Source organism: Rhizophagus irregularis, chromosome 24 (assembly GCF_026210795.1).
Source record: "Rhizophagus irregularis chromosome 24, complete sequence".
Lineage (NCBI taxonomy): Eukaryota > Fungi > Glomeromycota > Glomeromycetes > Glomerales > Glomeraceae > Rhizophagus > Rhizophagus irregularis.
In genome coordinates this window covers 917348-989436 of record NC_089452.1, presented here as the reverse complement: position 1 = coordinate 989436, position 72089 = coordinate 917348, and the positions used below count along the sequence as shown (strand labels likewise).

The following is a 72089-nucleotide window of genomic DNA, read 5'->3' as shown; positions in this document are numbered from 1 at the left end:
ATTTGCAGAGATTCATAAAAAAACAACACAAGTAATGCAAGAAGGAATTTATAACAATTATAGACCTGGTTTTAATCGATTCAATCAAACGCAGGATAATAGAAAGTATAAAAATGTTCACAGTCAAAACTATAATATTGACTTCTTATTAATTCACTTACGGGATACATTACATAGTTTGCGTGATGATGAGACTTGGTTTCAAGAAATTATACGAAGAATAATGGAATTACTCAAGGCTGCATTAAATATTACACCAGGAGTCTTATCAACAGTAGCACCCGGAGCTGTTCTTCCAAACGATAATTGTTCGATATTATCAATGCTCACTCAATTACGTAAAGTATTGAAATTTAAATATCCAGTAGCATCTTATTATATAGATTGGAGAATTATGTTGATAATTCAACATAACCTTTTTAATTGGTCTGATACTGAAATGGTAATTAGTAAAAAATTTCAAGAAATGATATTAATGGAATATATTTGGAGTTATTTGGAAAAAGAATGGATTGATGTTGCTGATAAATCTATTTTAGATTCTCAATCCAAGTTTGATGAAGTATCAAATAAACTTATTAAAGTTTTGAGAAATACAGGAAATCTCATCAATGATCTTGCTGAAAATGAACCTCTTGCTTTACCACATATTTTATGGTTCGGAGTATTAGATCTTGCACAAAATCTTATTCATAAATCCACTCGAAAATCCATACATGGCCTCTGTTATTATTTAGCAATTGAATCACTTAATAAAGCACCAAGCAATTTCATTCAATTTAAAGCAATTGAAATATTATTTCATTTACAAAATATTAATAATCAAATGATTTCCTTGATTGAAATTGACTTTGACCAATACATTCAAAAATTAAAAGAAAATGATTCAACAACAGATTCTTCAGAAAAATTTCAAAATTTGCTATCATTTGTTAAAAAAAAGTGCTCTGATGATTTTAATTTATTAGATAATAATGTTGAAAAAGGAGAAGGAAAAGGAAAAGGAAAAGATAAAGATAAAGAAATAAGTCCAACAATTCTAAATATAAAAACAAAAATATCAAAATCGGGTGACATTTTAGAAATTATTGCAAATGATATGACTTGTCCAATTGGTCTTGAGCCAATAGATCAATTATGTGTTTTAAAATGCCAACATATATTGTCATTTAATAATTTAAAAAAATTAAAACAAAAAAAATGTCCTGAATGTCAAGAAAAAATTGAAGATAATGAAATTAAATATTTACCGCTGAATACTATTTATAAAAATTTATTTCCACGATTTTTTGAAGCTGGACATATTTTACCTTCAATTGAATTAGAAGATAATTATAGTGATTCAAGTGATTCAGAAGTTGATTTAATGTTATCTAAGAAAAAGAAAATGCTAAAAGCAATTAAATTTAGTCCTAATAAATCATTAAAATCAATATTTCAAATTGGAAGAAAACAACATCCAACATATATAAGTGCTATTAAAGAATTAGAAGAAAAAAATTATAAAAATGCTGAACATTGGTGTAAAGAATTTCTTAAAACTTTTCCAGAAAGTTATTCAATAAGATGTATTCTATCTTATACCTATAGATGTCTTAATAATTATGATCAAGGACATTTATATTTAAATGAAGCAATTAAATTGAAAGAAAAAATGCCCAATGCCTGGTATATTCGTGGAGAAATTCATTTAAGACAGGAAAATTATAATAATGCAGTAAGAGATTTAATGACCTCAATAAATTATAATGCTAAGATAAATAATTTATTTATAATGCTTGGAATAAGCTATCAAAAAGAATTTGAGAATGCTTTAAAAAATTTTAAAATTGCATTACAAAATGATCCAAATAATTATTTTTGTCTTAAGTATTGTGCCTATATTTATGAAAAACAGGGAGAATATTTTAATGCTATAAAAATATTGAATAAATTACTGAGTATTAACGAGGGTGATTCATTAATTTTGTGTTATTATGGAGAAATTTTGAGTAATATAGGGAAGCATAATGATGCTATATTTTATTTTACAAAAGCGGCTAATATAGATCCAGAAAGTGTTCATAATCTAAATAGAAGAGCTATTGCATATTTTGTTCTTCAAAAATATGACGAAGCTTTATTAGATCTTAATAAAGTTATACAACTAGATTATTCTAACAGTTTGGCATATTGCTGTAAAGGATTAACATATTATGCAATGAAAGATGTTGATAAGTCAATAATGGCCTTTGAAAAATGTATTGAATTAAATCCTAAAGATAATTCTCAAAATTTATCTAATATTGATGATATATCAAATTACTTTAAACGAATTATTATAAATATTGAATTAAAAAAGTATGAAGATGCAGAATTTGACCTAAGTAGATTACTTGAGTTAAATGATATTTCGTTTGCTTATTTATTACAAAAATATTCGGGTTTTTGGTCCTACTTGTGCAACCACTTATTTTATCTCGATGATTGTGCTCGACTTGGAATTATTAATGAATTTGAAATTTATATGTATAAAAGTAAGTATATTTAAATTAATTATTCTTTAAATTAATTAAGTACTCTAACTTAATGAATCATATACAGAACAACATGTTTATTTTATGACAAATATTATGAATTTGAATAATAATAATAACTATCAATTTCAAGAAAGTAATTTAAATAGGTAAGTATTTATAACAATATTTAAAATTTAAGTGATCATATATAAAATTAATGATTTAAAAATCCATTTGTCAAGGTGCATATTATCTTTTAAAGACAATAATTTAAGTTTACCCGAATTTTCTATGGTTGACTTATTGGATAAACACTATGATATAATTTGGAAAATAAATATCAAACAAATATTTTCATCAGATTGTTTTATTAAATTTATAATTGAAAAAGGCTCTGTAAGTATAATTAATGTCAAATATTTGTTCAGTTTTATCAATAAATTAGCATATTGATTAATTTATGATTCCAAATAAGATTAAAAAGAAACAAGAATATGTATTAAAATATGAGGATATATTAAACCTCGAGGGATTAGGTTGGATTGAATATGTGCTATTTCAGTCTGTAAACTTAGTATATTATCGAACAAAACTGGTGCAACTTTCAATTGAGAAGGATTTTGTTGATATGGTATGCAATTACTATTCTCGTTTTTTCAATGTATTATATTACGATTGTAACATTGTCATTCCCTTATTCACTATAGGAAATAGAATATGTTCGATTTACTAATAAGCATCATGAAAGACGAATCCATTTTCCTGAAATGGGTTGTTTATTCACAAATAATGTTCCAGAAGTTTTTGAAGACAAGTATTTTTCAAGAAAAGATGTAGAAAATTTTCTTGAGTTAAAAGACATTATTAGTGACCTATAAATTTAAGTATCATAGTATCTAATGCCATTACGGTTCTAAGAAATAAATTTAATATTCAATAATATAAATAATAAGTAAAATATTTGCAATCATTATTTTGATAAATAAATACCGTAATATAACGAAATAAAAAATAATTGCGTTTTTTAAAGAGAATGTCAAAAAATCACCGGTGGTGAGAATCACCACCGGTGATTTTCACCGATCACACCCACGTTTTTGATTGGTTACGTAATTGCGTCATAATAAATGTTTATTGTTTATTATTTCTAGTACTTTAAACCCTTCGCTCAGCTGGTATGTTTTTCTTTTTTTTTCATTTTTTTGTTTTTTATATTTTATTTCTTGCTAACTTTATTTTATTCTCTTTACGTTCTTACTCCTTTGCTTTTTACAATTAAGGTGTGTTTAGTATTACATAGTCACGATTTTTTGAAGTTTTATTTTATTTTTTTTATTTTGTCTCTTACTCTTCGTTTCTTATATTTTGTTCCTTCCTTTATTTTTTTTTTAGGTCCTTAGTTCTTCCCGGTATGTTCATTTTTTTATTTTTTTTTGTCTATCATATTTCGTTTCTTACTAACTTATTTTATAGCTTCATTTTTTTATTCCCTACTGTTCTTTTATCTTTTGTTTCCATTGTTACTTTCATTCCTTATTTTTCATTTCTTTTTCACTCCACTTTGTTTTTTTCGGTCCTTTTCACTCGTCCTTTATTCTTTCACTCCTTTTCACTCCCCGTGGTTTACAATAATTTTTGAGGTCTTGTTTCGTTAGACCTTGATCGAGTTTCTACTGTTTCCAGACTTTTGTTCGTTCCTTCCAAAATAAGTTTTGATATCGCGAATGCAAATGATTAGAAATTGACAGAAAAGTTGGTGAATTTTTTTCTGTGTCTTTAAGTGGCTGGGCTGAAATAGGGATGGCAACGGTCACGGTCATTAACCGGTTATGACCGGTCATGACCGTGACCGATATCGGTCGGTCGGTCAAAGCTTCAAAGGTTCTTGACCGGTTATGACCGACCGATGACCGACCATGACCGACCGTTGCCATCCCTAGGCTGAAAATATGATGTAAAGGTCTTCATTTTCTTTTGTTCCTTTCACTCCCCTTCGTTTTTTTCATTCCTTTTCACTCCCCCTTCATTATTTTTCGTTCCCTTTTATTCCCTTTCGTTTTTTAACCCCCTTTTTCACCTCTCTTTTGCTTCTTTCTTTTTTTTACTCACCTTTGTTTCTTTCATTACTTTTTATTCCTCTTCATTTATTTTGTTCTTCCCTTCACTTCTTTTGTTGTTCCTCAAATTATAGTTATCTAATTAAATGTATTGTTTTTTCATTATATTTTGTTTCTTACTCTTCTTTTTATTATTGTTTGCATTTTAAATTATTAGCACATTCTCTTCGTTTTATTTTCATTATTTCTGTTATTTCCATGAATAAATATATAAAAATTGTTAATATTTATATTTTTAATCAATAAAACGAATCTTTAATTAATAAATTATTATTATTATCATTATAAAAAACGTGTAACTTTTAGTATTTAGTTTGTAAATGAAAATTTCATTACATTAAGTTACTTTAAATAATTTCGTTAAAAAATTACAATAGGTTTATAAGATAAATTAAAAAAAAAATTTCGGTGAAAATCACCACCGGTGAGAACCACCGGTGAGATTTAGCAATGCTCTTTTTAAAAATTAAAAATTTCTATGATTGCGAGGTTAAAGGTAATAATAAGTTCTCTATTTTTTATGATTGTGCATACCATTTTACATAAAAGTTTTTTGTCAAAGAATATCATTATACATTTATACTATTAAATAAATATCACCGTTCACGTTAATATTTAGTATTTATTATTCATTTAGTATTTACAGATGTATGTTGCAATTTGCAAAGTATCAATAAAATTAATCATTTGTGTTATATATTTTTAATCATTTTAATACTTCTCCATAAAAACTTAAACAAATCTTATTGTTGAATTTGTTAGTTATGGTTTATTTTATCAATATTATTACATAAAATGGTTCCTACATCTTATATGTACTACATAAATTTTCTTTATAAACGTAAACTTTTTTAAATAGGAAATGATATTACAGTATATATAATGTAAGTCATACGTTAAATATTAATTTTATTATTTATATTTAAATGTATATTAGTCAATATGACACAATATGAATTGGTAGTAATTCAATTCAAAATACTTTGTTATGTTTCTTTATTAAAGTCAATAGTAATTGAAATATGTTTCTATATTATTATCATACATATCAAACGACATACGCTACTATATAATAAAATTCACACATAACATATACGGAATTATCTTATCTAATATATTCCACTATTAGAAAAATATGAAAATACATTTCGTATAGCTCCAGTCTCATAAATCTCTAAATTTCTGTATATAAGGGAAATCGGCTCCAATTTGCCATCCTACAGGTAACCCAAACTTTCTCTATACTCGTTAATATCTCTTTATACTATCGTTCATATCCATCTATAATTAAGGTCTAAAATAAAATTCCTTTTACTGTAAGATTTATCAAGTCCTATGATCTCTCTCTTTATTTTATTATTATGCGAACAATGTTTACTTATCTTGGTTAATCCCTGAGTTTTTCATACGCGATAACCAAATATATATCTTAGTATAGATCTCCCGAACGAATTTAGCAAATTCTTTTTTTATATCTTTATCATGGAGATTACATTTCGTGACATTCTTGAAGATCGAAATGCGGGCTTCGTAATGTGGTAAGTCATCGATCATCAACTCCATATAATCGAATAAATTCGATAGTAATCAATTTCATAATCATTAACTTAAAACAAATACTAATCACTAATTTTTTGACGATTCAAAATTTATTTTGAATACTATTATAACTTATTTATTTATCTTCACAATACTAGCTTATATTGTAGTTAAAGAAATCGCTCATCGTATTATATCTTATAGATAAGTAATATAAAAACTTAATTATTTTTATATTTTATATTGAAATACATCATATGTAAGATATTCATGTTTGTCTTTTATTTAAATATTTAATTTTTTTACTAATTATCAACCGTATTTTCATTATCAATATCTATTATTTTTCAATGTAAATATTAGTATCTTTAATGCATAAATTGAATAGTAAATTATATTATAGTACCTCTTAATTGCATTGAGTTAGGAATTTCCAAGTCAGGTAATTTAGAATCATAATCTATTAACAAAAATTTAGTAATAATTATTTTTTTTTTAAAAAAAAAGTTTTTAAAATAGAAAATGCCTACCTTTATTTACAGGTTTCGGTAATGCTCTACTAGTGTATACAGCATCAGAATTCTTTTCATATGAAATTGAGATGTTTGGTATTTCTTTATCAGCTTCTTCAAACGCTTCTTTAATTTCTTTTCCTTTATAACCAAATACTTCTACCTCTTTTGTGTTACCATTAATAGAACTATACCAAAACTTAAATATACCACATAATTCATCAGCTGTTGGTCTTTTATTTGAGTCAGCATTCATACATTTATAAGCCAATTCCTTATAAAATTCAGGAGTTCCTTTTCCAAATTCTGGTCTGAGACCACCACATATGTCTAATGCTAAATGTACATCATGTTTTATATTATAAAAAGGTGGTTTTCCAGATGATACTTCAACCATAACTACACCCAAACTATAAATATCAGCGGATGATGTATATGGTTTTCCGTTTAAGACTTCTGGAGCAACAAATGGCATTACTCCATATACTTTATCATTTAGTTTTTGTTCATTTGCTGGTCCAGATAATCCAAAGTCTGAAATATAAGATACATCATGAGTAACTCGTAAGATATTCCCGCTATGAAAATCTTTATGATAATATCCTGATTTATGTAATTTTTGTAAGTCTATTAATGAATCATGTAATAATTTAATTTTATTTTTCCATAAAGTATTATTAAAATTCTTTGAAAGACTACTTCTCAAATTCCCTTCACAAGCAAATTCTAAAATCATCACAAATTCTTCAGTTTTTGGGTCTTTAGTTATTCCATACAAACTTAATCCATGTTCTCTAGATATATTCCAATGTATTCTAAGCTATATATAATATAGTATCAATAAAAAATATTGTATTAATTCTTAACATTAGATTAAAATGAAATAAAATTAAATTTGAAATAATATACTTAGTTTAAAACGTACTTCATTTAAATATTCGTCTGACATATTATTTGATCCCTTTAATATTTTCAAAGCAACTTTCATCCCAGGTTCGGGGTTTACTTTTCTCCATGTCCCATTATTTTTATGATACTCTGATCTACCGTCAATCCATATTGCAGTATACACTTCGGCAAATCCGCCTTCACCAATTTTTTTTAAATTTGTAAATCTATTAAATGGCACCCATACGAGGAATTTATAAACAATCCCTGAATAATTTCTTGCATCATATATTGTATCTTTTATAAATTTATCAATACCAAAGTTTCCACTGGTCCATCCTTCTATCATTCTGAATGGGTCACATTCTTTACACCATGATTTTTTAGTAATAGGTTTATTACAATACGAACATTTTTTGTTATTGGAAGAAATTTTTAATTTACTAAATTTGGATTCCATTTGTTTATCTTCGAGACTTAAATAAAATTTTTTTTTTTTTTTTTTTTTTTTTGAACGAAAAAATTTTTTTTAGAGCGAAATATTTTAGAACGAAATGTTTTTCTTTGAAAATAATTTATTTCATAATTTTTAGATTTTTTTTTTCGGGCCATATTTTAGCCGATGCATTGATCTGCATTTCTATTATTTCTATTGATATTATAGTGATATAAGTGATATAATAATTATATTTAAGCATTCGTATTTATATTTACAACCCATGTCGATGATCATCATGATCGTGGTAAAATAGGACGTGATATGTAAAAATATGAAAATAAATTTCAAATCTTAAGTCAGTTATTATATGTTTGTACTTTTATAATTTATTAAATATATACACTGTTAGGGGTCAGTTCTTATAAGCTTAAAAATAAGCTATACATTAAAAAATGTTTATATTTAATAAAGCAGAAGGTTAATTTTAAAGATCAACGTATATGTTAAAATCAATCCAATCAGATGTGAATAGAGTATCGCTTCACACTGGCGCATACAATCAGACACAAATAAAGGAAAGCAGATTAACCATATAAAACCAAACTTAAAATTAAGGTGTATATTAAAGGGTAAACATTTTATTAATTAAATTCTTCACACATGTTCTTATTGAATTATTATAATTACAGGTCTAATTACAGGTCTATATATACATAAAATTCCAAACTAAAAATGTTTAAAATGTTTAATATGTGCCATATATACCATATGTGCAATATATTTAATATATTTGATATATTAAACATTTCGAACATTGATCTTCCCGTTATGTGACGTTGATCATTCATCGGTAATATTAATCGTCCCGGTAATTACCATTGATCAACAGCTATATCACGTGATTTCGTCACATTGTTTTTTTTATCGTAACAACACCTCATTTTTTTTTTCACCACATACAGTTCTTTAATATATCAAACAATACATAATGATCTGTATGTAAGTTAGGATAATGAAATGTTTAAAAATAATTTTTTCTTGAAACAAAAACGAGATTTATTGTTTAGATTACCTAAACGTTATAATTTATAAATAATTTGAATTGTGCAACATGAAACGTGTGATGCGTCTGCGCCTGGTCTATTCCGTATTTATTATATAAAATATAATTTGTTAGCTATTGTGTATTTTTGTAGTTAATCCAATTCCGGTTATTTTTATTTATTTCGTCTTAATCACCCGCAGCAGATCGATTATCGAATCTATCCAGTTACCTTTTTTTTAAAATTAATGGTTCCTTATTAAACTGATATTATTTCTTATCTTTTTTTTTATTTCCATTTTTTTTCAATACCGAAAAATAATCTTTTTTTTAATTAGTTTTTTATAAATTACATAAAATGAAAATGGGCCACGAGGTTGCCATTTTCACCAATCATTGAAGGCCCTGTGACCGATATTTCCCTACATCCAATAAAAGTGTTATCATTCTAACGTTTTTGATCATACATCATAAATGAGCTTTATTTAACTTTCTATTTAACCCGTTTAATAAGCTTTATTTAAACTATAAATTTTTCGTTGACACCCTATTTTTTTACTACACTTTATTATATCATTCATCATGTATTATTATTATGCCTAATAAAATAATTGATCTATGAAAATCTGCATGATCTTATTGGACTGAACGAGTAAATTATGTGATGGTGGCTATATAATTAGGATATCAAAAATGAGGTGAATCAATTTTTATGTCATTTAAAAAAAAAGTGTTAATTTAAAAAAAAAAATTTTTTATTCATTTGCATAAATATTACTATTATTACAAATTAATTGTATCCATTACTGGAAATGTAGTATATTTATTCATTTTTATATATTATTGTGAAAATTATTTTATAAATAAAACGAGTTTGGTTTATTTCTTTTTTCAAAAACTAAAATTGAATGAGTTATCAGAACTATTCATAATACATTATTTGCAATTTAAATGTTAATAATAAATGTAACAAAGGGCAATGAACAAGAATTAGAAATCAAAGTTAGTATTCATAATTTCATACTGCTTGAAAATTACAAGTAGCTTTATGTAAATAAGCGTCACGCAAACCAGGCCCTGTAAAAAATGTTGGTCCGTGTTTTATATTTCCATATTTTTTCTGTGAATGTATCATTTTTACGAAAGTCACGGAGAAATAATGGAAATATTCGGATAAAAATTTTTATAGGGAGGATGTGTAAAGTAACATGATTTTACTTACTAAATTATAATGTTTTCGATCAAGGTCTTGATGAAATGTACAGATGTACTTAATAGCTCAAACATGTTACGATAAACTTAAAATATACGTAAAAGCGCAAGGACGATCAGTAGTATTAACGAATCTATTAGTAAATCCATTTTGCCGGTTCTAAAATACATGATATATAAAAATAGTCAAATTACTAATTTGTAGCAAACAACAGTTTATGAATATAAATTTATTTGAAATAATCCATAAATAGAAGCTAAATCTACAAAATTAAAAAGTCATATATGATGTTGAATTATATTCTATCAATAATAAGTAAAAATCCGAATAATAAAATAGAATAAAAGAAAATTAAAAAAGCCTAAATAATCCCTTACAAATACCCGCAAAATAATCTGGATACAAAGTAGAACAGTACATGATTTAATAATTAGACCATCCTTTCTTATTGCTCAATGTACAAAATTGATTACTAATTATAATTTATCAGTTATGTATTAAAATATATATGTGTTCAAAAAAACTCTGAGAAAATAGCTTCATCCACTTAACCAGTTGCAATTCTAATAATCTAAGCACATATATGGATTAGTCCTGAATACAATTTGAAAATTATGATAAATTCTTGAGATTCATTATTCTAAACTTGAATGCTAAATTAGGTACGCAACAGAAATTCCCGAACTTTACGCAAATCAAAACCTTGCTCCGCCTGACTCTACTATGATGCGATGCATCATTGGGGATGTTAGATTGCTCAAGCGGTTCAGTTCAGATTCCAAACCAACATCTAACTCATCTATAAAACTCGGATTTTTAAAACATGCTTGAAACTACTTTTATATGTATTATACCTTTCTGAATATATCATGACTAATAAAGTATACTCTTGATCAGTGGCTTGTTATGACGATATAAGTATTAGTAGTATTAGTATTTCTAGAGGTTGAAATTACTTGTGTAAAGTTTGTTTGATGAGTGATTTTGCATAATTAAATTGTTCGAGCTCGTGTATTTTCTTGATTTGTCATGTCTTAATCTTATTATGCTCAAACATGCTCGAAAACTGATTTTGGGTCTGATTGGGTTTAAATATTATTAGTAAAATCTCATGACCATAAAACTCAGTTCAACCAGTTTCAGTCTAAAACTCGATTAAAATTAGTGATTCCACAAGAGATGTAAATACGTCAAAACATTATCTAGCTAAAAAGGTTGTTCGTAACGATTAATGTTAATATTGATTTGTAAAAGTAATACGCTTATTGAACCTTGCTTACAAAATTTAAATATCATAGTTGTTTTAATTAAGCATGTAAAAAGTTAATTTAAAATGGAGGTTGAAATATTAAATGCACAACGTGAAAAAAACTGAAAAACTTAAATTTAAATCATGTGATTTACTTTTATAAGTATTGTTTTAAAATTTTTGAAACGTCGAGAAAAACTTTATGTAAAGGGAATGTTACTATATATATACACAAATAATAATTACATTTTAACATTTGTTAACCTACCTTATCGTATAATTTATTAAAGTTATTAGGCAACTCAATTTATAATAGGCATAAAAATTAAGTTATAAATAAAACTAAAAAGATTTGTATAAATAAATAGAATAAAGTTAGCAGACTTTGGTTTATCAAAAGATAACTGATGCATCATATAATCTAGCAGATGTCCTTGGTGTAGTTTCTTATGTTAACCAAAATATTTATAAAATAATATTAAAATAAGAGCCAACAATATAAATTAAACACAATCACCTATTGAAATGAATACAATTTTATATATTTGAAAATGGCTTTATATACTTAATATATTATTATTTTGGTAATTTGTAAATATAAATTGGAAAAGTCATAAAAAAAAAAGATTTATTTAAATTACAAACTAAGAAATTTTTAAAATATTTACTACCTAGCTCCAGTGTTTAAATAATTCTAAGAAGAGAATACATTGGATAAGATATAAAAAAAAGAATTATTTAAATTACAAACTGAGAAACTTGTAAATATATTACTACTCTAGCCTTAGTGTTTAAATAAATCTAAAAAGAATAAAATAAAAGAAAATTTCGGGAACACATCATGTCAAATATCACTTAAAAACTAAGAGTCTTTTAATATTAGTTATTTCATTTGTCTTAATATCTACTTAATTAAAATAATAAAATTAATTTCACATTAATTTGCAAAATAAATTTACTTTATATACTATGTATTACATACCTAATTATTCATATAATTAAATATTCATTCAAGTCTTCAGTAATACCAGTAGAAAAATAACTTTGTGAATCTTCACTTTCAAGCATTTCATTCAATTTTTTACTAGTAAAATTAAGCAGACGACTTGTATAACATGCTTGTGGATGACATTCAGTAGTAAGATTGTTATACCCAATTTGTGCATTTATAAATTCCATTTTGCTATTTTCCAATTCTTCATTAATGTCATTACTAAAAGGCTGAAAAATCCAATTTCCAATAATATATTTCACTTCTGATACAGATGGCCTTTTTAATGGATCCTCATTCCAACATTTTTTCATCAACTCCATATAACATTTTGGAATATTTTCAATAATTTTAGGACGTTCGCCTTTACAAATACTTAAACTAAGTTGAAGATCATGTGTTCTATCATTAAATGGTGAAACTCCAGATGTAAATTCCCACATAATCATAGAAAAACTATATATATCACTAGCCTGAGTATAAGGTTTGCCTCTCAAAATTTCAGGTGCCATAAATGGTATAACTCCGTAAATTTCACCTTTTTTTAAAGATGATTTTATAGGTTGACATAATCCTAAATCACTAACAAAAACTAAATTATTATCAACTTCATTTTCTTCCTCCTCTTCATCCTTTTTATTGCTGTGATTTAAAATATTGCCATCATGTAAATCACAGTGAATAAGATCTTGTTTATGTATTTCATAAAGCCCAGAAATAATTTTGTACAACATATTTAGTTTTTGTTTCCAATTATATTTGGTTATTTTAACTAAATTTCCTCTTAAATTACCTTTATTTGCATAATCCATTACTACCATATAATTCAAAGTATCTGAACTTTTTGTAAATCCATATAAATTAATAATATCATGTGAATCTGCACAACTTTGATGATATTTCCACTATAAAAGTAAAATTGAAATATGCAATTAGTATAAATAAATAAATAAAATTAAAAAAAAAAATAATTTTGATTATCATACTTCATTTAAAAATTCATCTAAATTTTCATTCAAATTATTGAGGCGTTTAAGAACTACTTCTTTATCTTGATTCATATTTAACCAAATAGCTTTATATATAGTACTAAACCCTCCTTTATCAAGATATACAACATTTGCAAATTTATCATAAGGAATCCATTTTAATCTTCTTTTAGAAATAAATTTATCTAAAATTGTATTTCCACTTTTTCCAAATCTATAATATAATAAATTAAAAATTATAATAAAATTATTTCAAATTTTAAAATTAAAAAAACAATTTAATACTTACTCTAATTTTAATTAGGAATACAATAAAATAAAAAATCTTAGTATTTATTAAATATATATAAAAACCTATAATTTATAACTTACCAACTAAAACATAAATATTTTTAAAAAAGAATTTAATTAATTAAAACTTTAAATTGATACTACATAAATGTAATAATAAAAAAATAACTTACAAGAATCTAAAATAATTAAAATTTTTAATAAAGAATTTAATTAATTAAAATATTACACAAATGTTATGATAAAGAATAACTTACAAGAATCTAAAGTAAATCAAATTTTTAAATAAAGAATTTAGTTATGATATAAATGATATATGCAATATTATAATAATAGGAATAACTATAACTTACAAACTAAAGAAATTACAAAATAATTAATTAAATAAAGAATTTGTTAGTTTAAATTACATGCAAATAAAAAGTTATGTAATAGAATTAAAAAATATCTTACATGCTATATTATGAAATAAGTTTTAATAAAGAATTTAGTTAGTTTAAATCATATGCAAATATTATACAATTATGTAATAATAGAATCAAAAAATAACTTACTCGCTATATTATGAAATAATTTATAAATAAAGAATTTAGTTAGTTTAAATTATATGCAAATATTATACAATTATGTAATAATAATAGAATAAATTATGAAATAATTTTAAATAAAGAATTTAGTTAGTTTAAATTATATGCAAATATTATACAATTATGTAATAATAGAATCAAAAAATAACTTACGATCTATATTATGAAATAATTTATAAATAAAGAATTTAGTTAGTTTAAATCATATGCAAATATTATACAATTATGTAATAATAGAATCAAAAATAACTTATAACTTACCAACTAAAAGAAATTACAAAATAATTATAAATAAAAAATTTAGTTAGTTTTAATTATATGCAAATATTATACAATTATGTAATAATAGAATCAAAAAATAACTTACTATCTATATTATGAAATAATTTTAAATAAAGAATTTAGTTAGTTTAAATTATATGCAAATATTATACAATTATGTAATAATAAAACCAAAAATAACTTACCCTCTATATTATGAAATAATTTTAAATAAAGAATTTAGTTAGTTTTAATTATATGCAAATATTATACAATTATGTAATAATAGAATCAAAAATAACTTATAACTTACCAACTAAAAGAAATTACAAAATAATTTTAAATAAAGAATTTAGTTAATTTAAATTATATGCAAATATTATACAATTATGTAATAATGAATCAAAAAATAACTTATAACTTACCACCTAAAGAAATTACAAAATAATTTTAAATAAAGAATTTAGTTAGTTTAAATTACATGCAAATATTATACAATAATTATGTAATAGAATCAAAAAATAACTTACTCTCTATATTATAAAATAATTTTAAATAAAGAATTTGTTAGTTTAAATTATATTCAAATATTATATAATTATGTAATGATACTCACGAACTAAAAGAAATTACAAAATAATTGTTAAATAAAGAATTTGTTAGTTTAAATTATATGCAAATATTATACAATTATGTAATAATAGAATCAAAAAATAACTTACTATCTATATTATGAAATAATTTTAAATAAAGAATTTAGTTAGTTTAAATTATATGCAAATATTATACAATTATGTAATAATAGAATCAAAAATAACTTACCCTCTATATTATGAAATAATTTTAAATAAAGAATTTAGTTAGTTTTAATTATATTCAAATATTATACAATTATGTAATAATAGAATCAAAAATAACTTATAACTTACCAACTAAAAGAAATTACAAAATAATTTTAAATAAAGCATTTAATTAATTTAAATTATATGCAAATATTATACAATTATGTAATAATAGAATCAAAAATAACTTATAACTTACCAACTAAAAGAAATTACAAAATAATTTTAAATAAAGAATTTAGTTAGTTTAAATTATATACAAATATTATACAATTATGTAATGATACTCACGAACTAAAAGAAATTACAAAATAATTTTTAAATAAAGAATTTGTTAGTTTAAATTATATGCAAATATTATACAATTATATAATGATACTCACAACCTAAAAGAAATTACAAAATAATTTTTAAATAAAGAATTCGTTAGTTTAAATTATATGCAAATATTATACAATTATGTAATAATAGAATAAAAAAATAACTTACTCCCTATATTATGAAATTATTTTAAATAAAGAATTTAGTTAGTTTAAATTATATGCAAATATTATACAATTATGTAATAATAGAATCAAAAAATCACTTACGTGCTATATTATGAAATAAATTTTAATAAAGAATTTAGTTAGTTTAAATTATATGTAAATATTATACAATTATGTAATAATAGAATCAAAAACAACTTATAACTTACAACCTAAAAGAAATTACAAAATAATTTCAATTTAGTTAGTTTAAATTATATGCAAATATTATACAATTATGTATAGTAGAATCAAAAAATAACTTACTCTCTATATTATGAAATAATTTAAATAAGGAATTTAGTTAGTTTAAATTATATGTAAATATTATACAATTATGTAATAATAGAATGAAAAAATAACTTACTCTCTATATTATGAAATAATTTTAAATAAAGAATTTAGTTAGTTTAAATTATATGCAAACATTATACAATTATGTAATAATAGAATATGTAATAATAGAATCAAAAAATAACTTATAACTTACCACCTAAAGAAATTACAAAATAATTTTAATAAAGAATTTAGTTAGTTTAAATTATATACAATTATGTAATAATAGAATATGTAATAATAGAATCAAAAAAATAACTTATAACTTACCAACTAAAAGAAATTACAAAATAATTTTAAATAAAGAATTTAGTTAGTTTAAATTATATGCAAATATTATACAATTATGTAATAATAGAATCAAAAAATAACTTTTAACTTACAATCTACAAAATAATTTTTTAAATAAAGAATTTAGTTAGTTTAAATTACATTCAAATATTATACAATTATGTAATAATAGGAAAAGTTATTTAAAATTTTATAAAAAATTATAGTTACCAAAACTTTGTTCATCATTACTATGATAATCATCTGAATATTATTTATTTCAGTTATCCATGAAAATATTAAATTAAAAGCTATCTAAATTTTCCAAAGTTATAATTACCCAAATCTTGTTCATCATAATAAATATCAGCATTTCCAAAACTTTTTGAGACAACTTTGTGAGTTGAAGGATCTTCATACAAATTAAAATATAAAGAAGTTATTCAGTTTATTTCAAAATTTTCCAATTATCTATGAAGATATTAAAAAGATTTAAAGTTATTCAAAATTTATAAAAAATTATAGTTACCCAAACTTTGTTCATCATTATGATCATCATCAGCACTATCTTTGTGAGCTTTGAATATTATTTATTTCAGTTATCCATGAAAACATTAAATATAAATTTTTTATTTCAGTTTGTTTTAATATATTATATTTACCTTTAGATTTCTTGATTTTACTTGATACTAGTTTTACTATATTGCCAATTTGTTTTACTATATTCTTTTTACCCCTATCATTAGTACTCTGAGCCATTATTTATAATTGTGTCAAAGCTCTCCCTAAAAGATATGTAAAAATTTTTTAATTGTTAAACGCTTTTATTATGTGGTATATATATAGTCGTTTAGGTAATACAGAATGCATGTAGATCACAACACTGGTTTCAACTTTCAAGTCTCATTGTGGCGCAGCAATTTTCATAATATAAAATTCATTATGAAATATAAATAAGTAAATTTGGCCAGCATTATGCCACGTGATTTATAATTCCGGCTGGAATTATATATTTTGTGTAATATATTTTCCATATAAGGAAATTATGGTTACACGAAATGAGTACTGCTCTGCAAGTTTACTTATATTGACAAAGGCAGTTTTGAATATCATTTTCGATTTAAACTTTTTTTCGTCATGAAATGACTGACAAAACGATAAAATTAGTTTTTATATTCCAGAATTAAAATTTCCTTATTAATTCTAAGCCAGCTTTTAGAGCAATTAAAGATACGTCTAGTTAAGCGCTTTAAAAGCTTTGTTTTAATTAATTTTTTTGAAAAGTGTTACGCGACAAGGAAACTTAGCCTCATGCTATTTATAAACATCATTTTATATATTGATAAATACCAGTAGTAAAATATAAATACTTTTTAGTTAACAAAAAGTAAATTATAGATACTTTAATGCAGTGTTCGGCAAATGACTTGAAATGAACAAATGACTCAAATGACAAGTCATTTGTCATTTGTCATTTGCAACTCAAATGACCTGTCATTTAAGTCATTTGAAAAATATTAAATATTCTGCGAATTTTTATTAATTATTTTGTTTATTTTAATCAAGAAAAAAAAATATTAAAACAAAATTGGTTTAATATATATAATCAAAAAAGTTCCAATAGTAGTAAAGATTTTTCAATCACGTGATTTGTTATTATTTTTACAGGTTATTATTTGTTAATAATATTATAGGCAGGATTATTTCACTTATAATTATTTCACTAATGATCATTTTATCCACACAGATAAAAGTTAATTAATTTTGCAATAAAATATTTAATTGTGACACATGTAGTGGATCCCATTTTTCACCATTTTTATGTATAATTGTTGTCTTTATTTAATAATAAGATGGCCATAACATTTATTTATGCATATAATTATATAATAAAATTATATATAATAAATAACATATCAGATATTATTATCACTTTAATAATTATGGTTGTGTTATTTATTATTTTCAGATTACAGTAAAAAATAAATAATTTGTGATTATTTCGATTACGTCCTTCCTTTTTTGTACATCACGTGATTATAAATTGTCCAATAATCTTTAAATATTTTAATGACAAATGACCAAATGACAAAGGACGCAAATGACAATCAAATGATACCCAATCATTTGGCATTTGTCATTTCGCGAATAATTTAAATGCCAAATGCCAAATGATGGGGTGTCATTTGACCAAATGACTCCTAATCCGAAAAATGGTCAAATGACCAGGTCATTTCCGAACACTGCTTTAATGATACGTTAGTTGAGTCATATACAGGACTCCGAGAAATGTATACTGTAAATAGGTAGCAACTCATTTACTATCCTCTCTTCATCAGGGCCAAAATTACGTAATGCCGTCTGGCATTATCAAAAAAGGATGAACTACACGTTATTTTGGTTCATTCTATCATAGCAAACTTCATATTGTTACCTTTTTGTGTATTGCTCGGGTCTTTTATGTATACATATAATCATTTATTTTTGCTCTCAATTCATTTTTTGTTTAAGTTGTTCCGACATTTTCATTAATATCAAACTTCCTTTATTTTTTGCGAGGTCTAATTTGTGTCATTGATGCATAAAATTTATTAGTAGGTAATATCGTGCGTGTTTATGAAAAGCTTCCAAGTTTAAATATATTGTTTATATCATACTGTAATCATCTAAAGGAAGTAATATGTATCTATATAAATTAAATATAACTGTGAGAGAAAGATTATCTTATCCGCCATTTTTATTCTGAATATATAGCAAGGGAAGGATAAATGTCAATCTATAATTATTTTAATTAAAGCACACTGACCAAGTTGAGGAATAGAAGAATAGAATTCTGATAAGGCCACACAAATTCGAATTTTCGGTTCACTTCACCCGGCCGGGTCACTTCTTCAAATTTCAATAAAAAAAAGTTTATATATAAAAAATTTATCACATGATCAGGACGTAATTTTATTGGCGAGTAAGTTTATCACGCGGCTGATAACTTCTAGAGCGAAAATAAATTCCTCCCTTTTAAAGTCAACCAATCAAATGTCACGATTTTATATATAAACTTTTTTTACTAATAAACAATAAACCCCGGGTCCCCAGGTCGATTTTAAATTTCAATATTACGTGAACCGAAAAATTGAATTTGTGTGACCTAATATGGACGATGATGATCTAATACTAGTCAACCTAGTCAATGATAGATAATCAGTACGTACGCAGGATAGTTAACCTCAAAATTATTATATAATAGAAATAAATTAAGAAGGCGTGTACGTGTATAAGCGTGTTAAGGCACAGTAGCTTCTAAAGAACAAAAAATTTTGGTAGCAACTAGAAAACAAATAAATTTATTTTAACTTATGATCCTTGCCTACCTTAATAGTTTGTATACTCATGTTACCACTTTTGGATGCATCGTGAACACTGAACATTTCAAGGATATTCCAAGCACCATGCCTCAAAGATATAGTAAGATGTGATTAAATTTCACTGTTAAATGCTGCACCACTTATCTAATCAAAAGAAATGTCAAAATTGAAAATGTCAAAATAATCAAAAAATTCAGATCTGTCATCTTGTGGTTCACACCTGTGAGCTATGGGGAAGCGCCAAAGCGATCACATCATTTTGGAATATATTAAAATTACCTATTGTAACCATTTACACCATTGTAAAGGCCACCTGGATTTTAATTATTTGACGCCACTCATTTTCTGCGATCACGAATTAGTGATCGACGACCAATATTAAACAGCACGTCATAATTTGGCCATAATTAATTCTGGCTAAAACATATAAAATATAATTCGACCAGAATTAAGAAAAACGAAGTAAACGTGATACTTACTGTACTTGGATTAGGGTCGCATTTCTGGATCTCAAATCAAAAAAAAAGTGTTACCTACGGGTATTACCGTTTATATCCGTTTATTTTTTTATCCGGGAAAAATAGGACCCAGATATACTATATATATATATGGGATGGAGTTCTAATGATACGTCGCCATCATAGTATAGTCTGGCAATGTAAAGTTTTGGTTTGCATACAGTTTACTGTAGGGATTTTTTGTTTATAGTCAGAATTATCATTTTTTTATAAATTAAGTTTGCTGTCATATAATATTCTGTATTTATTATAGTAACTGATACAAGAAAAAAAAATTTTTTTTTTTAAAAATATATGATTATTCCTTAAAGAGTAAACATATTTGTGGTTTTCAAAGATTTTCATACATTCATTCATACAGATCATGATGTCTCTTTGTAATAAATTATAGGAGTACAAATATATAATAAATATAAATTCTTCGGTTGGATTGGTTAGCGGTCATACCCGGACATATATGTATCAATAATTCAATATAATAAAAAACGGATACAATCGGATAATACCCATTTTTTTATTTCAATAACCCGAATACTCATAAATATCCGAGTATGCCCGATTATATCCGGGTAAATGGTAACAGGCCGCAGCACTAACTTTAAAAAAAAAATTCATAAATTCAATAACTTACGTATAAGCAGCTGTCGTAACTCTGTTTTGTAAGATATTTTAAAGAAATTAATATAATTTAGAATGTTGTAAAATTATTTTGTGAAAATTGCGGATTTTCCGTAAAAGTTAAATCGCAACGGAATAAATAAGACCCGAAATATACATAAACAGGTCAGTTTCGAGTTAGAGTACAAGCCAAAAAATTATGAAAATCTTTCCATACATATATTTCGGGATTGTATAACGGTAGGCATTGATAATACTCCGATATTCTGTTTGATAATACTTTTTTTTTAGTTTAAAGAGATGGTCCTTGTAGATGATTTTCATATTATTAAGCCAACATTAACCGCCTAAATCATTATGCCGAATCATCATTGGTGACGAGTGACGATCAATTTATTGTCATGTGCTAACGATGGTATAACAGATAACGATTAAACACAACACATAAAATAAATAAATAAATTCTAAATATTATGATAATTTAAAACTGATTTTTTTTACGACAATATCAGTTATTAATAATTATTAAGTTTTTTTTTTTAAAAAAAAGAATAAATAATAATTTTAAAAAATTAAATCCATTCAAAATCTCCACCACATACTTCATTACATTTTTTAATTATTCCATCCGCTTTATATTTTTCTATTAAATCACCTATATTACCTATATTATCTAATCGACTGAGTTGTAATACTAAAGAATGTCGATCTTTCCAATTATCAAAGAAAAATTTCAAAAATTCTAATTTAATTGGTTTATAACAAAAACTGAATTTAAATCTAAATAAACTTGTTGGTGATGTTTCAGTTAATATTTCAAATAAATTATCCCAACCAAACGTATCTACCATATTACTAATAATAAATAAACCACTTAAATTTCTACAATTAACTAATAAATTTTTTAATTCAAGAATATTTCTATTTCTTAACATTAATTTAAGATATCTAAGATTAGGACATTTCTGATAAATTGCTTGAATAATTCTCTTATTATCAATCTCTTCATGAGGTATATGATCGATTTTTATTTCAATGAGTTGACCACTTGTACTTGCAATTAAACTTGTTAAAGCACAAATTGGAACGCCCTTAGCATATAAAAATTGTAAACAAGGTAAAGATGAATAATTTAAACAATTCCAAGGAAGATTTTCGTATGAATTATCCAATTCTAATCTTTTTAAATTAGCAAAAGATGAAAGAACTTTTGTAACAAGTGGTTTAGTTGATATCTTAAAATTTTCTATAGTATTTGCGTGTCTTATTAATGAATTTTCAAGAATTTTACAAAATGATTCATTGACATACAAACACTTATTTATAAAACTTATTTTAAATAAATTTCCTGCAGATTCGATTAATTTAACGATTTCATAATTATTATCATTCCCTTCAATAATAAGTTCTAATTGTTTAATTGATTTGCAAGTTTCTATTAATCCAAATAAAATATTATTATTTATGTTAGTATGACAACTGAGGAATTCAATTTCTGAAAAACAACTTTCGGTTCCAGGAATGAGACGTATTTGACAATCAAGTTGTTGAGGTATATAAAGGGTTTTATAATTTGCGTTTCCGTTAATAAAAAGGTTGATTATTTCACTTGTAATAATTGATATTGAAGATTTTTCTTGTACAAGTTCAACGTCAATTATCCTTTGGATTTCATTTAAATTTAAATGTCTACAGAAACTAATATAGTTAAATAAAGAATTTTGATATGATTCTATCAAAAAATCAAAGTGTTGACCTAAATTATTTCTGGATTCTTTTGATAAATGAGAAATAATCACGTTTAATAAGGATCTTTCCTTTCCATTCTTTAAACGTTTCCAAGGATCTTTCCATAAAATTGGAACGGTTGATTCGCACCAAGTTTTATTGACTAAAAGACATGAATAAAGAGTATTATCATCGTCTTGTAACTCTTCGAATATTAAATAAAGAATGTCATTATTTAGGTTTGACATTTTTTATTAAAAAAAAAAAATTATTTTATCGTTATTTATTTATTTATTTATTTTATTTATTTTTTTTATTTTTATTTTTTTATTTTTTATTTTTTATTTTTTTTGATGCATGATATTAATTATATCGTGATTATGCAGGGCCTTTTTTGTTTACCTGTTACGTACCACATTATATTTATCTATGATACCAATGTTGTTTTGAATTTAAACGTCACTGATCATAATAATAAATAATTTTTTTTTTTTAGAGTCCAAATTCTTTATGGTAATTTGGCGTCGATCTCTTGGCGTAAAAAGCGTATGATAGAAACTTAAATGATGGAAATTTCCGAATGACATCTCCTCATAATTCCGGCTAAAAGATCTGCATGGCTTTTTTGGGTGAAACGGTATCCGGCATTAAAGAATTATGTAACGACTAATATATATTGTAATTGTGTAACGCGGAAGATCCACATAGATTGGGTCTAGAATGTCCTTGAATGAATTAAAAATATATACATACATATCTGTGAAACTATTAATTGTGTAACATGAATGGTCTAATCAACGGAAGAAAATTTAGTATTATGTATATAATGGATAATACTAAGGGACTATTACTCGGATCATTCGGACTTTTGGCTAAAAAATCTTTTTAACATGGATCGATCCGTTAAAAAAAAAAAAAAAAAAAAAATTTAATAATAAATTTTTTTTTATTGTACATGTACAGATTGTACAGTATATATAATTTGTATATATGTATATTGTTTTATAAGTATATATAATTTATATTTTAATAAATTTTTTTTTTTTGGTAAAAATTTTTACTGTTTACGTTCGCTGTATATAATTTGAATCAATTGATTTGGTTGGGCATTATAATTTGTCGATTGATTCTGCTTTCATTTTTATTTATGTCACAATGTCGCATCAAATATGCTTGTATAACGTAATATCATATCATATTACAAATAATTATTTATAATTTTGAGTACATCAAAAAGGTTTTCTTTAAAAAAAAAGAAAAAAAGAAAAAAAAATGTTTAGATTAAACAGAGACGTACTTTATTTAATATTTCAAGAAATTAAAGATGATAAAAAAACACTTTATTCATGCCTTTCAGTTAATAAAACATGGTGTGAAATGATCATACCAATTTTATGGAATAATCCTTGGAAATATATTAATAAAAATTGTGAACATCGAAAAAAAAAATTATTATTAAATATAATTATTTCACATTTATCAAATGAAATAAAAAATAATTTAAAAGATCAAGGTATTGATTTTTTAACAACAAATTCATATCAAAAACCTTTATTATTTAATTATATTAATTTATGTAAACATTTAAATTTAGAAGAAATTCATAAATTAATTAATTCTATTCATGAACAATCTAAAACTTTTATTATTAAAAATCAATTATTCGAACTTTTTATTAATGAAAATACGAAATTTACACATCTTTATTTACCTTATCAATTTGAACATCAAATACATCTTATACCTAAATCTGAAACTTGTTTTTCAGATATTGAATTCTTTTGTTGTAGTGCAAGTATAAACGATAATGTAATAATTGGTTTAAAAGAAATATGTAAATTAATTAAAGAATTGAAACTTTTTATTGAAGTACATAATAATAATTATGGTATTATTGAATTAATTAATAATCAAAATAATTTATCAAGTATTAGTTTTTTAATTAATTATACAGAATATTCTAGAACTTATGGATATACAAGAGCTCATGAATCATTTTGTAAAAAACTTGAAGATTCATTAATTAATCATGCTAATACTATACAATATTTTAAGACAACAAAAGAACCAATAACAAATATCATTTCAAAATTCGTAAATTTAAAAGAATTAGAATTGGATTGTAGTTATTATTATGAATGGAATTGTTTAGAAAATTTATCTTTACCATTTTTACGTATATTAAAAGCTAGTAGAGTTCCAATTAAAATTTTAACAAGTTTAATAGAAAATACAAGTGGAAAACTTAATGAAATAAAAATTGATTATATATTTCATGATGAAATTAATAATGAAAGAATTATTCAAACAATTTATAATAATTGTCCAAATCTTAAATATCTTAAATTAGTATTAAGAAATATTAATATTTTAGAATTTGAAAAATTATTAATAAATTGTCAATATTTAGAAGGTTTATTCATTCTTATTAATAATATTGAAGATGAATTTAATTTAGAAAAATTATTTGAAATATTAACTAATTCTTCACCAATTGGTTTATTTAAATTTAAATTTAGTATTTATTCTGATACAATTTTTAAATTAGAAACTTTAAAATTATTTTTTGATAATTGGGAAGGTAGACATCCAATGTTATTACAATTTAATAAGATTGGTTATATAGAAGAATATACTAATTTAATTGAAATTTATAAATCTAAAAAAATAGTAAAAAATTTTGATAATTTATTTTATGGTCATATATATGAAGATTTTGAATGGGTTTGTAAGAGGGTTAATTAAGGATATTATTTTTTTAGAAATTGTTTTATTGCAAAATAAATATAAGGAAAATATTTTTTTAAAATTGAATATTTATATTTACAAAGTAACGATGTACGTGCGTTTTGATGTAGAATATTAGAAGACTAACGGCGGTCAAGAATCGATGCCATAATGTTCATTCACCTAAATACAAAATTAAAAGGATCTAGTGACAGATTCGTGGTGATGATCATGATAATACACGGCACTTGGTTAAAGGAACGAACGTAGCGACGTAGCGTGCTCACGTGACCTAAAGGTTCGTGATCACCAATGAATTTATTTTTTTTAAAAAAAAAAAATCGTAAATTATACTAATAATAAAATTATCTATTTTTTTTGTATGCAATAATTTTATAATTTTATAAATATTATTTTATACAACACATAGGTTAAATACATAAATTAATTTTCTAATTTAATTCTTCTGAGAACTTTTAGCATCTGAATTTCATGTAGAGTTTTACGTATTTCATTGTTTTATTCTAAAATTAGATTGATAATTCTTAACTTGAAGTTTAAAGCATCATGTCTTAAGCTTACAAAAGCGTCATTTTTTTTATTCAAAAATAGGACTAATTTATGAAGCGCGTCATTGTTTCCAGCATCATTATGTGTATTGTAACAAGTTTTGCCGTTTTGAAACGTTTAAGCAAATATTCTCTAATTTTCTCTTACGTTCAATGTATATATAATACAGTACTATATAGTACAGTACATGTGTTTCTTTTACATTTAATACATCGTAACTCGCCTTGTTGAACGCCAAAAAGAATAAGAAAGTATCAAGATTAATTAAAGGAAATTTCGTCCGCATTGGCTTAGTACGGGTTAACAGTTAATTTAAGATGATTTTAGTTATCACAATGTATTACGTCAAATTTAACTTAGGACATAATCACGTTTGTGCTACACAAAGGTATTTTCATTGTATTTTAAGATGATTATTTGCATGACATTTCACTATTTAAGTAAATTTTAATATTTAGATTGAAGGGATAATGATTAATGGTAGTGAATCTTATCGTTATTTTTATACTTTTTGATAATAATCATACTTTATAAAAAATTATTTGACTCGTAAATATTTAATTTTAAATTCTACGAAGAAATAAAGTATTTACTATCAACCCGAATGTTAAATTTCTTACAACGTAAAAAACGCTAACGCTAACATCAAGGTTCTACATAAAGCAATATGTTCTACATTCGATGACATAAAGTAACTTTATCAAAATTATGCATATTAGTAGAGTACGTATAAACTGACTAAACTTTTTTTTATATCGTGCTTCATAGAGATGCGATACGAAGTCCGTCTATCCGGAATCCGGATAATCCGCCTTAAATCAGTCCCGGATTCAGATAACGGATAATTTCTGGATGTATTATCTGTTAGGATAAATCCAATCAGATAATGGTATGTATATACATAGTTGGTATGTAGTAAGAGAACGAAATGTGGAGTCACGTGATTTTTAATGCCGGCTAGCACTACCAATTTCGCCAACACTATGATTAACTGATTTCGGTCAATACATTTTAACACAATACAGATGTCATGTTTTCGATCCGTGTCGGGTTTTGATAATCAAGTTGGTTTTTATGTTAGAACTTTTACCACCATCACATTTAATATTCATAAGATGCAATTTGTAGAGAAATATTTTTAAAAATATGAAAATTACATCATTACTGGAAGTGATGAAAGAATGGAGATATACAATGCTATATATATAGAATATAATGAAGATAAAGATAAAGTTGAATTCTTCAAAATATTACTTAGGCAGTGTTTATTAAGGGGGTGCACGAGGATGTGATGAACAACAGAACAAGGTTGGCACGTCTAAGTTAAATTAAAAACTTAGCCGGATGGGAGCGCTACATCGAAAATATATTTGTCTCTAATTTAATTAGTTTCGTAGTATGTAGTTGTTTTTACAATATAGTTTAATATTTTTTCTTTTGAAATTGTATTGTTTCTATATCCTTGTCTAATAAAAAATAACAGATAAAGAAATAAAATAAAAAATAAAAAATAAACGAGTTTCTAAAGAAAAAAAATGATTCTTTTCTAATTTTTCCAATGAAGAAACAAAAAAATACTTTTTTCTTATTTTCTAGTAAAGAAATGAAAAAAAATATACATGTATTTTTAATAAAAAGACGAAAAAGAACATACCTTTTTAATAAAGAAATGAAAGAAAAAGTATTTTTTTTAATGAGGAAACAAAAACATGACTTTTTCCTAATTTCTTAATAAAAAAAAAAGAAAAAAAAATATATGCGTACAGCTAATAGTAGAACTTTTAGGGAATTATTTTAAATGCATTATAATATAATATTATTTATTATTAATATTTTAATATTTTAACAGAGCATCTATTTTAATTCGTGATCCACGAGTTAACTGCAAAGGGTCTGCAGAAAATGGCCGAATTTGGAGTGGCGTCAAATAAAAGTGAAACTTTATTGTAAAAAGAAACTTTGGATTAAATATTACATTAAATATGTTAGTGCTGAATGGAATCATTATTTAAGGAATGAAAATCGAGTACTAGAAAGAAATTACTAATGATCGACATACCGAAATTTTGCAGATCAGTAAGGACTAAGGACCGTGATGATTTTGTCACATGGTCACGTGCTGACATGTTTACGTTTTTTATTATGTTTCTGAAGGACTTAGTTTTTTTTTACTAGCCTGATCTCTATTTGTCACTGCATTATATGTCACCTGTACTACCACGTTTAAAGTACTATTTATATTGTGACAGGGTAGTGTGGTAAGATTCCCCATCAGTAAGTAGTACATCGGAAAAAATATGGCCCGAAGTTCTACTTTTAGTTAGAATATTCCTTTCCATGGATAAATATCGCAAGCAAAATAAAAGTAAAAAAAAAAGTATTTCTTTTTTCTTTTCGGTAAATAAAATAAATTATTTAACCGTTGAAATAATCCAATGGAAAACGAAGTTAGTAAATTAAATATTTCAGATGGAGACACCAATATAGTTAATAATCAGAAAAATTGTTCGTATTGCAATAAGTCTTTAGCCGAAGAGTTATGGTGTAAAGAATGTGATCCATTTAGAATGATAGAAGGCTGGACCAGCGGAAATCCTGATATTGATAAGTTTGTAAAGGATACAATGTATAATGCAAGAAATCTCACATATATAAGACATCCATTTCTTGAATGGGTAACATTAGATAGATTTACAGATATAAAAGAAATTGATGAAGGTAGTTTTTCCAAGGTGTATTCTGCAACTTGGATTGATGGTAAATCGGAATATTATAAAAATAATGATGGAAGTTATAAAAAAGTAAACCTTGAACCTATGATGGTAGTTGCTTTGAAAAGGTTAATTGGATCACAGAATATAAAAAACAAATTTTTAAGTGAAGTACGTTTTTATATTAATTTATTTATTTCATATATTAGGAGTCATTAAATTTATTTTATATTCAAATTTTTATTGTAAATATAGCTTAAAATACATTGGAAAGTATGTATGTTATACGGGTTCGATTTTTATGGATTAACCAAAGATCCAGAAACTAGTGAATTTATTATGATTATACGATTTGCAGATAAAGGAAATTTGAGAAGTATTCTTTCAAAAAATTTTAATGATATGTTTTGGCAAAATAAAATTAACTTATTGCATAAATTATCATATGACCTGCAGAGTTTTCATAGTTTAGGATATTTTCATGGACAATTTCATAGTAAAAATATTTTACAAGATCATAATTTATTTTTCATTTCAGACTTTGGGTTATGTGGACCATCAAGCAAAGATAATGGTGTATATTATGGAGTAGTGCCATATATTGCACCAGAAGTCTTAAGTGGTACACAATATGAATTATCATCTGATATTTATAGTTTTGGAGTAGTTATGACTGAATTATCAACTGGAAGACGTCCTTTTTGCAATGAAAATTATGATTCAAGATTAATATTTGCCATATGTATAAATGGACTCAGACCAGAATTTGGAAAAGGAACTCCTGAATTTTATGAGGAATTAGCTTATAAATGTATGAATGAAAATCCAAATGAAAGACCAACAGCTGAAGAATTATTTGATATATTTAATTTTTGGCTTGATTCTATTAGAGGTAGAAAAGATGAAGAGGAATGTTTCAGTTACAAAGGAAAAGAGATTAAAGATGCATTTGAAGAAGCTGATAAAGAAATATCAAATATCTCAACTTCATATAAAAAAGGGTTCTGATGTCAATCAAACTATTTATAAAGAATGTAATGAATTGTTTTAGAATTTTTTTAATACGATACATCTTTTGAATATTTTTATTTTCCCTTCCATACTAATTAATTTTTTTTAAATAAATGATTATCCTCACAAAAAATCAATACAGTTAGAAGGTACTATAAACACAATTTATTCTTTGATTAAACATTTTAAAGATGCTAATATGTGTATTTGAAATAATAGGTACCGATTTTGGAATAAAATATACTGTTGATTTATAAAGGATTTCATTTATAGTTTATCTCTTAATTTATTAACTATTGTACCTAAATTTTTTATGAAATATTTATATATCAATTTAGTTAATTTAAATTTTGATTTTAAGTTTTTAACTACCAATCTATAAATATTATAATCAACTTACTTAAGAACAAGATATATCTTTTTGCTTGACTATCTTAAAATTTTGAATTATCTTACATGTTTAATCAATAAATTTTCTAAACTTTATGATACGACCATTTAAATATATGGAAACTAATTCTTGAGAGCTTCAATCAATTTAGCAATTTCATAATATCATTTATATTAATGCTGAATTCCTGAAAAGAAACATTCAGCTCTGTTTTTTTTGTAGTGTTGTATGTAGGTACCAAGTTGACGAATGGTATATATTTGTTCGGGCAAAGTTATTTTAATAACTTAGGATAGCAGTTAATTTTTTCTTTAGTTTTTTACTGATTAATTAGCTTCTCTTATGTAGTCTTTTCAATGTATTGTGTATCATTTAGAAGTCGATATGTCTCTTTATGATTGTAATTACTTCTATTAATTTCTGTCTAGTAATGTATATTTTCATACGTGTACGCTGTTGAGTCATTTTTTTTATGTCATCTCGATCTAAAAATAAAATTCAAAAAAAAATCAGTCGCATATCAGCTTTTGTTCGCTTTTTTTTAGAGTACCATGTATAAATAATTTTCAATTGTGTAACATGTCAACTGTGTAACCCTAAGGTTATACACTTATACTATAATCATGTGTAACTTTAAACATGTGATCTCTTTGATGCTGCGGTTAGTCTGCAAAATATCTGTCGATTAAAATTAAATATTACTTTTCATAAAAAATAAAATGAGAATCCATTTCGTTAAAATTTGATTGAACAAGCTATCTAATCAGATACATAAGATATAAAAATTTTTAGTTCTTTCAGTTAATTTAATTAGTAAATAGTTTGTTTAAACTTTATACTCATACGAATACAATACATACATAATAAAGTTAATTGAAGTTTAAGTTAAATAAAGAAATGAAAAATGAGTTAAATAAAAAAATATATAATTTACATGAAGATTCCACTTGCTCTATATCTCATAGTTCAGAACTAGCTTCGCTTACAAGTTTAATCATTAGGATGAAGCCCCAATGATGAACCGATATGCATTTGAAGCTTTAGATCGAACTTTGAGAGATATTATGAAGGCTTTGAATCCAAATTTAGAAGGAAAACCATTTGGAGGTGAGGTTGTATTGTTTGGAGGTGACTAGGGATGGCAACGGTCGGTCATGGTCGGTCATCAGTCGGTCATAACCGGTCAAGAACCTTTGACCGACCGACCGACCGTTTGACTGACCGGTCTGACCGACCGGTTAACCGACCATTTAACCGATCCTGAAAACGTTTGCAAAACGTTATTTAATAAAAAAACGTTTGAAATACTTTAATAAAAAATGTTTTCGCAACGTTTTCTATTAAAATAATTTAAAAAAACGTTTGCGAAACATTTTTTTATTAAATTACGTTTCGCAAACATTTTCAGGATCGGTTAAACAAATGGTCAAACGGTCAGTTAACTGGTCGGTCAGACCGGTCGGTCAAACGGTCGGTCAGAGGTCTTTGACCGACCGATATCGGTCACGGTCATGACTGGTCATAACCGGTTAATGACCGTGACCGTTGCCATCCCTAGAGGTGACTATCGGCAAATTCTTCCTGTTGCTGTAAAGGGAAGCCATCACCTTGAACGAATTTGACATTGATACGTGAAGACATTGTTGAATTATGTTTATGTCAATCTACTTTGTGGAAGCATGTAAATGTTATGAAACTAAAGATTAACATGCGTCTTTTTAATGCTACTAATAATTCTACTGAGCAAGCTGAATTTGCTAAATGGTTACTTGAGGTTGGAGAAGGTCGTGTTCCTGCAATTTTTACCATTTCATGACCTATATGACCTAATCAACTTTGTGTATCCTGATCTTTCAATGTATTCTGATCCCAAGTATTTTGTTGAACATGGAATACTTGCTCCTATAAATGAATATGTTAACTCCATCAACACTATTATCATGAATCAATTTCCTGCTGGAAAAGCATTTGAGTATCTCAGTGCAGATACAGTTGAGGAAGCAGATGATCAAAAAGAGCTTCTCTACTCTTTAACTGTTAGTGGTCTTCCACCTCATAAGTTAATATTGAAATTGGGAAGTCCAATTATACTATTATGTAATCTTCAATCAACCTAATGATGGTCTCTGTAATGGGACAAGATTAGTTTGCCGCACTTTTCAGAAGCATGACATTGAAACTGAAATAATTACTGGAAATCATCCTGTAAACCAGAGTTTTCATTCCACGCATTATGATGTCCCCTTCAGAAACAGAACTACCTTTCATTTTGTAACGTCATAGCATTTGCAATGATCATAAATAAGTCTTATGGGTAAACATTAAACTGGGTTTATATCTTTCAACTTCTGTGTTTTCTCGTGGACAATTCCATGTTGCCTGTTCAAGAGTGAAATCAAGAAAAAATTTAAAAATTCTTATTACTATACGGCATGGCAAAAATGTTACACATAATGTTATGTATCCTGAAATCTTTCAATAGAAACTGTTTAGATTATTTTATCATTCTATTATTTGTTATTTGTTCAGATAGCTCATGTAAAATACAAGAAACTGTTTTAAAGATAAATTTAATTAATATCTTACATTGCTACCTATTTTTAATTGTGTTATACTACTACAAATGTTAACCACACAAACCCGGGGCAACGCCCAGGATATCGGCTAGTTATTATTTATTATTATTTATAACCATTTACAATCTTACCACTATCACAATTGTCACAAATTTTTTTTTTTGAGGCATAGGATGAAAATAAATTTCATTTTCTTTTTATTTCAATGAGAAAAAACTAATTATTAATTTCTCTTTTTGCTTGTTACTATTTTATTTATTTTCTTGTATTATATAGAGGAACCAAGAACATGTTTATATGTAATAAGACTTGTATATATACTGTATATAAAAAAAGAATACATATACTGTATACACTGATACATCAAAAAAGATTTTTTTAAAATATTGATTTATATATATGTTTCCTGTGATAAGAGTGAAAAAGAAGAAAATAGTCCAAGCCTATTTCTGTTAAAATGAAACATTTAACCCATCTATTTCATTAAATATTTCTACTACGGGTATGAGAGACCAAGAGAAAGTGACTTAACTGTTAAAAACATAAACGGAGAACATAAGCACGAACCATATGAACCAGGTTTTTTCTTCTGAAAAAAATAATGAAAAGGGTATCCTAAGTATTAAATATATACAAGGTGTCAATTTAAAAAAAATGTTTCATCAAAATAAAAAATAACTTTTTGGTTTCCCATGCAGAAAAAATGTCCCGTTCACGTGATTTTGATGCTGATCATTTCTAAGTTAATTATCAATGATGCGTCATTCTTTTGTTAGCTTGAAGATATTGAAGATAAGAATGCCGAAAAGCCTGTGTAATGTATCTAGCTTTAATCGTAGCATTATTTTAACAAATTTGTTGATCGTACTAACTATGAAATTCAATATATGGTTAGTTTGATGCCCAAATATAGCTTAAACTTTTCCAGCATTTTTTATTAAACTCCAAGCAATCAAGCTTCAAGTATTGGATCCGCAGTTAGCTTCTTTACGGATGGCAGGTTAATATATATAAAGAAAATTAAAAAAAACATGATTCTTTTCAAAAAAAAATGATGATCATATACGTAACAAAATGGTGAGCGTAATTATTTATTAACTATGATAAAAAAAAAATTACTATGAAAGTTATCAAAAAAAATTTATTACCATAAAATAATATCACATAAAAAAAAAAAGTTATATTATTTTACCATTATCAGTTAAATAAAAAAACATCAAATGTCAATCATTATAATCAGACAAATGATATAGAATTGGCACATCTATAAAAAAATATTTTTTTTTACAAGATATAAATATAATTACATCAAAAAATATTTATAAATATTGTGACATTATGATGTCAAAGTTCAATAAAAGCTTAAATAGTTAAATAAAAGCTTAATTATCAAAAAATACTACTCTCTTTCTTTTTCATTTATATCATTTTAAAATATCCTTTTATTTTTTTTCTATTTCTTATTATCTTAATATTGAAATGGCGAATTCTAATGATGAAAGACCAGCAAAAAGCAAAAAAAAGTAATTAGTGATATTACTTTATTTACTTTTGGCCATTTTAAGTATTAAAATTTAAACATTTACTATTTAGGCGAAATTTACATATGAAAAACCTAATGATGATGATATGGCAAAGATTATTGATAGTAGCCGTTGCAAGAACACTGATTATGCCACTTCTACATGGGTTTGTGCTTTAGAAAGATTTCGATCTGATTGTAAGTATCCAGGTTAATTGAACAAGTGGATTCAAAAGATGAGTTAGAAGATCAGTTGTGCCATTTTATTCATGCTATAAAGAAACAAGATGGATCTGATTACCATACTAGTTCACTTAACAACTGTCTTCATTCCATAAACCATCATTTAAATGAGAAATCAACACTTCCCAAACCAATTAACTTATTGAATAAAGAAGAATATTACAAATTATGGAAAGTTTACAATGCAAAAGTTAAAAATCTTGCTTCAAATGGACTTGGAGCATTTAAAGGAGCTGAAGGATTTACGGAAGAGGAGCTTTTACAAATCATAAATCATCCTACAATGTCTGTAATTAATCCTATAGGTTTATTACGACACGTATTTTTTTTTTAATGCCATCCTTTTGGGACTTCGCGGTGGTGAACACTTTACACTTCAATTTAAAAGTTTTTTACGCAAAAAAGATAAATATGGTGGATTTGAAGTAATTCTCTATCATTCAAAGACTAATTAACGTGAAGCCAACAACATTCAAGCTCAAGGAGAAAAGTTGTATATTCCTAATATTCCTGAAATTATTGATATGTATGAATTATACTTTTCCAAACGTCCAACTCAAGCAAGTACGCATTTTTATTTAAAACCCTGTGGCATTAACGAATGTAAGTATTACATATTGAATGTTAATTAAAAATAAATTAATTATTGATCATTTAATTAAATGAAATTATAATTAAAACATCTCATTTTATTGCAGATGAATTTAATGGACAATGGTATTACAAGGAACATGTACAGTATCTGAAAAGGACCTTAAAACTTATATGAAACAAATTGCTAGCTGTACAGATATTAACCTGAATGATCATAAGATTAGTAATCATTCTGGACGAAAAATACTTGTCCAAATCCTGAAGAGACTTAATCTTTCTAATGCTGAATGTATGGCTAGTTCAAGACATAAGTCTGAACAAGGATTAGCAAGATATTAACAACCAGAATGTGAAATGCAGTACAATAATGCAATGAAGCTTAGTAAAGTATTTGGATTTGGTAAAAAAAATGATGTTAATTTACAATCTGGTCAGTTGTTATTTTTTGATACTTTTTATATTTTACAAAGTTTATTAAATTTTATAACTTTTTAAAAGATCAATTAACAAAAGTGCTGAATTTTCCAACAACTACACTTGAGGGCGATTTTATTACTGCTAAATCTTTAATTAATGGTATTGATTTCATTTTGTATAATGCATTTGTAACTTAATTATTAGATATTTATTTTTTTTATTAGATAAAAGTGAAGTTATTAATTTAACAGACGATATAATTAAAAGCAATTCTACGCGCCAGCCATTACAAGATTTGAATATTGTTCAAGAGAAGCCAAAACAGGGATTAGAGGAATCCCTATAAAAAATATGTATACGGAAAGGATACGTTTTGTATACATTTTATGTACGTTTCTATAGATTCCGTATACAAATTCCGTATATTTAATAAGTAATTCATTTTTGAACATTTTTTTAAAAAACTAATGTATACGGAAAAAGGAATGTAAACGGAATTTTTAAACTTAATATTTTTAGAAGATAATTTTACAAAAATTCCGTATCATAACACGAGATCACATGATTGTTTATTGTTTTGTTATGATACGTTTTTTGTTTTTTATATAAACCCTTACTTTGATGAGTTTAATCTTCCGATCTTCCTTTCTGTCTTTCCTTTCCTTTCTCTTTCTCTTGTCTTATTTTTGTTATTTTTTCTAAATTTTTCTTCTTTCTTCGTCACCCCCTTTTAATAATAATTTCTTTTTTCGTACCTCACTTTAAAAAATTTTTTTTTTCGTCACTCTCCTTTGAAAAAAAATTTTTTTTCGTCACTCCCTTAAAAAAAAATTTTTGTCTTTTATTCCCACTCTTTTTTTCTTTAAAAAAAAATTTCTTCTTTCTATTTCTATTTCCTCTTTATAAAAAAATTTTTATTTTTCTAACTTTGACGTAGGGATCGGAAAAGATTCGATTAAAATCAAAACTATCAAAAATCGATAAGAATCGATTTTAAATCGAATCTCGAATAAAAATCGAATCTACTTATTGTGGCGCAGTTTCGTTAATTTGACCGTAAATTATTATTTGTTCATAATAGTTAATTTTGGCCAAATTCATAATTCCGCCCGTGAATCACGTGACGGAACACAAACTTCCTAAAAAGGAAATTTTATCTCCCAATAAAATTCAAGTTGCTATCGCACAAGGTTGTACAAATTTCCAAAAAAGGAATTTTGTTCATCGATCACTGTAATTTTTCGTAATCACGTGATATGTGTTTAAACACACCTATTATAAATAGTATAAAAAAAAATCGGTATTTGCGAAATGATTAATCGCGATTAATCGATTTTAGAATCGATTCTAATAATGGGAATCGATTCCAATCCCTACTTTGACGTCCTCCCTTTAAAAAAAAAATTTTTTTTTAACTTTCCTAACTTCGTTATCCCTCTTTTTAAAAAAATTTTTTTTTTGGTTTTTCTTTATTCCCCTTTCTTCTTTATTTATATTTAATTTCATAGGCCAGCAGATTTTTTTTGTGAGAATATTCAGTTTCTTTTTTGTTGTAGACCAGTTTGGAAGTCCTTTTCTTTTTGTAGGATGATTCAGGATTTTTTTCTTTTTTTAGGTCAGTTCAAATTTTTTTGTTTTTTTGTATGTTGGGTTCAGATTCTTTTCTTTTTGTAGGTTATTTCAGTTTTGTTGCTTCAGAGTCTTCTTTTTTTGTAGGTCAGTTTTGGATTTATTTTGTTTTTTTGGTTTCTTTTTCATTGGACGCCTCATAATTCTTTTCTTTTATGTAGGTCAGACATTCTGGAGTTCTCTTTCTTTTTTTGTAGGAATGCTGACCTTTGGTGACTTGGACGATTGCAGATACTATATGAGGGGGGTTTTGTTTCCAATCTTTTTTTTTGTTCTTTTAGGTTGTTTGACTCCAAATGAACCTGAACTTATAGATAATTTTGGTTGCAATAGGTGGTTTTAATAAAGAGGGTATTTTCATAATGTATTTGTACTGTACTTTGTTTATTTTTTATTTTTTATTTAATTTAATAAAGTGAAATTAGATTTATGTAAATACAATTATAGTAAACTGTAATACAAATAGTAAATTCAGTGACCAAATCGTATAAATTTCGTGATAAAATCAGTGATCAAATCATGTAAATTCCATATAAATCCCGTGCAAATTCCGTATCCAAACCATATTTTTGGTGATACGGAATTGTGCATTTTTCCGTATCCTATTATGATACGCTATTTCTAAGGAAAAAAAATCGTATAAAAACTTTATAAAAAACGTATCCAATTTTTTTATAGGGAATTAATTTCAAAATTGACAGCTGATAAAGTTTTCATTAATTCCGTTGTTATTTTTAATAATAGTGGTGAATCAAATTAATAGTACTACAAGATAGTTAGAAATAGTATAAAAGCTTATCATTAATATCAATATTAAACCATATTTTATATATTATTGTAAAATATTATGCGCATAATATTGCAAACAAAATAAAAATATCAAAAACAAGATTTGCGAAATCATATGGGTAGCACGATAATTGACCATAAAGAAAAAAATATGAAGAAATATTGACTTCATTTTTAATTTAATGATTCTCATATCAAAAAAATATTTAATAAATATCTCTTTTTTTTTAAAAAAAAAGGAAAAAAAATTGATTAAGAAAAATATATTAGTAAAAAATATCTATTCCTTATAAAAAAATAAATAACATAAATTATTTCATATTATTATAAATTAAATAAATAAAAATAAATAAATACTATAACCAGCAAAACTCACTTTACCTTGTGTAATTCATTCAAAACTGTTGCACGAAAAAGTAATAATTTTATTATAAAAGAAACTATTGGTATTATGAGAAAAGAAGATAATACAACAATGAATTTAAAAATGATTTCCTTTTTTCCAAAAAATCCATCAGTTCCGAAATGGATTCCCGATTTTACATCTGGTGATGTAGTTAGGTTTACAGGAAAATTTCCTCACAATGGGGAACCTCCTCATGATGATATTTTGGAGGTATTTTTAATTTATTATTTATGTAAAAAAAAAATAATATCAAAGAAAATAATTATTGATTCTTTTTTTAAAAATTAAAAAATAAAAAAATAAATTAAACGCAGGTGATCATTTGACGGTAAAGTTCAATCTCTGTTTTTTTTTCATTGGTTACGTTAAAAGACAAGTACACTACCCGGCAAAAAGTCAGTAGGCAACCGTAAATTTAAATAATCGTTACGAAAATATCCTTCTATATAAAGTTTTTTTTTTAATAATTAACCTGTCCTTTGTGTAATAAGTGAAGTTGATCATTGAGTTGAATTGCACCTACTCTAAAAATTACATGAGCTTCTGAAAAAAAATTGATTGTAATATTTTATAATTTATTAAATAAATCAGATTTTTAACGGCAAGTATTTAGGTATAATATAACATTAAAAAAATTTTGCTTAATTTACGCTTCATTTTTAAATAAACTGTTTATCAAAATTTTTAGCATATTATTGCAAAGTATCTTCAAAATCAGCGAAATAGTCTGTAAGTTACACACATTTAACAAAGATGACTTGCACCTATTAGTTTTCTACAAGATATTAACTAAAGAACAAATTATGAGCTTTTTCAATTAAAAAAGTTAGAAATAATAATCAAAATCTCAAGTTTTCATAAAAAAAATTGGGCCGAATTTAATTCATTAGTTAATGCTAAAATTTTGGTAGTTAATTTGGTAATGATCGATAAATGATCGGCAAATTCAGTCCAATGGATATAATTTGTTGATCATTTCATTGATTTTGATGATACTTCGTAATAATATGCTAAAAGTTTCGATAAACATTTTTATTTAAAAAAATAAGTATGGTAAAACAAATTTTTTAATGTTACGTTATACTCAAATAATTCCATTTAAAATCTGATTTATTTGACAAATCATAAAATATTTCAATCAAATTTTTCCAAAAATTCATGTAATTTTTAGAACAAGTACAATTCAACTAGATGATTAACTTTACTTATTACACAAAAGACGGGTTAATTATTAAAAAATTAAACTTTATATAGAAAATTTACAGTTGCCTACTGACTTTTTGCCGGGTAGTGTACAAGATGATGATGATTTATTTAAAAGTATCAAACTTTAATGTTAATGAATTTGTTGGAAAGGAAAATGTTGCTGACAAATTTAATATAAAATATTAAAGACCATGCCAATTTAATTCCTGACGCAACCCTAGTTTGTAAAAATAAATTTTCTTGTACTAGAATCAAAAAATTGAAAATCCAGCATATTTATTAACGTTTCCATAAATCTATAATATGTTAAATAATTCTTATATTTTATTGAGAATAAATAATAAGAGTAGTAGTAAGAAATACTACCCCTTTGCTTCGATGACATCAATAAAAAATAACAACACTTTCATATATATATATTAAATAGAACATTAATTTATTGTATTTTAAAAACAATGCCCATAAATATAACTTAATTATAAATTAATAATAAACGATATGGCGAACTTTAAAAAAATAAAATAGAGTAATTAGTTGCAATAAACAATAAAAGTTATTCGTTCCAATTGTAGAAATACAAAAAAAATTAATTTAGGTATCTTACGATACTTTATTTTTCATCTTATTTTAAAAATGTAGACAAAGACGGGAGTCTTACAAGCTTGAGGGCTGAGCCCTTACAAAAGGAAAACTACTATACCCACTATGCGTATGAAAACCCAACTACCTCTGAAGAAGCGATTGCCTTGCCTGTTATTGTAAATAACCAGGCATGGCCAGCAATGTCACATTAAGAAAAATAAAGTAAAAAAGGAAGAAAAAAAAGAAGAAAAAAAAGAATGCCTTCTACATAATAAACCCAGACGCTGAAAGAAATTTCTATCTTCTATGAAGTTAACAATACATATAAGGGCATTACACAGCCCACTAACTAGCACCACGAAATAAAAGAGGAACGCAGGGAACAGAAAGAGTGAGTATTCTGCGAGCCAACAATGTTTAACAAGTGACTCATGGTGGGGTTGTAGTTAGATTCTAGGTTGGATCGTCTCAAAAGGAGTTGTCGAAGCCAGTGTCGTAAAGTGTTAAAGTCATCTTGGAAAAGTTTCTGATGTTTGCGGGTCTGTTTGCAGAAAATTTCTGGAAGGTTCTGTTCTTTGTATAAATTTTTCCTAAATGGAAATCCTATAACAGTTGCATGCAAATGTATTGGTTCAATCTCAAGCCAATGTTTATCAAAATATGCATGGTAATCCAAAAGAGGTAGATCGTCTTGTTGAGCACGTGACCAAGCCAGCAAGAGAGTTTCACTGTGGAATTTTTGTTATAGAAGAGCTCAAAATTTGTGAGGACCAGCTCTATAAATAGGCTGGATGTATAATTAATTCAATTGGTATTCAAACAAATCCATCTGGCATTACAAATGATATATGTGATTTCTTAATGAAAGTCACGTGACAAGCATAACGTGATTTACATTTTCTATTTATAGCCTCAGGGGCTGAAACAATATCTATTTTCTTTCTGCTTTTTAACCTCGCACAGATTTTTTATAATTATCCCATTAATCCGAGTTTATTTTCTCAAGGATTTTATTGGGCTAATTAAGCCATCAGTTTAAATATTCCAAAAAAACTTACATTAGAATTTACAAATAAGGTAAATAAAATTATTTGATAAATTTTTAATTTTTACTAATACATTATTACATTTGTATTTATATTATAGATTAAAATTAACCACGAATTTTATGGAATAACTCAGGATCCAAAAACAAAAAATTATATGATGGCTGTTAACAATAAATGTAAAGAGTGTAACAAAATATGTAATGCAACGCACTTTTATCAAAATTTTGAAAATTGGACCAGTGATAATAATATAATTGATAAATTTATTCAAGATACTCAGCTATCAGCTCATTATAACACAGAAGAAGCACTAGAATGGATACCTTATGACAAATTTGATGATATTAAATATATTGTAACAGATGAGTTTGGCGAAGTATATAGAGCTAATTGGATTAATGGATATATAAATTATTGGGATGATAAAAATCAAAATTGGGAAAGAGAAGGTCATAATATGTTTGTGAATTTGAAGAATTTAAATATTCCAAAAAAACTTACGTTAGAATTTATAAATAAGGTAAATAAAATTATTTGATAAATATTTTAATTTTTACTAATGTATTATTACATTTGTATTTATAGATTAAAATTAACCACGAATTTTATGGAATAACACAGGATCCAAAAACAAAAAATTATATGATGGTTGTTAACAATAAATGTAAAGAGTGTAACAAAATATGTAATGCAACGCACTTTTATCAAAATTTTGAAAATTGGACCAGTGATAATAATATAATTGATAAATTTATTCAAGATACTCAGCTATCAGCTCATTATAACACAGAAGAAGCACTAGAATGGATACATTATGATAAATTATGCAACATTGAATATATTGCAGAGAATAAGTTTGGCAAAGTGTATGAAGCAATTTGGATTAATGGAAATATAATTAACTGGGATAATAAAAATAAAAATTGGAAAAGAAATCATAATATAATTGTCAATTTGAAGAGTTTAAATACTCCATTAGAATTTGTAAATAAGGTATAAGCTTCAGTTATTATTTAACAAAATTTATAAATGTTTATTTTCTAATATATTTTTAATTTATAGATTATAAAAAGCCATAAATTTTATGGAATAACTCAGGATCCAAAAACAAAATTTTATATGATAGTTTTGGATTATATATGTGAAAAATGTGATCATATTTGTAATTTAACATATTTTCGACGTAATTTCATAGGTTGGACTAGTGGTAATGATGATATTGACAAATTTATTCAAAATACTCAGTTATTAACTCACAACAATACAGATGAAGTATTAGAATGGATACCTTATGACAGATTGTATGATATTAAACATATTACAAAAGATGAATATAGGGCTAATTGGATTGATGGATATATAAAATATTGGAGTGATAAAAGTCAAAATTGGATAAGGGATGGAAATAAAGATGTAATTCTGAAAAGTTTAAACAATTTAAAAAGTATTACAATGGAATTTACAAATAACAGGTATAATAATTTTATTATTAGTAATACTTTGTAAATTGTAAGGCTTAATTTTTACTAATATATTTATGTTTATAGACCAATAAACTCTGTGGAATAACTCAAAATCCAGAAACAAAAAATTATATGATGGTTTTGAATAATATATGCAAAAAATGTAATTATGTATGTTATGCAATACATTTTCAACATAAATTCATAGACTGGACTAGTGGTAATGATAATATTGATAAATTTATTCAAGTTATTCAATTATTAGCTCACAACAATACAGATGAGGTACTAGAATGGATACCTTATGACAAATTTGATAATATCAAATATATTGCAGAAACACAAGTATATATTGAAGCGAATTGGATTGATGGAAAAATAAATAATTGGGATAATGAAAATCAAAATTGGATAAGAGATGAAAACAAAGATATAATTCTGAAAAGTTTAAATAATTTGGAAAATATTACAATAGAATTTACAAATGAGGTATAATAATTGTCATTTAATAAAATTTAGTTGCTTTAATTTTGCTAATATATGATTTGTATTTATAGATAAATAAGCCCTGTGGAATAACTCAAAATCCAGAAACAAAAAATTATATGATGGTTTTGAATAATAATAATATATGCAAAAAATGCAAATATGCATGTTATTCAATACATTTTCAACGTAAATTCATAGATTGGACTAGTGGTAATGATGATATTGATAAATTTATTCAAAATACTCAACTATTAGCTCACAATAGTATAAATAAGATACTAGAATGGTTACCTTATGACAAATTTGATGATATCAAATATATTGCAGAAACACAAGTATATATTGAAGCAAATTGGATATATGGAAAAATAAATAATTGGGATAATGAAGATCAATATTGGATGAGAGATGGAAATAAAGATATAATTCTGAAAAGTTTAAATAATTTGGAAAATATTACAATAGAATTTACAAATGAGGTATAATAATTGTCATTTAATAAAATTTTAGTTGTTTTAATTTTTACCAATATATTTGTATTTATAGATAAATAAGCCCTGTGGAATAACTCAAAATCCAGAAACAAAAAATTATATGATGGTTTTGATATGCAAAACATGTAATTATGCATGTTACGCAATACAATTCCAATATAAATTTAAAGATTGGACTAGTGGTAATGATGATATTGACAAATTTATTCAAGATACTCAGCATTCTAATAATACAAAGGAAGCATTAGAATGGATACCTTATGACAGATTACATGATATTAAAGATATTACAAAAGATAAGTTTGGTGAAATATATAGAGCTAATTGGATTGATGGATATATAAATTATTGGGATAAAATTCAAAATTGGAAAAGACAACGTTGTAATATGATTGTGAAGTTGAAGAGTTTAAATACTCTAGAAAATCTTACATTAGAATTTACAAATAAGGTATAATAATAAACTTATTAACAAAATTATAAATATTTTTATTTTCTCTTACTAGCATTACATTTGTAGATTAAAGAACAACATAAATTTTACGGAATAACTCAAAATCCAGAAACAAAAAGTTATATGCTAGTTTTGAATAATATTTGCAAAAAATGTAATTATGCATGTTATGTAATACAATTTCAATATAAATTTAAAGATTGGACTAGTGGTAATGATGATATTGACAAATTTATTCAAGATACTCAGTTATTAGCTCACAAAAATACAGATAAAGTACTAGAATGGATTTCATATGGCAAATTTAATGATGTCAAATATATTGCAAATGATAAGTTTGGCAATGTGTATAAAGCAATTTGGATTGATGGGAATATAAGTAGTTGGGATAATAAAAATAAAAATTGGAAAAAAGATCATAATATGGCTGTGAATTTGAAGGGTTTTAATACTCCAGAAAATATATTAGAATTTGCAAATAAGGTATGATAAGCTTATTATTAACAAAATTACAAATATTTTTTTTTATCTTATTTAGTATTACATTTGTAGATTAAAAGAGAATATGAATTTTATGGAATAACTCAGGATCCAGAAACCAAGACTTATTTATTGGTTTTGAGCAACATATGTGAGAATTGTAATTTTATATGTATTGCAAAATATTTTCAACGAAATTTTAAAAATTGGACCAGTGGTAATCATGATATAGATAAATTCATTCAAAATACTCAGTTATCAATACATTCTGATTATGAAGTATCAAAGGCAGTTGAATGGATATCTTATGATAGATTTTATGATATTAAATATATTGCTAAAGGTGGGTTTGGTGAAATCTTTAGAGCAACTTGGCTTGATGGTTATATTTGGTATTGGGATAGTGAAAAACAAAATTGGAGAAGAAAAGATCAATATAAATATGTGGCCCTGAAAAGATTAAATAATTCAGAGAATGTTACATTGGAATTCATGAATGAGGTACTATAATTAAGTGATTTGTAAATTTATAAAATTTTACTTTTAATAATGTATTTTATTTATTTGTAGATTACATTGCATTATAAAGTAAATGATCTTTTAAATTCTGTTATTAAATTTTATGGAATAACTCAAGATCCAAAAACAAAAAATTATATAATGGTAATGAATTTTGCAGAAAATGGAAGTTTACGAAAGTTTTTAGATGAGAGTTATAGGCAATTAAATTGGTATGATAAGATTAATTGTTTATGGATTATTGCATATGGACTTAATCTTTTCCATAAAAATGGATTGATTCATCGAGATTTTCATATCGGAAATATACTTTATAAGAGTCAAACACGTATTTATATAAGTGATATGGGATTATGTAGACCTGCTAATTACAATACATCAGAAATTTCAAAAAACAGTATATATGGCAATTTACCTTATATGGCTCCTGAAAATTTACAAGGACAAAGTTATACTACTGCTGCTGATATTTATAGTTTTGGTATAATTATGTACGAAGTAATTTCTGGATTACCTCCATATTATAACATAGGGCATGATGAAAATTTAGCAATAAGAATTTGTCAAGGACTTAGACCAATATTTGATATTAAAGTGCCTCAATTGATTGTGCATTTAATTAAAAGATGCTTGGATGCAAATCCATTAAATCGGCCAACAGCAAATGAACTTTATAAAATTTTGCGCGAGTGGTATGATAAGCGAAATGATAGTCAGACTACAGAATTACAAATACAAATTGAAGAATCAGAAAAAGCAAATAATAATTTATCGATGAGTAATATACCTTCAACTAGTTTAGGATTATCATATAAATCACATTCAGGTGCTTCTTATTCAAGTAGATTACTTAATTATAATAATCTTCCCGAACCAAAAAATTCTGATGATTATTATGAAGAAAATGATAATATAATAAGCATGGAATCTTCAGGTATATGATTGATAAATAAAATATTCAAATTAATTGTGAAAAGATTTTTAACAGAATTTTTTAAATAGAATCCTTACAAATCGATATTTCTCAATTGAAAATTGATGATAACGTAAAAAGCAAAGATTATTCTGAATACTCGGGTATTAATTTATTTTTAAATATTCAAAATGTGTAATAATATTAATTAAATTTTAATCCATTATGTAGAATCTGACTTACAAATTAATGTTATTATGAATGATTGAACTGGACGAAAAATGTTTAAATTCTAGTTTATTGGCTTCTCATAGACCTTTAGAAAAATCTTAAACAAGAATTATAATTATTCTGAAATTTATCATATAAATATTATCTAAACGAAAAATTAGTGCCTTTCTATAGTCAACTTATATACTGCCTTTTTTGTATTTTCTTTATTTAGTTGTTCCTCAAAATTTTTACTGTTTTAAAATCAGGTTTTTTAACGGTATATATCTTTCTTTTTTTAAATCGATCAATATGGACCGTTGATCAAATAGGAAGAAATGTGGATGATGTTAAATAGTATTTTATTATTATAAGTATATATATTTATTGTATCTAACTTTTTTTATAATAAAAATCTTAACGTGAAAAACTATTATTTATCATTATAACTATACAGAAAAATGTAACCCTATAAAGTATCCTACCAATTACATCTCACGTATTGTTTATAATACCTAATTTACTAGTAAATTATTGAATTTATGCAAATTAAAAGTCAACTTAATAATCTTACTGAACCTAACTCAAAATAGGATCGATATCATAATCATAAACTAACTTGATCTATCAACCTGTAATTTTTTGATAAACAGAGCTGAATGAGCTTTCTCATCCCTAAATAGCAACCAACATTATCAAATGTCAGATTTGAATATCGTATAACTGAATGTCAAAATTTGAATAAGCTTCTTGAATTTCTAATGAAAAGTCATTATTTTTTTCTTCACGTAATTAATTAATAATATAAATGTAATTTTGATTAAACAATCTGCAAGAAATATGTACTGTGTGATTAAATTAATGTGAGCTATGGCTTAATTTTTTTTCAAAAAAGTATTTATACATTTTGTAATTTGTAAAGGTTTATTTGTGGTACATGACCATCTACATTTTTGTTTGTTAGTTATAAATCAAAGTATAAGTACTATATTTAATGATTATAATGATTATTAGGCCAGGTTGCCTTTTACTACTAGTAACAATTATCTACAGTAATTATTGAAATTATTATCGTGGTTCCTTGGTTGTTAATGGAATATTTGTTTTATTTTATTTTATTACTCAAAGGAGTATAGACAAGATACCTAGAATTATTTAAATGGTACAGGTATAATGCAGATGTGGTTACTGTTAACAAGATCGTTGCAGGTACAATTCAATTTGTACCAACGGTACCTAGTACCCACAACCCACCGTACCTGTATCACATTTGTTTAAGGGATTGGAATCGAAAATCGAATCTTTTCAAGATTTTTCTTATAGACGACCAACCTGACTTTGAATCAGTTTCTAATTTCAGCAAAAATAATCAGCACTTGGCCGGCATGAAAAATTACTTTGAAGTCAGGTTAACTTATATGTAAACAAGTTAACATTAAACATGGCAGGGAGCTATAGTCATAGTATAATTAGAACTGTAATAATTCTGACTTTTTTTTTAATTAAGTTGGTTTATACTACTATACAGTATCATAATTATTATGATAAATAGTTTTTAAGATTTAAAGAGAATTTCTAAATTTTAACTGGTGGAAAAATTACTGGTAGATCATGTGATTGTGTATTAAATATTCATGTGATTTATTATGATGATGCAATTTCATTTGGCTCGCTTCGCTCGCCGGGCTTTTCTAGCCAAACCATAACTTCACTTTATTTGCAAAATTTTTGATTATATTTAACATATCTATAAAAAAAAATGAGAAATTACTCTTAACTAGCTATTAACATAATTTTTTTCTCATTTGGTAAAGGATGATCATTTTCGGTTTATTTTGCTTGTTAATCATTTTTGGCTTAGTTATTTCACTTGTTAATCATTTTAAGGTTAATTATCTTGATTGTTGTTTATTTTTTGGTTTAAAAATAAAAAAATATATATATCAGAATATGTGATTAACTTTAAATAACAATACAGAAAGATTGTTTATTACTTGATAAAGCATTTATTTAATATTTACTATCATCATTTTTGGAATTACGGCTCTGGAAAAAAATTTTTCATGATTATATTGTAATAAAACAATTCTACTATCCGATTGTTGATCATTTTTAGTTCTGGAAAATTATGATAACTGAATATCATAATAATAAGACAATGATAATGAAATTTTACCATTTAGTTGTTGTTTATTGTTTTGTTTCAAAATAAAAAATTACTTGATATAACATTTATTTAATTTTATTATCCAATTGTTGAGAAAAAAAAATTTTTATGATAACATTATAATAAAACAACAATCTTATTATCTGATTGTTAATCATTTTTAGAATTACTACCCTGAAAAAATTTTCATGATAGCATTATAACTAAAGTTGCCTGCCAAAACTCTACAGGCTATTGTCGAAATGTCGAAACTAAAACCTGTAGAAATGCCGAAATGCCGAAATAGTTTCGACATGTCAAAATTGTCGAAACCTAAAAATATTACGTTTCACGTAATAACTCGGCGTCCAATGATCGTAGAAAGATGCACCATAGCTCGTTGGAATCGTCTCATAACGACGAGTCGAACAGTGGTTAGATCGTCTTTCTACGATCACTGGATGCCGAGATATTGAGCGAAACGTCAAAAATCAGCATTTTGTATTTTGCGATACTGCGCCATTTGACGTTTCACTTAATAACTCGGCATCCAATGATCGTAGAAAGATGCACCATAGCTCGTTGGATTAGTCTCATAACGACGAGTCGAATGGTGGTTAAATCATCTTTCTACGATCATTGGATGCCGAGATAATAGACGAAACGTCAAATGGCGCAGTAGCGCAAAATACAAAATGCCGATTTTTGACGTTTCGCTCAATATCTCGGCATCCAGTGATCGTAGAAAGACGATTTAGCAACCATTCGACTCGTCGTTATGAGACGATTCCAACGAGCTATGGTGCATCTTTCTACGATCATTGGATGCCGAGTTATTAAGTGAAACGTCAAATGGCGCAGTATCGCAAAATACAAAATGCCGATTTTTGACGTTTCGCTTAATATCTCGGCATCCAGTGATCGTAGAAAGACGATTTAGCCACCATTCGACTCGTCGTTATGAGACGATTCCAACGAGCTATGGTGCATCTTTCTATGATCATTGGACGCCGAGTTATTACGTGAAATGTAATATTTTTAGGTTTCGACAATTTTGACATGTCAAAATAGGTTTGACAATTTTGACATGCCGAAACTCCCTAATTTCGGCAGGGAACTTTAATTATAACGATAATGTAATGACGACGATAATGAAAATTTACCATTTGATTATTGTTTATTTTTTGGTTCAAAATAAAAAAAAAAATGTATCTATATTTAAATAAGTAATACAAACAAATTGTTTATTTACATAATATTAAAATTTGTCATCCGGTTGTTGATCATTTTTGGCTAACAAAAAAATTATTCAGTTTTCACATGATTTGCTAAAAATTTTATCCCATAATTTTTAAGCAAGAAAGATCATTCTATATAAGTGCAATATCACCCTATGGGTGGGTGGGTGGCTCGTCACGTTATTGTTATGACTTGAAATGATTGACATGTCATGATAGGTTAACGTTAACTTAACGTTAACATAAGATTAGTTTTTGAGTGATTTCCATTTTAAGATGCTGATCCCCCATCTTTGGTATTGATTTGCTGATTATATAAATACATTTCAAATCAAGCTTTTCTATTTTAGTACGATCGGCAACTAACAAATCTTTTAGTGTTTTAAAAATTGCTGAGAATCGATTCTCGAGAATCGATTTTACTATGTTTTGTCGATTTTCGATTAATCGATTCCAATCCCTAATTTGTTTACCGACGTCAACTTTTTAATTGTTGTTATTTCCAGTAAATTTTTTTTGTAGGCGCATGTTATCAAACGTGCTAAATTGTTTGAAATATTCATAAAAAATTCATCCAACTAATCTTGTTTAAGAAATTTACAAAAAAGTGTTTTTTTTATTTTTTATTTTTTTTTTAGGATTAGCATCGCATCTTTATGTACGGATAAGTACAAAAGTACAGGACTCGTATTGAAAAAAATACATAGAGGTAACGTCAGACAACGAAAACCCTATAAGCTAACCAGTCTACAAAGAATAAACACCAGAAGTCATCCTATAATTATATACATAAAAGCTAGAAAAAAAAAACAATTAGCTAAAAAACAAATTACCCCTCTCTGCTCTTCCTACCCCTCGTCAACTTTCTAGGGAATTTACACGAGCCCTTTGTGCAGACGCCCATAAGGACCCCGAGCAATACTGAAATAGGTAACAAGAAATAAACGCGTAGAATAGGCCCAACTTATTCCCTCGTACTTGGACTCCTGAATTCGTCAACATATTGCTAAAAAAGTCTTGCATTCTATTTGAAGAAACTTATAATAATATTCTATTCAATTCTGATTGGCGTGTAGTGGATCTAAAGGTTCTATTTCATAGATCAAGATCTGAAGATGGAAAATATCAACCGTAAGAGATTTTTTTAATAGAGCCTGTTGAGATATTTGAACAAATGTTTCAGAAAAGAAGCACAATAAATTACTTACAAGGATAATTAGTTAATAATCTATTTTTACAATATATACTTGTAACAATTTAAAGTGAATAGATAAAACTCAGAATTGCGCCTCATTTAAAGACACACGACTTTCAAACGCATGATATTTTACTGCGACATTTGTCAACATTTTTTTCATCACGTGAAGTATCATCATTATTTTTTAAATTAATTCAGTATTAAATTACACGAAAATTAAAAATTTTATTGATGAAAGAAAAATTATTGGAATGAAATAAAATGCAATATAAAAATTTAATAACTAAATTTTTTTTTTTATGAAATTTTTTATTATTTTATTGAAAAAACGATGTACACGAAAAAAAATAAATAAATAAAAATGTAATAAACGCAAAATTCTCTATTAATAAAAATAAAATCTGCACATAATTGATATTTCTATTTTTGTAATTACTGTATTTTTATTATAGTAGTCATGAGTTTCAAAAAATATAGGACTGTTTTACTAATAAGTCAACTAATATTATTTTTACCATTTTTAATAATATCATATCATACATTCTTTGTATTTCTATATTTATAATGGGAATTTAATCATCTGCTTGTTGAAGTTGTTAATAAAGAATCAAGAGATTCCTTCAATGATAAATTAAAAACAGCTGAAAAATTATTGAAAGAGTGTTATAATTTTTGATGGCTAAATTTAACATACTGTACTAATTATAATAATGTGTTTACTTTATTACCTTGATAAAATTGACTTACAATCTTAGCATAAAAAAAATATTAAAATTGTTAGAAATGTTAAAATTGTGTTAAATTAAATTGTATTAACTAATTATTTATGAAAATATAAAATCACTTTAAGAAAGTATGACGTTAGGAAATCTAAGTTATAATTAACTCTTAACTCGGTAAACATCTGTACTTTTATGATCTGATTTTTTTTCGTATATGGTTTTATTATAAATAAAATGATGTGAGATTTATCTAAAGTATGTTTGTCTAATTAATAAAATTATTTGCAATTCTTAAATAATTTCCTGAAGGAAATAAGATTGTTAAGGTTAAAAAAATGTCGAATTATTTAATATTGTATCTATAGTAATATTGTATGGAATCATAAAAAAGCTCCATCCAGTCTTATATAAATAAGATTGATTTTGTAAAAAAAAAAAGAATTTAATGTTAAATTTATTTATGTTTTTGTATTTTTTTTTTCAATTAAATTTAAAATAATAATATAATTTATTTATGAAATTTCTTATCATAATTACCTGGAATAGGGCGCTACTCAGCTGCAAAAAATAAAAATAAAAATTAAATGTAATTTGTCCTTTTTTTAGTTACATTATTTTTCTCGGATATAATCTGAATATGATAATATGTCGTAAATTATGAGAATTACGTAAACAAATAATTTATTGATTCGACAATGAGAAATTAACTCACACTAGCGATACAGTAGTCGTGTCACATAGTAAGGATCATGGTATCCATTATAAAAATTTTTTTTCACTAATAAAATCTGTGGTCACTTATACTTTTCATGGGCCTTTACCTAAGTTTATGAACTCAAGAGAGCTATCAAAGAGAATACGTTCGATATGGAGAACTCATTATGAATTTCCATTGAAGGAGAATAATTATTTATTTATTGTCGTCTACCACAAAATTTTTTACAGACACGACGATACCCTAGTACATTAGTACATTTGAATCATTTTATTTATTAATTATCATTTACTATACACATGGTAATTCACATACAGTATATATTTGGTTGTTAATTTCCTTTTTTACATTTACTCGGTACAATTAGTTCAAATAGCAATTTTATATAAATTGTACTGTTCCAATTTATTTGAAAAATATAAATAATATAAATTTGATGTCAAGATATTGGGCCTTCGAAATCATGATGCATTGAAATTTTGTCGCCGAAAACGGCACTTAACAAATAATATGTATAGTTTATTAAAAGTGTACATCATGAAGAAATTAAGCTATAAAATAAGCTCAAAAAATTTTAAATGGAAACTTAAATAAGATCAGAAAATTATTAAAGTGTTCTTTAAAGGCCCCAAATGCTATTTTTCAACGTCAGTATCTTATTTCAAACAAAAAATATGAACATTCATTGTCAATATAATTATATTATAACTAGAGTAAATTATTATGTTGTGTTGAAAATTTATATATTGATTAAGAGTAATAATCTATTAAACAAGAACAGCTATATCAAGAAAATTTTTATATATGTGCACTGAACATCTCGCACCGACCTGTATAAACATTTGAAAGAAAAACAATGCTTCAACAACGTGTAACGTATATTTGTTGCGCCACATTATCGCTTGACACTTTCAACACATCTGTAATACTTGAGCATCTTCATTTTGTTTAATATTTGCCCGAACTATAAGGACTATACGTGCGAGAGTAGGTATTGCAGTGAGTTCCTCGATAACTTTAGAGTTTTTGACAGTTGTCTTTGTTAGAAGGGTCCAAAAATAACTAACCCCTTGTTTATTTTGCGATGACTGCAATGATACAGAACGTCCTCACCTAGTGTTTATATGCAAAAAAGAGGAATACACTACAGATGGGAAACAAAAAGCTCATGTATATTATGTCAAATAATTGTGAAATAGCATAGTCCCTGTAAAAGATTCGATCCGTTTTTATATTCCGTCTTTTTTTCCCGTAAAAGGCTCGGAATTAATAGCCTTATATCACGGATTTTATCAAATTATTTACATTTCCGTGAATGGATCCGGGATAAGGCTCATTTTTACGGAGTTTTTACAGAAATAGTGGATAAAATTTTATAGGGAGTGCAAGTATGCAAGTTAACAGTTAGTTTTTTGTTATAATATCACATCATATAGTAGTAATACGTTCTCTCATATGAAATTTTCGTAAGTAATAATTTTTTATCCACAAATGTCTATATACAACATGGTCCCATAGCTTTATTAATAAAATTACAAGACTGATATGTACAGTACATGAAAAAGAATTTATACTAATGTAAATATTATAAAGGCTATTGTTGCTTTCTCACTCCATGTTACAATAAAATGGATAATAATATATTTGGCTCATCTACTGTATATTTTGATATGCTTCATGGAGTTTCATCTTTAATAATATGTAAACCGGGTTGTAGGCAAGATTAAGTTATCAGAAGTTGAATGTTAAAAATAATGACCACGAGCAAAAGATTAGACTGTCCATCTTTTTTCCTTCCTTTTCTACTTTAACTCAAAAATTGGCGCAAAAATAGAAGAACCACCTTTACTGTAAACATCAAGTAATCTGGTTACCGCAACTGTAGCAAGAGCAGTTGTAAATTTTGTTTGCAAAAGATTGCTACTTAATAGATATCCATTCCCAACGGCTTGAACTAAAATTGCACAAATAAAAAACAAAAGCGTTAAGAATCGTTGAATGTAATATAAATACGATGGGTCGATATATTTATTGACAAGACTTAATATCCATGCAACAATAATGCAGGTTATGTTTATAAACCTCAATATTCTATCAATCTCGCAATGACCATACGGATACATATTGCAAAATTCATCGTAGGAACCGATATCTAAATTTGGATTAACCGTGCAAAATAATATGTTAAGAATCAAAATCAATCTATATTTATTAATTTTATCCCGGATTTGTAATAAAAGTCCCGCATTTGTTTCTCGAAAATGAAATAAAAGTACGTAAAATAAAAAAATGATAGATAAAATTAATCCGATTAGCCCAAGAGCTTTGCTAGTCCCATCTTCATAATCCCACCATGCAAAGAACAAATAAATATTAAGTGCGTGCAGCGAACCAATAATTATAATATCATCCACCGCTTCTATTTTTTTTCCTCTATTTCCATTTGCGCCATTGACATTCCCATTTGCTGCTTGTTCACTAAGCCGAGTAGCTATAACAACTACTCCAATTGCGGTGATGAAATCTCCCCAAAAATCGTTAAACGGATCATAGTCTGTCATTGTATTTTTTTTTTGAAAATTGACAAAATAATTTTTGTGAAAAAAATGAGAAATTATTCAATTTTTTTACTTGGATACCGAGATGTGAACAGATTCTTAATTTTGATTATTTATATATTGCGGATATCATAAAATAATTATGCGGGTGGATGTCATTTGTACTTCCAATCGCATGACAATTACGCGAGTGTCACTTATTTTTCCAAACGTATAAACTGAATCCATTAATCTAGATAAAAAAATTATGCTTTCAATCTTCCAAGTGTATATCATACCACTAATCAAACTAGAAATAGTGATCACATATTTATTCACACCACTTATTTTGTTCTAAAAATTTGTAATTGCACAGAAAAATGAATAATTAGTTATTCAATTTGTTCAGATAAAGACATCATGATCATTGCAGCAATAATCGTACTACCTTAACATATAATACAGGGTGACGAATGTGGTCAGGATATCTTCTGTGGCATAATAACGTGATATACGACAGCCACATGTTGTGTAATATGCAAAATTACTGTTTAAGGGAAGACTTAATTGCAATAGCAATGATAAAATAGGATAAACTAAATGAAACAGAAAATAGCATGATTTCGCATACCACCACCTCATATTATTATTTTGTTTATTCAATTATAGTTCGTCATATTTGATTTACTTAACAAGATAGTTTGGCTTCATCCGCTAAATAATTTTTATAATAACTGGACGAAAAAGATTGTGCACTACTTCGTTACTTTCCGGGCAGAATGTTTACACAAATAAGAATAAGAAACACCCAACATCATGAGATATACATCTGGGAGGCGTGAACGCCGTTTATGATTCCAACTGAAGCTGTTCAATAAAATTCACACTGAATCAGCAGGTATTTGATCTAAAAAAAGTAAACATAAGGTTTTTATGTTCTTTTGTCTACTAAATGGCGTATCATCACGCATAAAAGGGTGAAATAATACCTTATAAGAACAAACAATTAGTAATACACACAGAGATTATTCGGAATAAAATCTCTGACGTAGATATTTTTATCTTACAGACTAGGTCGCACAAGCATATTAATGATCACAAGAATAATGAAAACAAGCAAACATGACCCGAGGTTACAGTCTCGTAGTTGATGGATTCGTGTGATGTACCTCAAGAACTATACTCATAATCTGTAGTTATTATATCCCATTATACTATCATACACTTTTGTTAAAAGTATGTCGTATTTATTCTTAACATACTCCAATTATCCATTCATCGCAGTTCAGTGATATTCTTACATTAGAGTAATTTATGAAACGTTTCATTGATTCCAGCATCATTATGAGGTTTAGAAACATTTAAGCAAATACTGTATCCTCCTATTTTCTCTTTCGTTCAATATTCAAAATTGGCATACTAGAAGAAATATAGTATTAAACTGATTCGAAAAAGTTTGTACTTCAATTTATGTCTTGTTGAACGTCAAAAAGGACAAGAAAATATCAAGATTAACTAAGTCCGCATTGGCTTAGAACGGGTAACAGTTAATTTAAGGTGATTTTAGTTATCAAGTCAAATTAATTTAGGACATAATCACGTTTGTGCTACAACAAATATAATAAAAAAGTATTATTTCATTGTATTTTATGATAATTATTTGCATGACATTTAAATCCACTATTTAAGTAAATTTTTATTATTTAGATTGAAGGGATAATGATTAAAGGTCTTTCGGGATAGTAAATCTTATCGTTATTTTTATACTTTTTGATAATAATCATACTTTATTATTTGACTTGTAAATATTTAATTTTAAATTCTATGAAAAAATAAAGTATTGACTATCAACCCGAATTTTAAATTTCTTACAACGTAAAAAACGCTAACGCTAACATCAAAGTTCTACATAAAGCAATATGTTCTACATTCGATGACATAAAGTAACTTTATCAAAATTATGCATATTAGTAGAGTATGTATAAACTGACAAACCCTTTTTTATATCGTGCATCATAGAGATGCGATACGAAGTCCGTCTATCTGGTGTAAGACTAACGCCCGTGATAGATCACATTGCCACCGCAGTCTTAACACAAAAGATACTTTATTAATAATATAAATAAATACAATTGTATGCTTGGTTCATAATAACTAAATAAAAATAAAAATTAAATTTTCTAAATTTATAAATTTTTCCATTTTAAATCACTCAATTTTAAATTTATCAACTTTGATCTTAGCGAACCTTTTTCTCAGAACCACATTTTCTGACAAAATATTATTTTCAGCCATCAAAAATTATGAACTTTACGAAATTCCTTTTTTTCGATCTTCATCTACTTAAAATATCAGTTTCCATTACATATGAATCAGTTTATCCTCGTGGCTCATGATCCAGGAGGGTTTCACTAAAATATTCAACATATTTAATACTACGCCCCACAATTACCAAATTCACTAATTACAGCTGTTTTCATAAGACCTGGGACAAAATAAATTTTTGAACCCGACCGCTGACCCACCGATCCGGTTCAGTTGTTATTTATTTTACAAATCAAAACAATCAAATCTGGATCACGTGCCCAGCTAAAAATACCGGATCGGCGAATCGGTGGATCGGGTTCAAAAATTTAGTTTGTCCCAGGTCTTATGAAAACAGCTGTAAGTCACGGCATTACACCGGTAATCGGGATAATCCGCCTTAAATCAGAGATAACGGATAATTTCTGGATGCATTATCCGTCAGGATAAATCCAATTAGATAATCCAACAATAAATCAATAATACTAACTACTATTTAAAAAGTTGCAACGTCGGAGGCACGTGATTTTTAATGCCGGTCAGCACTACCAATTTCGCCAACACTATGATTAACTTGGACAATACATTTTAACACATGTTTTCAACCCGTGTCAGATTAACAGCTACAATTTTTGATAATCAAGTTGATTTTTATGATAGAACATTTACCACCATCACATTTTGGAAATAAAGAGAATACAAATATTTAAATATGAAAATTAGTACGCCATTACTGGAAGTGTGTAAGAATAGAGATATACAATGCTTTGAATATAGAATATAATAAAGATAAAGATAAAGTTTAATTCTTCAAAATATCTGAAAACTTTAAAAGTCAAAATGAAATTATTTAAAGGTATTTTATATAATAAATAAAGGATTTTTTTTTATGATATTTGTTTAGAAGTTATATTTAAACAGGATCTTTATTCTTTCAATTATGACCTTCAAAAAAAAATTATTATAGAGAACAACTATTTATAAAAAGTGTTAGATTAACTTTTTAGAAATCATTATATATTTAGTATTAATTCTTTGTTTTATTTTCTTTGCAAAGATAATTTTAAGGTCATTTACATAATTTCACCTATGACAGTATTTACGGGTAACACATTGATGAAAGACAAATACGGCTACTTAGGAAGTGCTTATTAAGGTGGTGCACGAGGAGGTGATGAATAAGGTTGGCACGTCGAAGCAGTGATGGCAAATGACTAGGTCATTTGCCCATTTTGAGATGACCTCCAAATGACCTTCGAATGACCTAGTCATTTAGGTCATTCGTCATTTGAGTCATTTAAAATTAATGCTTTATAATTCAGGCCAAGTTAATGATGCCGGCCAGAATTATGAACTTCTAATATCATGTGAAATTTTATCCATGAAATAGTGAAATTGTATGAATAGTTCTGGCCAGAATTATGATGTAATTTTTAAATGACTAGGTCATTCGTCATTTAATGTTGAAATGACCCAAATGACACGTGACCAGTCATTTGAGTCATTTGAGGTCATTTGGGTCACTGGCCAACACTGCGTCGAAGTTGAATTAAAACTTAGTCGGATGGGAGCGCTACATCGGAGATATATTAGCCACTAATTTACTATTAATTTAATTAGTCTTTAATGTACTTCGTACAATATGGTTTTGATATTTTCTTTTGAAATTGTATTATTTCTGTATCCTTGTCTAATAAAAAATAAATAAATAAAATAAAAAGTAAAATAAACGATCAATTGATAGATAAACCAAAATTGAATAATAAATTTTTTTTAATGAAAAAACAAAAAAAAAAGTGATTTTTTTTCTAGCTTCTAAAGAAAAAAAATAATTCTTTTCTAAGAAACAAAAAATACTTTTTTTCTTATTTTCTAATAAAGAAACGAAAAAATATACCTCTTTTAATAAAGAAATGAAAGAAAAAATGTTTTTTTAATAAAGAAACAAAAAAAATAACTTTTTCCTAATTTTTTAATAAAAAAAAAAAAAAGAAAAGAAATACCTTTATTCTAACTTACTAATAATGAAACGAAAAAAAAATACTTTTCTCTTATTTTCAACTAGGGTAATTCGCGTTCATAATATCTGGTGAATACTAACCGAAATTATAATTCCGAACCTAAAAAAAATGCATACAGCTAATAGTAGAACTTTCAGGATTCTTCATAATTATTGCATTATTTTAAATCATTAAATGCATTATAATATAATATTATTTATCCCACGGTTTCTAGTTAAAGTTTGTGATTTTTTTTCTTAATATTCTCACGGTGGTGTTCATATAAAAAGATGGGTAAAAGTCTATCAATACTGGTATAAAAGTCTCACGGCTGCGCCGTGAAAATCATTTGATATTGTCATGTGATCATCATGTGCCACTCCGAAATTGCAAATTATGAGGCGCCATGCTGTTCAAAAGTCTGATCATAATCAAAAACTAACCTGATCAAATTTTTCTATAATGCCTGTATTTTTTGATAAACAGAACTGAATGAGCTTTTCTCACCCCTGCTTTATTTTTTCATTGTTAACTTTATCTAATTATTATCATGAATCCATGATTGTTTAATGTTTATTCTATTACTCAAAGCAAAGTACATAGAGTTCATAAATGCTATTTAGAACATCAATTAAATTGAGGTTATGACGTTAGGAATATTTAAGTTATATAAACATCTGTGCTTTTATGATCTGATTTTCTTGTATACAGGTTTGTAAATTGTAATATAAATAAAATAGTATTTAAGATTCATTTGAAGAATATTAATTTAATTAATTAAATTTAACACAAATTTCAACTTGCTTAAAGTAATGAATGAATTTACCACAATAACTTTCATCCTTCAATATTATTCACGAATATTTTAAAATAATTTTCAAATCATGAAAATGCTCCATCCATATAATATTTATTTTACTATGATCTGCGATTATCTATTTATTAGCTTTTATTAGTATAACGCATCGGAAAAAAATATGGCCCGAAAAAAATTCTAGCTTTTGCTACTTCTGGTTAATAAAAGATTAAATGGATCACAGAATATGACAAACAAACATTTGAATAAAGTACGTCTTTATATTACATCATCAATTATTTCTATTTATTAAGAATCTTTTAATAATATAATTATATTTTAAATTTATTAAAATATAGCTAAAAATAAAGAATGTATAATGATTATAAAATTTGCCGAGAAAGGAAATTTTAAGAAATAATATTAATCTTTCAAATAATTTTAGCAAGATTTTAAAATTAAATTATTACATAATTCAATAATGAACTTACAAAGTTTACATGAATTAGGATATTTTCATAAAGACTTTCTCATAGTAAAAATATTTTACAAACTATTAATAAGTTTTTTATACCCTGTAAAAAATGTTGATCCGTGTTTGCATTTCATGTTTTTTCCATGAATGTATCATTTTCATGGAATTTATAGCCTTAAATCATTGGAATTTTCATCTCTCTAACGTGAATGTATTTTCACGGAATTTTTACGAAAGCCACGGAGAAATAATGGAAGTATTCGTATAAAAATTTTTTATAAGGATATTTCAGACTTTTTATTATCTAGACCAGCAATGAACAAAATCAGGTACAAAATAAAATAAAGTTTATTAAGGAAGTTAATAAATTATATAATAAATTAAAATGTTTTTGTTAGATTGTTGCGAAAACGAAAAGTAAAAATCTCTTTAAAAATGACCTCGTATTAAAATACTAACAACTAACATTTTTAGGTCTTGCAAATATTAACAAGAACGTATGAACCACTAAATAAGTTAAAAAACATAGTTAGAATTAAGTTATTAAAAATAATTCCTTTCGTTCAAATAGATACAGTATATCAAATAAACTTTTGCTAATCAAAAGAATCGTGTGGATCTTTCCTTTTGTAGATGGCTCCAGCTCGGTTTTTAGATGCTTGCTGGAATTATCGTAATTCCGGCCTGAAGAAGTTCATAGATAATGTTAAGATTAGACATAAGTTAATTAAGTTATGATCCATTGAAATAAATGCTCGAACAATTTTATTAATTTTATTTAGCTTCCAAAAAAAAAGAGTAGATATTTCAATTTTTTGTGTTCTTTTATATAAATCTAACAAGCAATTTGTTATTGCAGTCAAAGAAAAATTCTGCCTCTCAACAAGATATAAAGAAATAACTAATTATCCTTAAACAATACATTATATTTATATGAATAGTGATATATTTTTGGAGATATTTTTCTCATAATTATATCCGTATAAATAAAAAGAAAATGAAGTAAAAATGGTTTACTTAATAAACTCCCCTCAGGTCAAAATAACAATTATGTAAATCTTCATAAACTTATGAGGAAAACTGATGAATTCAGTTATATAGTTGTTACTTATACGCTACTATTTTGAATCCCTTATCAATTTGGATTATCCCTAACTTATTGTAATAAAACCAACTGAAAACTTTCTCACGACAAAAAATTTTACGATCATGGAAAAAAAATAATTAAATGTATAAAGTACCACATTTTCATAATTTTGTCATTTAATTTTAATGTTATTTTAAGTGAACTTTATGTTTAATCTTAATTTTTTTCTTTAATATTTTATTTAAATGGTAATCTTGTAATAAGTTTCTAAATTCGAACTCTTTTTTTTTTTCTAAGAAAATTCAACAGGTCCTTCATTACCATTTTCTGATAAATGAATAAATACTAATAACAGATTAGGCATACTTTCCTGAACATATCTCAGTTTGTACTAAAATATGGAAAATAATAAACATTGTTTTTTTATTGACTAAGAATTTTTACTTACCATAATATCAGCAACTACTATTAATAATCGACGAAAATTATTAAAATACTATTACTAACTAACAATTTTCCTGTTTTAAAACAAACTTGTAAATAATTGGTTACATTTAAAAAGCTTAAGATGGGTCAGGTCTAGAAAATTTTATTTTTTCTATTTATTTATTTTATTTTATTTTATTTTTCAATTAGTAACATATTTCTTTATTAATTAGTGAAAACATATAATATATAGATTACAAAATAAAAAAAAAAGAAATACATAGGGGCCGAGAGATAAAACTTTAACTAATTAGATATTAAAAAACCTATACCTAAGTTGGCCAGAATTAGAATGGAATGCAATATCTTAATGTTGGCCGCAACCAAAATAAATTTAATCTGGATTATAAAACTGCAGCAATATAATAAAGGGCAAGTTTATCCGCATGATGTTATGCCATTTGACCAGTTCAGAAATATTTCAGGATTTCGGAATTAAGTATCTGGTACATTGATATCGTATGTTTTGTCTCGGATAAGAAATCCCAAATATGAATGAATCATTTATACATTTACAGGCAAAACACAGTAAGTAAAATGCACATTAAGACCAAAATAATTTATAGTAAAATGCAATATGTTACAAATTTTATTAACAAATTAACAGTACCCCGGACAAGCGGCGTACTGATGGTTATTGACAAAAATATTTTAATCCCCATAAAGGACGAGTAAAGAAAAAAAGAAAACATCACGACTTCCATATTCTCACTTTTTTTTCAAAAAAAAAAAATGAAAACGGTTTTATTTTTTATGTAAAAAATCCATTTCTTTTTTTCCGAGTGTCTGAGAGAGACTTTTCCTATGTTTTTTTTTAAAAAAAATAATAAAATAAATAAATATAATCGCTAGTGATGTGTAATACATTTTTTTTATGAGAATTCTGTTGTTATTACCTTGACTTTAGGAATCAAAGTAATGGGAGTATATCTTCATTAATTGAACTGGAGGGATCAAGGTTATAAAACACGAACGTAACAACTTGGTATAAAGAAAACTGAGAGAGATCCTATGCTTCCTTGACTTGCGGGATGGAGATGGTAAAGTTACAGTACCGCAGGCGCGTGTACTGTTGGTTATTGATAAACTTGGAGTCCCCGAGGACGAGCTATGTTAAAAAAAAAACCATCCCGACCCCAAACTTAACATTTTCTTTTTTTTTCTGAAAATGTTTTGTCTGTATGTACTGTAAAAGGTTATTTCTTTTTTTCCAAGTGTTACTGAGAGATTTTTCTATGGCTTTTTTTCAAAAAAAAACAATAATCGCACTAGGCGAATTCAGACTGAGTTTGGTGTGTGATCCGCTAAGAATAATCGTGGATAAATGAATAAATAAATAAATAGAATCGTTAGTGATGTGTAATACATTTTTTTATAAGAATTCTGTTATAATTACCTCTAGGTCACTAACTTACGAGCAAGGTTAAAATAATAATAAAATGAATCGTACGAGACGAATTCATGACTGAGCTTTAGTTTGAGTCTTGAAGTAAGACCCCGTGTGATCCGCTAAGAATAATCGTGAAGGCGTATTCTGGAAAAGTTTTTGAGGAAACAAGTCCAACGAAATAAGTTAAAAAAAAAAAATCCACGACCCCCATTCTCTTTTTTTTTCGAGTGTCATTGAGAGACTTAAACCGAGCAGCTTTTTTTTAGAATAAAACAATAATAAATAAATAAATAGAATCGTGAGTGATGTTGTAATACATTATTTATGAGAAATTCTGTTGTTATTATTACCATGGCTTAATCAGGTTAAGCTTCTCTAGTAAGATTATAAAACACGAACATAACAACTTGGTAAAAGAATGTCTGAAATAGATCTGTGCTTCTTAAGCTTGCGGGATGGTGAATTAATTTGGTTTTATCGAACGCACGAACGTATAAAATGGGTATACGCAAAAGACGTATAAAGGGGTTTCGTAAAAAAATGTAATATAATGACAAAAAAATAAAATGAAGTCTCGCAGACGAACATTTTATATTAAGGAAAAAAGAATGAAGCTACCGCTCAAAAGGGATATGGTCATAACAACATTTTTTTTTTTTAAAAAAAATTTTCATTTTTTTTTGGATTTTTTTTTAAATTTTTTGTTAAGAAAAACCCTGAGACCCGTATACATATATATGTATAAAAATTTTTCACGTTTGGAGTAAATGATTTTATTTATTGATTCCTATTTACCATAAATAAACGTAGTGTCGAAACTTCTTAACTTCTTTATCTTCAGATGAGAATTATAATCTTAGATTATGAATAAAATTTCGATCTCAATAAAACAATTATAGTAAAGAGGTAAGGAAGATATAAAATAATCAAGAGTTGATCAATGTTGATCAATGTAATTAATGTAATTGACATCAGCCCATTCCCTATTATGGCGGATAAAAACCTGATATCCTATGTTTACTTTTTCTTATGGAATTACTTTTGACCAAAATGTACTAACTAAAATTTTCTGATTTTCTCACCCCTGAAAGTAAATAATAGATAGATAACGCATTTATAACATTGTAAAGTGAATATTTGCGAATTTTTTGCGCAGTTTCATAACGGCAACTACTGTATGTTATTATTTTGATTTACTATATCACTTTTCTTTATTAAAATAATCTTGATAATTAGAATTTTATAATTGCACCTATATAAATAAAAGAAAATTAAGTAAGATGGAATTTTAATAATTTATTTTAAGGCCCTGCTAAAATATTTTTTAAATTATAATAATTTCGGTCAGTGTCAAGAATTATCTAAAAAAGGAGCGATTTTCGTGATTTTGGAAAAATATCATGTGATCACTGATCATTTGTTTTATGACACTCAAATAACACACACTTGAATGAAATAAAAAGCCGATCATAGTCAACTACAAATTCTTTCACCAATCAAGCCTAGGCTTTATTGCCTGGTATAATATATATGTAATTGATAAAGACGCTCAAAAATGGTCAAATTCGGCCATTCAATCTACTATTTTTAATTCAATGATTAATAATTCATCTTTGCGACCCATCAAACAATTTATAGTTCAAGATAATATAGATTGGACTTTCACTTGGGAATGGATAAATAATAATCCTCTTGATACACCATGTAGTGAAAAATTATCAATAATTCAAGGAAGAAAAATTAAAAAATGTACTTTCACACATCCAACTGTATGTGGATATTCAACAGCGTAACTATCCGCGACTTTATCCTCAAGGCACCATCCCTTGCATAAAATGTAATTCTGTCAATGACAACAATGAACATATCGGCTTATGCCCCGCCCACTCTGATGCTATTTCGCAAATAATGATTGAATTTTCTGATATTTTACTCCATTTATTAATGGATATAGTGGACGACAACAAAAAATACGGTCTAATCGACACTATCAAAGGATCAATGTTATTTAATACGAACTTCGGTTCACACTTAACAATCGATCATCTTTTTTATTTACTAATTCATCATTTGGTCTCAAGAGACCTAACAGATATTTTTATAATTATATAAAACAAAAGAAACAACGTTTCAACACCTTCATAAAATATATGAAGTTAGTTATGGATAAAATTGACATTCTTATATGGAACTGACATTCCGATGCTGTTAAAGAATGGGAGCGTTCCTTAAATATAACGAAAAAGAAAAAGAAGTTTTATAAAAAACATCACTCGTCTAACAATGACCGCCCGGCTTTGAACGAAGATGTACCACAATGACACAATCGCACACCTGATCAACACAATTTCACCATAAAAATGGTTTATATGATGCTGATGCCCATATTAGATGGACATCTAGTAATTTTTTACATTCGGGTTCTTGGGAATCACATAGAGATCGAATTTGGTTCGATAATATAAATTTATTTGTTAATTTTAATTACAATATAGTGGGACGTAATTTAGATATTAGAATAATATTTTTATGTTCTTATTTTCTCTAGTTTTTTTATTTCCTTCCGTAGGGTGGTTGCGAATGACCTCGGGTCTTTTCCGTGGCGTAGCCGGCAGCTTCAAGGTCAGGAGTCATCATCTGCCCGGCTTCTCCGGCTCGTGATTTAGTTTGTAGTTTTAGAATTATATTCGCTGCAATTTACATGTAATATTGTTGTTTTGATAATTTGTACTACAGCTTCGTACGTTCTGAATTATAAAAATAAAAAATAAAAATAAAACACTTGAATGAAATAAAATTATTTTGAATGATTCATAAAAAATTAAATAAAGTAAAAAAAAATTAAATTCAGTGATTCTTCATGCAAGAATATAAATATATACATAAAAATAATAATACAATGTAAAATAAATATATAAAACTAGGGATTTTAACAGTCAGTCTTGGACTGTGTACGGACCATACTGAATTTAGCTGGACTGTTAAATCTTTATATTTTTAGAGAAATTTTCAATAAATATTTTCAAATATCTATAATAATAACTCACCATCTTTTAATCTAAATATTGGTTACATAAATTTTTTATACTATAACTATACAAATAATTAAAAGATCACCAAAAAATAATGATTCAGAGTCATTTATTACTTATAACTTTCCTTTGCTCTCGTCAAATTTCACTTTTCCTTTTATTCTTATTATCTTTATCTTCCAATGCCACCCTCTATAACTTTCACTTTTTGATATCTCTTACCTTTCCTCATTTTCTTTCACTCTTTTTACCTCCCCCTCTTTACTTACTCTTTTTCTTCTCTTCCCTCCCTTCCTCATTTCCATAATTAAGAGCATAGCGTATTTTAATACTGCAGTCTCATAATAGGGATGCCTTGGAAAGTTTTGGTGTGGTATAGTACTATGTGAGAGTTGGAGCATAGGGCGCTTACTTTCAGTAAGGAAACCAGCTCATTGCTACAGTTCTGTGATAAGACAAGGCTGAACATAGTGCAAGGAGATTACTTTGTTAAATTCATTTTTTTTTTACAGCTTAGTCAAGTAATGACATATATTAAAGCTTTTTAATTCAAAACATATATTGTGATATTATAAATAAAATCAAATTTGATAATTTATATTTAATATTGAATAAGTTACAAGAAAAATATAAAGATTTATTTAAATTACAAACTAAGAAACTAGTAAAATATTTTACTACTCTAGTCTTAGTGTTTAAATAATTCTGATAAAAATAAAAGAAAAAGAGAGAATATACAGTATATAATAATACTTGGATATAAAGATATAAAGTTGAAAAAAAGAAGGAATTATTTAAATTACAAACTAAGAAATTTGTTAAAATATCTTACTACTCTAACCTTAGTGTTTAAATAATTCTAGTAAAATAAAATAAAGATTTAATAAATGCATAATATTAAATATTCACTTAAAAAAAAAAAATATCATACATTTCATCAAAAAATAAATTTCATCAGTTATAATACCTAAAATGATTAAAATAAATAAATTAATTTCATATAATATAAATTGTTTGACATCTATTTTTTCTTATTTTGTATATATCATTAACATACCCAATGATTTAATCATCAAATTTTAACTTCACAATCATCCAGATTTTCAATTGCTAGGTTTTCATTCAATTTATCACTAGTAAAATCAAGTAATCGACTTGTATAATGTGCTTGTGGATGAAATTCAGTAGCAAGATCATTATTCCCAATTGGTGCATTTATAAATTCCATAACATTGCTTTTTATTTCTTCATTTGTTTCTTCATTATAATCAAAATTGAAAATCCAATTTCCAATAGCATATTTCACATCTGATGCAGATGGCCTTTTTAATGGGTCTTCATTCCAACATTTTTTCATTAAATCAACATAACATTGTGGAGTATTTTCAATAATTTCAGGACGGTCACCTCCGCAAATACTTAAAGTAAGTTGAAGATCATGTGCTCTATTAATAAATGGTGAAATTCCAGATGTAAATTCCCACATGATCATAGAAAAACTATATATATCACTAGCTGGAGTATAAGGTTTTCCTCTTAAAATTTCAGGTGCCATAAATGGTATAATTCCAAAAATTTCACCTTCTTTTAAAGAAGATTTTACAGGATGACACAATCCTAAATCACTAATAAAAACTAAATTACTATTAACATCATCTTTTTCCTTCTTTTTACCTTTTTTAACATGAATTAAAATATTGCCATCATGTAAATCACAATGAATAAGATTTTGTTTATGTATTTCATAAAGCCCAGAAATAATTTTATACAGCATATTTAACCTTTGTTTCCAATCATTTGTAATTACTTTAGATAAATTTTTTCTTAAATTACCATTATTTGCATAATCTATCACCACCATATAATTCGGGGTATTTGAATCTTTTGTAAATCCATATAAATTAATAATATCAAGTGAACCTGAACAAATTTCATGATATTTCCACTATTAAAAATAAAAAATTAGATATATAGTTTAAATAAAATTATAATTAAAATTTAAAAAATCAATATTGTCATAATTGCATATACTAAATACCTCATCCAAAAATTCATTTAAATTTTCATTCAAGTTATTAAGACACTTGAGAACTACTTTTTTGTTTTTATCTTTATTTAACCAAATAGCTTTATACACGGTACCAAATCCTCCTTTATCAAGATATACAACATCTTGAAATTTTTTATAAGGAATCCATTTTAATCTCTTTTCAGAAATAAATTTATTTAAAATTTTATTTCCACTTTTTCCAAATCTATATTTTTAAATAATAAATTAAATAAATTAAAAAATCATATTTAAATTAAAAAAAAAAATAATAAAATAATAAAATTAATACTTACTCTAAAATTTTAATTCGGAATATAATAAAATAAAAAACCTTAGTGATTTTTGCGTAAAATATATAATGATCAATAATTTATTATAAACTCACCAACTATATTTCCAGTTATTTTTAAATAAGTTTAGTTAGTTGAAACTAATAAATTAATATCACAAAAATATCATAATAAAAAATAACTTACAAGAATCTAATGTAAATTTTAATATTAAAAAATAGAAATTTAGTTAATTAAAATTATAAACGAATATTACATAAATATCATAATAAAAAAAAAAATAACTTACAAGAGTCTAAAATGAACCAAATTTTTTAATAATGAATTTAATTAATCTAAAATTATATATAAATATGTAATATAGAATTATAGCTTACCGTCTAAATAATTTTTCAAATAAAGGATTTAGTTAGTTTAACTAACAAATTATATAATTAAATATACAGTAATAAAATTAAATAAATTTTATAACTTACCAACTAAAATAAATTACAATTAATGTTTTAAATAAAGTAATTAGTTAGATTAGATTATATGTGAATATTATATGAACATATTAACGAATTAAACAAATAACTTATAACTTACCAACTAAAATAAATTACAAATAAATTTTTTAATAAGGGAATTAGTTAAAATTTAAATTGTAATAATAGAATTAAATATATAACTAATAACTTACAATCTGAAATAATTTTTATAATTTTTTAAATAAAAATTTAAAAATATATATAAATGTCAGTACGTAAATAAATAATAATAGAATTAAATAAATAACTTACCCTCTACATTATTAATGAATTTTTTAAATAAAAATTTAGTTAATTTAGATTATGTGAATATTTCACAAATATATAATAATTAAATAAATGTTTTACCTCCTATATTATTAAATGATTTTTAAATAAAGTATTTGGTTAGTTTAGATTATATAAATATGTAATAGTAAAAAAAAATAAATAATTTATAACTTACCAACTAAAATAAATTACAAATAATTTTTAATTTGAAGAATTTAGGTTAGTTTAAATTATATGTATAAATAATGTAATAATAGAGTTAATAGATAACTTACCTTCTATATTATTGAAATAATTTTTAAACGAAAAATTTAGTTAATTAAATTATATGTGACATTATATAAATGTGTAACAACAATAGAATTAAATGAATAACTTACGCCCTACATTGTTAAAGAATTTAATTAGTTTAAATTATGTGTAGATATTATATAAATTTATAATAAATTTAAATAGATAACTTACTCTCTATATTATTTAAATAGTTTTAAACCAAGAATTTAATTAATATAAATGTAAATATTATATAAATATATAATACGAAACTAAATAAATAACTTACTAACTATAATATTAAACAATTTTTATAAAAGGATTTAGTTAATTAAATTATATGTAAATTTCACATAAATATGTAGTAAACAAAATAACTTACGAGCTAAATTTTTAAACAAAAGAATTTAGTTAGTTTAAATTACATAAATATTAAATAAATATGTAATGTTGGAATTAAATAAATAACTTACTTGCTATATTATTAAGTAATTTTTAAATAAAGAGTTTAGTTATATGCGAAAGTATTTTATAAAAATGTGATAACAAAATTAAATAACTTTACCCTCTATATTATTAAATAAAAAATTTAGTTAGCATAAATTACATATAAATACTTTGTAAATATGTAATAAATAACTTACTTGCTATATTTTTATATATAAAATTTAGATAAAAATTTAGTTAGTTTAAATTATATGCAAATATTAAAGAAATATGTAAATAATAGAATTAAATAATGACTTACGAACTATATTATTAAATAAGTTTTAAATAAAGAATTCATTTAATTTTAACGTATATGTAAACTTTTGTAACAATAAATTAAATAAATAACTTACGCCCTACAAATTATTAATAATTTTTTAATAAAGAATACAATAATATATGAATATTATATGAGCACGCAATAATAGAATTAAATAATAACTTACTTCCTATATTATTAAATAATTAGCAAAAAATGGTTTAGTTAGTTTAAATTATATGTGTATATATATTTTATATAAATAGGTAAAAATAACTTACTCTCTAATTATATGTAAAATATTAATTATGTAAATACGAGAAAAATAATTTTTATTTAAAAAAATTAGTTAGTTAAAATTATATATAAAAATATATCCAAAATTATATTTCACACCACTAAAAAAACGAGTACTAGTATAAAACTTTGTTCAGTTAGGCAATAGTTATTGGCCCCAACATTGAATTAATCTGTTGATCACTACCCTAATCGATCGAACATGAGGAACCAGTGGTGTGAAATAGTAAAGTATGTAAGTTATTTATAACTTACGTGCTAAAATTAATTTTTAAATAAAAAATTTAGTTCGTTTGTTTAAATTATGTGAATATTAAATATCTAATAATAGAGTTTTAAAATAAATAACTTACGTCCCGTGCTAATCGTACTAACCGTGCTAACCGTGCTAACCGTGCTATTTACTGCTCAAAAATAAATAATATAGTTTAAATTATATGTAAACATATAGCAATGAAATCAAATTAATATAACTTACCATCTAAAATATAATTTTTAGAATCAAAATATAATTAGTTTAAGTAAATATATATAAATATTACATGAAAATAAAGAATTTAGCGAATATGTAAGTAGTATATAAATATGGAATAATAAGATTAAATAAATAACTTATGACTTACCGACTGATGTAAATTATCAAATAATTTAAATAATTTTTAATAAAAAAAAAATTTGGTTAATTTAAATTGTATAAGGCTGTTCCAACTTAATTGCTTGTTTAACAACTAAAATTTCGGAAAGTTTAAGGGGAGTGAGGTTTTCATTGTGAAAATTGAAATTCGGAAAATTTCAGAAAATCTCGGAAAATAACAATTCAAATTTAAAACATATATGTTGTTTTATGAATATTTAGAAAATTTAGATTTTTTTTTTTAAAAAAACAGAGGGTGAGTATTTGTTAAACAAACAATTAAGTTGGAACACCAAATAATAGAATATCGATTAACTTACGCCCTGTAATCGTACAAAAGTATGAATATCGTGTATATTGTTTATTAAATAATTTTTATGTTTTATTTATATTATATTTACCTTCGGATTTCTTAGATTTCTTAGATTTCTTGGTGCTTTTACCTCCAGACATTACTATATAGAAAGATAGTGCAAAAATATCTTTTTTTTTTTAAACGCTCATTATTAAGATATATATAGGTTTCAAGGATTTGAAAAAATTACGTAATCGTAGCGCAGCAAAGATTACGTAGATCATCATATTGCAAAAAGACGTAATTGTGACGCA

At 25.5% G+C, this 72089-nt stretch overlaps 14 protein-coding genes across 14 annotated transcripts in view; 9 read left to right on the top strand and 5 right to left on the bottom strand.

Annotated features, from left to right (window-relative positions):
• Positions 1–3376, top strand: part of OCT59_015932 (uncharacterized protein) — a gene marked incomplete at both ends in the record, with an annotated part of 3851 nt that extends 475 nt beyond the window's left edge. The window contains 5 exons of the mRNA XM_025332194.2: positions 1–2516; positions 2584–2665; positions 2741–2894; positions 2974–3129; positions 3206–3376. The exon at positions 1–2516 is cut by the window's left edge and continues 383 nt beyond it. Coding sequence (XP_025175860.1) covers positions 1–2516; positions 2584–2665; positions 2741–2894; positions 2974–3129; positions 3206–3376 — 3079 coding nt within the window. The remainder of the gene's footprint in view (positions 2517–2583; positions 2666–2740; positions 2895–2973; positions 3130–3205) is intronic.
• Positions 3377–6459: 3083 nt separating this feature from the next.
• Positions 6460–8014, bottom strand: OCT59_015931 (uncharacterized protein; the record flags this gene model as incomplete). The annotated part of the gene is made up of 4 exons (XM_025333072.2): positions 6460–6491; positions 6561–6614; positions 6685–7486; positions 7592–8014. 4 exons carry the CDS (start codon positions 8012–8014, stop codon positions 6460–6462), a joined length of 1311 nt encoding a protein of 436 aa, XP_025175861.2.
• An 8788-nt stretch (positions 8015–16802) lies between these two features.
• Positions 16803–17350, bottom strand: OCT59_015930 (uncharacterized protein; the record flags this gene model as incomplete). The annotated part of the gene is made up of 4 exons (XM_025329090.1): positions 16803–16855; positions 16932–17003; positions 17121–17168; positions 17254–17350. 4 exons carry the CDS (start codon positions 17348–17350, stop codon positions 16803–16805), a joined length of 270 nt encoding a protein of 89 aa, XP_025164106.1.
• A 4311-nt stretch (positions 17351–21661) lies between these two features.
• Positions 21662–23065, bottom strand: OCT59_015929 (uncharacterized protein; the record flags this gene model as incomplete). The annotated part of the gene is made up of 1 exon (XM_025327865.1): positions 21662–23065. One exon carries the CDS (start codon positions 23063–23065, stop codon positions 21662–21664), a length of 1404 nt encoding a protein of 467 aa, XP_025169219.1.
• A 1024-nt stretch (positions 23066–24089) lies between these two features.
• Positions 24090–25562, top strand: OCT59_015928 (uncharacterized protein; the record flags this gene model as incomplete). Its single annotated transcript, XM_025327864.1, has 1 exon — positions 24090–25562. One exon carries the CDS (start codon positions 24090–24092, stop codon positions 25560–25562), a length of 1473 nt encoding a protein of 490 aa, XP_025169218.1.
• Positions 25563–28549: 2987 nt separating this feature from the next.
• Positions 28550–29833, top strand: OCT59_015927 (uncharacterized protein; the record flags this gene model as incomplete). The annotated part of the gene is made up of 3 exons (XM_066132150.1): positions 28550–28561; positions 28637–28996; positions 29081–29833. The coding sequence occupies 3 exons, from the start codon at positions 28550–28552 to the stop codon at positions 29831–29833; spliced, it is 1125 nt and encodes a 374-aa protein (XP_066003167.1).
• Positions 29834–32083: 2250 nt separating this feature from the next.
• On the top strand, positions 32084–32344 carry OCT59_015926 (uncharacterized protein; the record flags this gene model as incomplete). The annotated part of the gene is made up of 1 exon (XM_066132149.1): positions 32084–32344. The coding sequence occupies one exon, from the start codon at positions 32084–32086 to the stop codon at positions 32342–32344; it is 261 nt and encodes an 86-aa protein (XP_066003166.1).
• Positions 32345–34282: 1938 nt separating this feature from the next.
• OCT59_015925 (uncharacterized protein) lies at positions 34283–35501 on the top strand (the record flags this gene model as incomplete). The annotated part of the gene is made up of 2 exons (XM_066132148.1): positions 34283–34326; positions 35351–35501. The coding sequence occupies 2 exons, from the start codon at positions 34283–34285 to the stop codon at positions 35499–35501; spliced, it is 195 nt and encodes a 64-aa protein (XP_066003165.1).
• Positions 35502–35534: 33 nt separating this feature from the next.
• Positions 35535–35925, top strand: OCT59_015924 (uncharacterized protein; the record flags this gene model as incomplete). The annotated part of the gene is made up of 3 exons (XM_066132147.1): positions 35535–35592; positions 35661–35738; positions 35804–35925. The coding sequence occupies 3 exons, from the start codon at positions 35535–35537 to the stop codon at positions 35923–35925; spliced, it is 258 nt and encodes an 85-aa protein (XP_066003164.1).
• Positions 35926–37222: 1297 nt separating this feature from the next.
• On the top strand, positions 37223–37551 carry OCT59_015923 (uncharacterized protein; the record flags this gene model as incomplete). The annotated part of the gene is made up of 2 exons (XM_066132145.1): positions 37223–37295; positions 37370–37551. The coding sequence occupies 2 exons, from the start codon at positions 37223–37225 to the stop codon at positions 37549–37551; spliced, it is 255 nt and encodes an 84-aa protein (XP_066003163.1).
• An 8362-nt stretch (positions 37552–45913) lies between these two features.
• On the top strand, positions 45914–46321 carry OCT59_015922 (uncharacterized protein; the record flags this gene model as incomplete). The annotated part of the gene is made up of 3 exons (XM_066132144.1): positions 45914–46073; positions 46142–46216; positions 46284–46321. The coding sequence occupies 3 exons, from the start codon at positions 45914–45916 to the stop codon at positions 46319–46321; spliced, it is 273 nt and encodes a 90-aa protein (XP_066003162.1).
• Positions 46322–49922: 3601 nt separating this feature from the next.
• OCT59_015921 (uncharacterized protein) lies at positions 49923–50916 on the top strand (the record flags this gene model as incomplete). Its single annotated transcript, XM_066132143.1, has 5 exons — positions 49923–49942; positions 50285–50355; positions 50517–50576; positions 50681–50777; positions 50910–50916. The coding sequence occupies 5 exons, from the start codon at positions 49923–49925 to the stop codon at positions 50914–50916; spliced, it is 255 nt and encodes an 84-aa protein (XP_066003161.1).
• Positions 50917–54083: 3167 nt separating this feature from the next.
• On the bottom strand, positions 54084–54842 carry OCT59_015920 (uncharacterized protein; the record flags this gene model as incomplete). Its single annotated transcript, XM_025327862.1, has 1 exon — positions 54084–54842. One exon carries the CDS (start codon positions 54840–54842, stop codon positions 54084–54086), a length of 759 nt encoding a protein of 252 aa, XP_025169214.1.
• Positions 54843–67460: 12618 nt separating this feature from the next.
• OCT59_015919 (uncharacterized protein) lies at positions 67461–68995 on the bottom strand (the record flags this gene model as incomplete). The annotated part of the gene is made up of 5 exons (XM_066132142.1): positions 67461–67723; positions 67970–68333; positions 68427–68643; positions 68915–68920; positions 68985–68995. 5 exons carry the CDS (start codon positions 68993–68995, stop codon positions 67461–67463), a joined length of 861 nt encoding a protein of 286 aa, XP_066003160.1.
• Between the last annotated feature and the right edge of the window lie 3094 nt (positions 68996–72089).